This window comes from Euphorbia lathyris, chromosome 2 (genome assembly GCF_963576675.1).
Source record: "Euphorbia lathyris chromosome 2, ddEupLath1.1, whole genome shotgun sequence".
In the NCBI taxonomy this organism is placed as follows: domain Eukaryota; kingdom Viridiplantae; phylum Streptophyta; class Magnoliopsida; order Malpighiales; family Euphorbiaceae; genus Euphorbia; species Euphorbia lathyris.
This window is the reverse complement of record NC_088911.1, coordinates 19413318-19485406: the sequence shown is the minus strand read 5'-3', so window position 1 is coordinate 19485406 and position 72089 is coordinate 19413318. Positions and strand designations below refer to the sequence as shown.

The following is a 72089-nucleotide window of genomic DNA, read 5'->3' as shown; positions in this document are numbered from 1 at the left end:
AAAGAATTGATTAAGCGTAAAGAGTAAAAGATGGGGAAATACCCATAATTTATAGACGAAATGAACGGTGTGGATCTTAATCGAATCCATGTGTCAGTTTTGCCTTGGGATCATGTACCGACAACGATCCTGGCATTTATGACACATTACGGCGAATACGTCATCCTAGGCTATACGCGTGCTTTGCATTTATGCTAACGGATTAATCACTCAGTATTTAGAATGTCAAGCGTTTGATATTCTGAATGGTCAGTGCATTATTTAAGGATGATTTTAAGTTCAAGTTCTGAACTAATTTACTCAGTGTGCAAGTTTACTCAGTATTGTATATTCAGTCAGTTTCAATGAGATACTCAGCAAACAAACAAATCATTCAGCATGTAATTCACTCAGCATTCATATTCATTTAGCACAGGAATTTACTAAAGAGGATTAAACATACCAATTGCTTCTCTCAGTATGCTGAACTGCTCACGGGCCAGTTGCTTCGTGAAGATATCCGCAAGCTGTTCATCCGTTGGGACAAAGGTCAGCTTGATCTCACCCTTGAGTACATGGTCTCTAATGAAGTGATGTCTGATGCTGACATGCTTCATTCTGCTGTGTTGAATTGGGTTCTTGAAAAGATCAATTGCGCTTTTGTTGGCACATTTGACTTCAATTGTTTTCGTTTGAACACCATAGTCTTCAAGCTGTTGCTTGATCCATAGGACTTGAGCAACACAATGACCAGCAGCAATGTACTCAGCTTCAGTGGTGGACAAGGCTACTGACGCCTGCTTTTTGCTGAACCAGGATACAAGACAGCTTCCTAAGAAGTGGCATCCTCCAGAGGTGCTTTTTCGTTCCAGCTTATCTCGTCTATAGTCAGCGTCAGTGTATCCGATGAGTGTAAAATCATGAGTATTTGGATACCACAAACCTGCGTTCATTGAGCTTTGCAAATATCTAAGGATCCTTTTTACAGCAATGTAATGAGATTCCTTAGGGTTAGATTGATATCTAGCATAGTAGCATACTGAAAACTGAATGTCCGGTCTACTGGCTGTTAAGTAAAGTAGAGAGCCTATCATACCTCGATATAACTTGCTGTCTACAGACTTACCATTCTCATCAGCGCAGAGGACACTGTCAGTGCCCATAGGAGTGGATATTGGCTTGCAATTTTCCAAGTCATATTTCTTTAAGATCTCCTTGGCATATTTGGCTTGACTGATGAAGATGCCATTCTTTCCTTGTTTAATTTGAAGACCGAGGAAGAAGTTGAGTTCTCCCATCATGGACATTTCAAACTCAGTCTGCATTTGTTTGCTAAACTCCTTGCACATTGATTCGTTAGTTGCACCAAATATTATATCATCAACATAAATTTGGGCCAGCAGGGTATCTTTTCCCTTTTTCTTAATGAATAAGGTTGTATCAGCTTTACCCCTGACGTAATTTCTAGTCAGCAGGAAACTGGTCAGCCTCTCATACCAAGCACGTGGTGCTTGTTTGAGGCCGTACAGAGCCTTTTTGAGTTTGTAAACATGGTTTGGGAACTTAGGGTCCTCAAAACCTGAAGGTTGATTTACATAAACCTCCTCGTTTATAACTCCATTAAGAAATGCACTTTTGACATCCATTTGGAATAATTTAAAATTCATGTAAGATGCATATGCACATAATATTCTAATTGCCTCTAGCCTTGCCACTGGGGCAAAGGTCTCACCGTAGTCTATACCTTCTTGCTGACTGTAGCCCTGAGCTACAAGCCTTGCTTTGTTCCTGACTACGTTTCCTTGTTCGTCCATCTTGTTCCTGAAGACCCATCTTGTTCCGATGGTCTTTTGACTCTTTGGATGAGGCACTAACTCCCATACATCATTTCTTCGAAATTGATCGAGCTCCTCTTGCATTGCGTTCATCCAGAATTCATCGTACTCAGCTTCAGCAAAATTCTTCGGTTCTTATACTGAGACGAAAGCAACATTGCTGAGGTACTTCCTGAGTTGATTCCTCGTCATCAGGGTATTCCCAGCAGAATCAAGGATTGCACTTTCGGAGTGCCCTCTTGGAATCCTTATTTCTTTGGGTAGATTTATGTCTTGTGCTGTTCCTGTTTCAACAATCTCTGCAGAAGTAGATGGGTCAGTAAAAGTAATCTTAGGTTCACTCTTACTCTTGGTCAGCCTTTTCGTGAATGACTCAGTATCTGGTTCTGGGTCAGCGATGGTTACTGAGTTTGGATCATCTTCGATCAGCGGCTGGTATCTACCTGCAGGGTCAGTTTCATCGAACTCTACATGTATTGACTCTTCTAAAACTTGAGTTCGCTTATTAAAAACTCTGTATGCTTTGCTGTTTGTTGAGTAGCCCAAAAAGATAGCCTCATCAGCTTTTGAATCAAACTTTGCTAAGCTATCTTTGGTATTTAAAATAAAACATCTACAGCGAAAGGCACGAAAGTATCCAATATTGGGCTTTCGTCCTTTCCAAAGTTCATAGGGGGTTTTCTCGAGTATAGGTCTAACTAGAGCCCTATTAAGAATGTAAAATGCTGTGTTAACAGCCTCTCTCCAAAAATACTTTGGAAGCCTATGCTCATCTAGCATTGTCCTGGCTATTTCAACCAGAGTTCTGTTCTTCCTTTCTACAACCCCATTTTGCTGAGGTGTTCTAGGAGCAGAAAAATTGTGGTCAATGTCGCTGGCTTCACAGAATTCAACAAACTTTTGGTTTTTGAACTCTCCACCGTTATCACTACGGATATGAGCTAATTTTAGGTCTTTTTCATTTTCAATTTTTTTAACCAAATTTGAAAATGTCTCAAAAGTCTCATCCTTGCTGGTCAGCAAGATGACCCACGTATACCGAGAGAAGTCATCTACAATGACCAAGGAAAATCTTCTTCCACCCAGACTCAGCGGCTGGACTAGACCAAAGAGATCCAAGTGTAGTAACTCTAACGGACGTTTAGTTGAGACAATGCTTTTACTGTGAAAAGATTGTTTGGTTTGTTTTCCAGCTTGGCAAGCGTGGCATAATTGATCTTTTTGAAATTTAAGTTCAGGCAGTCCCTCAACCAAATGCTTTCTTGCTAGTTTGGCCAGGAGGTCCATGCTTACATGACCAAGTCTCCTGTGCCATAGCCAGGAATTTTCTTCCTTTGTTACTAAGCACACAGGTTTTGAAAACTTTTTCTCTAAGTCTAGCATAAAGACATTATCTATCTGAGGGGCAGTTAAAATTAACTCATTTGTTTTACCCTCGTATATTTTACATCCAGTTTCATCACCCGTCATATGCCTTGAGCATGCGCTGTCAATATACCACATCTTTGACTTCTCGGCACATCTCAGGCTTACCTGCATTGTAACTAGTTACTTTTAGGTACCCAATTCTTTTTGGGTCCTGACTTGTTAGGTGCAACAGGTATAGCATCATACTTTATTTTATGGCGGCATACATGGACAGTATGGCCATTCTTTCCACAGAAGTCACAACTGACCTTCTGTTTAGGATTTTTTACTGACTTGTCAGCACCCCAGTGCTGAGCGTGCCAGCACACCTTAGTGGTGTGTCCTAACTTCCCACAAAAGTCACACTGGACTTTTCGCTAGGGATTCCATCTCTGCCGAGTACCTTGGTACTGAGTTGGTTCTGGATGGTTGTGACGTCCTTCCTCAGTTTCTTTGAAACTGACTGGACTTCAGAGACATACTCATGCATGATCTTCATGTTATCATGCAGAGTCGAATTGTCCTGAAGAAGGTATCTGAGGTCACTTAGTTTGACCTCTTCCACTTCGTCACAGCGCCTGCTGAGTGCTCTAACTTTCTTATTACACTTCTTATCAAGTGTATAGAGATCACTCAGGGCATTAACCATATCGTTTCTGAGCTGGGGAAGAGAAATTACCTCATTTGATTGTTCCTCATCATCTGATGTGATGGATGGGTCAGCATGCTCAGAGACGCATGGCTCAGCAAGTTCGTCAGCCATGAAGCATATCTTCGCTGACTCGGTGGCCTCAGTTTCTGTGGATGAAGACTCATCGCTGTCGCTCCAAGTAGCCACCATTGCTTTCTTCCCACTTTTCTTGTCTTTCCTCAGCGTGGGGCAGTTTGACTTAATGTGGCCAGTTTGATGGCACTCAAAACATGTAATGGGCTTTGAGCTGTCCTTTCTGTATTTGCTGTCGCTTGAGTCAGCCTTATACTTATCAAACTTTTTGTAAGGATTTTTAGAGTATTTGTCGTTCTTCCTGAACAGCCTTTTCATCTTCCTTGTGAACATAGCCATCTCCTCATCATCAGTTGAACTCCCGTCAGTGGAGTCAGCTTTTATGATAAGTGACTTCTGCTTCTTGTCATCAGATTTTTCCTTCACCTCAAAGTTTTTCATGGATATTTCATGGGTCAGCAATGAACCGATGAGTTCATCATATTTGTAGGTGGTTAAATCCTGAGCTTCCTCAACTGCTGTCTTATTTGCTTGCCAGTCCTTCGGAAGACTCCTGAGTATCTTTTTGACTTGTTCTTTCTCAGTGAAGATTTTCCCAAGTCTCTTGAGCTTATTTATGATGTTGGTGAACCTTGCGTTCATGTCTGAGATGCCCTCATCATTGTTCATCTCGAACAGCTCGTACAGTCTCATCTGCTGATTCACCTTGGATTCTTTTACTTTGTTTGTTCCCTCGTAGGTGACTTCCAGCTTTTTCCAGATCTCTTGTGCTGACTCGCAACCTGAGATTTTGTTATATTCTGCAGCATCGAGCGCACAGTGAAGCATATTGATAGCCGAAGCATGGTTTTGAAGCTTCTTAAGATCATCCTCTATCCATTTGGCCTCAGCTTTTATAACTGTGTGGCCAGCCACAACCTCGACAAGTACAAACGGGCCTTGGACTATGGATAGCCAGGCACTCATGTTTGTAGCCTGAATGAAGTTTTTCATCCTATTCTTCCAGAAGGTATAGTTTAACCCGAAGAATAGGGGAGGCCTAGTAATGGACAGCCCCTCAGGCAGTATTTGAGTTGTTTGGTTTCCAGGGAGAAACCGAGTGCTGTTTTCGCCCATGGTAGGGATCAGCTCAAGGTTGTTAGACCTTTTAGAGTGAGCTTTTAAGCTCTGATACCACTTGTTGGTCCCTTGTTTAGTTGCAAGTATAGTTCCAAGGGGGGGGGGGGGGGTTAGGAACTATTTAAACTTTTTACAATTTAGGCAGACTTCTTTTTCTAAAGAAAAAGATTTGAATAGCGGCGCTGAGTAAACAATAAGATACTGGCTTAGTCAACAGGTGACTAGGTCAGTTTCTTAGCTTGAGTCAGGAAATAGCACTTAGAGTCTATTCCTGAGCTCAGACGTTCAACGCGCACAACTCAACTTGACCTCTTTACTTAGTCAGTTTTGATTATTTAATCAAGCAATATAAATAAGGAGTTAAGGTAAGAAATACTTCACTCAGCAGATTTATCCAGGTTCGGCTTCTTCTAAGCCTACGTCCTGTCCCCGGAACACGTTCCGAGATTTCAAATACTCTACTGAGCTCTTTAAAGGTAGAGCCTCAAACCTTTTACAATATCAGCAATTGAGTATGACAAGAGTACCTTCCTCTATACTTCTACTCAATCCTAATCTCTCCGCTGAGTACTTAAAACCGAGTACTCAGCCTCTCCTTTCTATCTCTAGAAATGATAAGTGTTTTGTCCTAATACAAAGATGTGCTAAGACACTTTAGACGATTTACAATCACTCTAGACTTTTACACAGATATGAGAAATGTAGTGTAAGAATTTTTGCTTTGCTTCTTGCTTGCAGAACTTGTAGAGATTTTGTCAGCGTAATGGCTTGATCAAGTTCTGTATATAATGAAGCTTGTGATGGCACTATTTATAGAGACGTCTGGGCATCGGTCATTTCGAATTTCGAAATAACCGTTGGAGGGAAACGGCTATATGTCGTTGTCATCCTGACTTGCTCAGAGCTCTCGGCCAATCACAATCGTGTATCTTCTGTCCTCGGTCAGCTCAGCAGATAGTCTCTCCTTTTATGGTAAGGTCAACTGGACAGCATACTGTGTCGTCTGAACTTTGCCAAAAGAGGAAACACTTTGTCTGGAAGTTTTCCTTCGCCAGCTGCTGTCTTGTACGTTTGTCGAGACTACTCAGCAGCTTCATCTTGAAGTTGTTCCCGAAGGTCTTCTAGATCCTTCCGTTTGCTGAGTTGCGTTTTGTTCAAAACGGCAACGTCTTAACATACGCGGGCCGAGTGTACTGAGTTGTTTGACTTGGGCCTTGGCTTCCGTATTGGGCTTGGGCCTTTTTATCCTTATGTCTTATAACAGTTTTAACTCAACATTGAACAAACATATTAGTAGAATAAATCAAAGCATTTAAACTTAGTGTGTTTAGAATATGTATTTTAAGTTATACTTAAACAATTTTGTCAAATCAAAATTATGTGGAAAGGTGTTTCAACACAATCCACATCGAAACTAGGTTCTTGTACGGTAATAAATGTGCGGTACATTTTAAGCTCATATGATGAAGTTGAAGGTTTTAGTTAACTGAATTTCTTTTTATTGAAATGTTACGTTTTTTTTCTTTATTATTTATTTAATATAATATATTAGTATGCCTACTGTTAAATTTGGGTAAGACTATTTTATATTTCTACAGGTATACGTTTATATCTATACAAATGATGATTTTATATTTTAATCAGTAAACAAGAATCTTGTCCTTTTCTTTATGGATTCGGATCCTCTCCTGTAATGCTAAAACAGGAGAGGATCTGTTGCTCTAATCTCAGCCCTTGGTTATAATTGAAGGGCTGAGATTTAAAATTAATTAGTTAACCTTTAATTTTAAGAATTAAAAACAAAATTACAGTTCTCAGTAAAAAAAATTTGGAAGAAGAAGAAGCAGCGGAGGCGAAGGCAGTGAAATGCTCGATAGGAATTGGCACCAAGAAGTAGAAGGGCGACTTAGTTGCGGTGGCTGCAATGGTGGCAGAAGCTGCTGTGATGGATATATCTGGTTTCTGTCATTAATTACGAATTAATCCATCAGATTTCTTCATTGCTCTTGAAGATTCATTCTCAATCACAAAATTTTCTGATTAACTTGTCTTCTTTTCATCATTAATAATTCGTTCATGTTAGAATTTTGATAATAAAAAATTATAACAAAAACCCCAGAGAAAGAAAAGACTAGAAATCCAGAAGAAAGATTCAGAAATCAATTGGAAAGTCAAGATGAGATCAGAGAAAGAAAAGAAGGAATCTGGGTAAGACAAGTCTCAATTGGAGAAGGAACTAATTCCATAAATTTCACTGAGGTTGCATTGGATGGCTACTAGCGCTGAAAGCTCAATAGTGTTGATATTGTAGCCGAGAACATTAGCCGGAGGTGGAAGAGTCGTATAGGTGTTATTTGCTTTACTGTGAGTTCTATAATTTTGTTTTTAACTTAAAATTAAAGGTTAACTAATTAATTTTAAATCTCAGCCCTTCAGTTATAACCAAGGGCTGAGATTAGAGCAACAGATCCTCTCCTGTTTTAGCGTTACAGGAGAGGATCCAAATCCTTTCTTTATATAAATATATAGATTATATGACTACTTTTAATCTTAAGTCTTGATTACTATATGTAATAATATATAGGTATATATGATATTTAAAATTATAACACATATATACAGGATACGGTATAGTTATGGTTTTATGCTATTTTACCTTACTTTATTAGAAATGGGAGTTACATATTAAGTCTTTTATGTGTTGATTCTTAACATATAAATGTATTTGCAGGTACCTGTGAACTAAATGAGATTAGAATGTGATTCAAGAATTATATTTGTTAGGGTAATGACACATGACGAGTAATTCAAAAAAATCAACGAGTAAAAATTAGGGATTAATATTATCCACGAGTACCCTACTCGTTGTCATCTCTAAACATGTCACATGAGAGAAATATTATCAGTATGAGATCTACTTGATGTCTTCAGTATGAGATTGACATTTATATTAATTCAGCTGAACACTACTAACTAGTTATATTATTATATATTAACTTAATAAAAAATTAACAACTTTGATCAAAAGCAATTTAAACATTTATATTAATTCAAATATTTTTATGTTGGATTTTAAAATTGAGACGCCATATGAGAAATTATATGGTGTGCCATGGCTAATAGAAATAAAACAGATGTAAAAGAAATTAATAATTGGAATTAATTATATTCACTGATATCAATAGATTTCTCATCCTTCTCCTACTTCAACAATCCGCACCTCCGACTGTTCTCTTTTACCGACCACCACCACCTCCAGTTGTTTTAGAGACCACCATCGCCTCTCGTTGGTTCTATTCTTCCTTTCCCGTCTGCTTCTTTCTTTTCTCTTGTTTAATGTCAATTAATCCACCAGAGTCTGCAACTAATTGGGTATTCTATCAAGTTTTTCATATAAAATTAATTAAGTCGGTCGAACTTGTAATTGAATTTGATTTAATCAAAATTGATTTTCTGCTAACCATAATCGATGTGGTCTTGACGAAGTACTATGGCGAGATTAACCATAACAGAGGTGATGGTGCTCGACAGAGAAGAACAATCAGAGATAGTGGTCCAAAGAGGAGGAGAAGGAAGGGGTAAATCTATTTTGATGAAGAGACGGTTGTTAATATAATTAATTATATTTTTTTACTAATTATTAATTGTTTTTCACACCTGTCTTATTTTCATTGGCAATGATACACCACATCAGATTTTTATGTGGTGTGTCTGGCACACCGTATAATTTCTCCACACTAATTTTGTGTGTGTGAAAAACTCCAAATACTAGCATTTCTTTATTTCTATATATATATAAAGAGCTAATAAAAAATTCAAAACAGTTTTGAAAACCAAAACAACCACCCCTCACGTTTATAAGAAAATGCTTATAAAAAAAGAAAAAGTTGATAATTGTGAAATTGATCCTAAAAGATATTGAAGGGGTCTTTGGTTGCTCTTTTTCATACTCCTTTTTGCATTTTCACTTCAAAATGAGAGTTTTAGGTGTTTGGTTATTGACCTCCTATTTGCCTTTTACATCTGAAAAACAATATTAGATGTTTGGTTAGTGATCTCCTGTTTGCCTTTTACATCCGAAAAGCAGTATTAGATGTTTGGTTAGTGATCTCATCTCCTGTTTGCATTTTACATCTAAAAAGCAGCCTTTTACAAAAGCAGAGAATCTCTGCTTTTTGGAAAAGCAGCTTTTTTCAACAGCAAACAGCAAACCGTAACAGCAACAGCAAACAACAACAACAAACCGTAACAGCAAACATCAAACCGTAACAGTAAACAGCAATAGTAAACAATAGGTAAAACAAACGGGCCATAAGTATACTTGCCATAGATGCCTTTTTAACTCTTACAACAAAAATATATATGTTATTTTTAGGGATAAGTACAAAAAAAAAAATGCCTGTGGTATACACTTTTTGCGAACTCGAATCTGTGGTATTTTTTTTTTGCAAACAGAGGTATGTATTACAGGCCGTTAGCAAACAGAGGCAAAATTGACTAACGGTGTTAAAATTCAAAGAGAAAAGAGTTAATTTGGTCCTTATATTTATTTATTTTATAAATTAGCCCCCCTAATTATCTAATTATCACAAATAAACCCCAAAATAAAAAATAAAAATAAAAAATACCATCTTCTCCATCCCTTTTTAATTTTTTATTTTCATTCTTCTTTCTCTTTCTTCTCTCTCTCCTCTCTTCTTCTTCTTCTTCTTCTTCTTCTTCTTCTTCTTCTTCTTCTTCTATTCTCTTCTTCTCTTCTTCTTCTTCTATTTTTTTTTAAATTCTAGATTCTGGAAACAGAAATTCTAGAAATTTCCTCTTATCTGGGATTCCAAAAATCTGGAAATTTCCAGAATTTCTGTTTACAGAAATCTTTAGGGTATAGCAAAAATTTCCATTTATATCCAGCAGCACTAAATAACATGGACCTCCACACCAAAAACGCATCAATCATCAACAAGGAAGAATTCGATTCTCCATGAGCTCGTGCACCAGAATCAGCTTCCGTTTCCGGCGATTCGACGAGAATCCAAGCAGAGAGACAACATAAGGAGAGTTGAGAGACGAAGCAAGAGAGAGTTCATTGTGAAAAGTATGGGACAATTTCATATCCAATTCCAGTGAGTTAGATTCGAATTCAAATCCTAATTCTAGGCATCCTATCAGCTCCTCAAGGTCTTTGTCAGTGACGCTCTTGCTATAGAGGCGGTCTCGGCGTTGTTTACCGGAGCGGTAATCTAACTTACGCCTGAGCCATACTTCTTCCAGTTCGAAGTCAGACGTTCTGAAATTCCAGAATAATTAAAAAAATTAGAAGAAGAGAGGAGAGGAGGAAGAAAAGAAGAGAGAGAGGAAGAAGAAGAAGAGAAGAAGAAAGAAGAAGAAGAAAAAGAAGAAGAAGAAGAAGAAGAAGAAGAGAGCAGAGAGAGAAGAAAGAGAAAGAAGAATGAAAATCAAAAATTAAAAAGGGATGAAGAAGATGGTATTTTTTATTTTTATTTTTGATTTTGGGGTTTATTTGTGATAATTAGATAATTAGGGGGGTTAATTTATAAAATAAATAAATATAAGGACCAAATTAACTCTTTTCTCGTTGAATTTTAACACCGTTAGTCAATTTTGCCTCTGTTTGCTAACGGCCTGTAACACATACCTCTGTTTGCAAAAAAAAATACCACAGGTTCGAGTTCGCAAAAAGTGTATACCACATGCATTTTTTTTTGTACTTATCCCTTATTTTTATGGTCCTTTTTAGTTCTCATAGTATTTTTAATAGAAGGTGTTTAAAAAAGTGTCGCATGATTTGACAACTTTCAAAATGTGTCCTATTACTATTAGGGCTCGTTTGTTTTACCTACTGTTTGTTGTTGCTGTTACGGTTTGCTGTTTGTTGTTGCTGTTTGCTGTTGGAAAAGGCTGCTTTTCCAAAAAGCAGAGATTCTGTGCTTTTGCAAAAGGCTGCTTTTCAGGTGTAAAAGGCAAACAGGAGGTCCCTAACCAAACACTTAATGCTGCTTTTCAATTATAAAAGGTAAACAGGAGAAGTTTAACCAAACACCTAAAACTCTGCCTTTTAAAATGAAAAGGCAAACAGGAGGTGAAAAGTAGGTAAACAAATACCCCCTTAGAGTCATAGTGAATGCCAAGTAAGGTTGCCACTTTTTCGCAACCTTCCTCTAAAATTGGATAAAATCTTTAAAATTTACTTTTTACTAATATAAAAATCTTTTAGTGAAAGTAAAAGATTTTAAAATTTGAAAACTTTAAAATGAATTAATTTTTTTTATTTCGAGGAACTTTTGTATTGAGATCTTAAGTTAAATTTTTAAGAAGTTTGGGTTAAAAACTAACTCTAAAAAGATTTTTAGGATTCTCCATTCATTCTCTATTATTAAAAACCCTCTCTCTACTCTTAATCCACTTCTTATTTTTTTATTAATAATTTATTATTGAGAACTTTCTTTCTCTCACTATTGGTAAATATAACAATACATAATAATTTTAATGATAAAATATAAATAAGAGACGAGTATAATGAGTATTGTTGAAAATAACATGTATTTTCATTTATGTTTTTAAATTATTAAAAGTCAACTACTTATATATTTTTTAGAAATTGTAGTAAGAGTTTGTTGGAAATGCTTCGAGAAAACCACATTTTTATCTTCCAAATCATTACATTTGGAATTTTTTATATTAAACAATTATTTTATCATTCCTATCTAAACAATATCTAAAATAGCTTAAAACTTCAAAAATTGAAATTACTTAAAATATTATTTACCTCGTTTCTATAATAAAGAGTTACATACTATTAGAGTGATCAAATGGTAATCTAAAACTTTTTAGGAACCATAAAAAAAAATAAATCTATAATTAGGGGATAAAGGTATAAATTACCAAAAAAAAAAAACTCACGAGAAACAACATAAGAAAATAATAAAGTTTGCTTAATGATCTTGACAAGATTAACCGTAGGTTCCTGTGGGGGGAAGCTGCGGAGGGCAGGAAGATCCATCTTGTGCCTTGGAGTGAGGTTTGCCAGCCTAAAGATTCTGGGGGTCTGGGTATTAGGAAAGCAAAGGACAATAATAAAGTTTTATTAATGAAACTCCTTTGGCGTATGTGGCAAAACCCCTCCTCTCTTTGGGTTCGCCTCCTTTGTGGTAAGTATCGGAAAGACAAAATCTTCGGGGGCCCGAAAGAGAGAGTTGCTAATTGTTCCTTCCTCTGGAAAGGACTTAGTGCTGTGTTTGATGAGTTCTGCTCGGGAGTTGGCCTGAAGGTGGGGAATGGTAAGTCCATTAGTTTCTGGTTTGATAACTGGATTGGGGATAAACCGTTAATTGAGGTGTGTTCTTCCCCCCCCCCCCCCCCCCCCCCCCGCCTAGTGATATACGCAACTGGAGGATTGCCGATGTGGTTGACTCGGAAGGGGACTGGATCTGGTCAAAGTTTGATACTTTCTTTAGCCTTGAGACTCTCCTTAGAATGCGGGGAGTGAAGGTGAGTAATCAAGAGGAAGACTTGGATAGGCACTGCTGGGCGCTGACTAACAATGGAGTTTATTCTTGCAAATCGGCCTTTGAAGCTTTCTCTCTCTTTAGATCTGATCCTCCCTCGGATGTGTGGAAGTCGATTTGGACCCTTAAAGTTCCTTTCCGTATTAGGAGTTTCCTGTGGCTGGGCATTAAGGACATGCTTCTTACTAATTCGGATAGGCACAGAAGGCACTTGGCTGATTCTGGAGCTTGCAGTAGATGCAGAGGCCATGTTGAGACTTTGTGCCATGCTCTTAGAGATTGCTCTAATAGTAAAGAGGTTTGGAGGAAAATTCTCCCACACCATATTTTCTCTTCCTTCATGGCACATTCTGAGGTCGACTGGTTCTCTAATGGTGTTAGAGGAAAGTTGCTTCCATACATGGAGCATGGTGACATTTTCTTTGCTATTATCTGTCACCAAGTTTGGAAATGGAGAAACGAGGAGATTTTTGGAGATAAAACTGTTTTTATGACAAACTTAGCTGATTTCTTCTCGAAAAAACTTTTCTCTATTATCGATAGTTTCAAAGGAGAGTCCCTTGCCAGAGCCTCTCAGTGTTGTGATGTCCATCTCGTGGGATGGAGCAGGCCAAGAGAGGGGGTTGTGAAGCTGAATACTGATGGTTCCTGCCTCAGTAACGGTAAGATTGCGGCTGGAGGTGTGCTTAGAGATGCAGGGGGCGCCTGGCTTTCTGGGTTCTCCCAGAATTTAGGGTTGGGTTCTTCCTTTTCTGCGGAGCTCTGGGCTATTCTTACTGGAATCAATCTTGCTAAAAGGCTGGGTGTTAAGAGGCTCTCTGTGGAGTCTGATAATTTGGAAGCAATCAAAATGATTTCTGAGAATCATTCTATGGGTCTTAACAGTCGCAACCTCATCAAAGCTATTAAAAGGCTTTGCTCCTCCTTTGAGTTCGTAGAGTTCAGACACATTTTTAGAGAGCAGAATCGTGTTGCTGATCGCTTGGCGGCGGCGGGCCATGAAGGGACGTTAGTCGTTACTACCCTTCCTGTTTCCCCTAGTTTCATCTCTCCTCTTCTCTTAGAAGATAGAATTGGGGTTAGCTTCCCTAGGCTAATTCCTGGGTAGTTTGTTATTGTTCGTTTTTCTTTTCCTTTTCTACAAAAAAAAAAGAAAATAATAAAGGGTAAATTCTAAAAAAAACCCCCGTGGTTTGGCCGATTTTCAAAAAAACCCTTGTGGTTTGTTAATAAAAAAAAAGGACTGTGGTTTGCGCCGTTACCCGAAAAACGGAAAATGACTTAACGGTGTTAAAAGTGCTGACGTGGCAAGGGGTAAGGTTGGAAATTCGATTTTTTTTTTCCTCTCTTCTCTTCCTCCTCCTTCTTCCTTCTACTTCTACTTCTTCTTCTTCTACTTCTTCTTACTTCTTCTCTCCTTCTCCTTCTCCTTCCTCCTTCTTCTTCTTCTTTTTTTCTTCTATTCTTTTTTTTATTTCCGATGAAGAAATCTGGAAATATTCCAGATTTTTGGAATTTTTCAGAAATCTGAAAAATTTCCATGGAAATTTTCCAGATTTCTAGAAAATTCCAGATTTCCGTCGGAAATCTGGAAAATTTCCAGATTTCTGGAACGGAATGAGAAGAAGGAAGAAGGAGAAGAAGAAGAAGGAGGAAGAAGAGGAGAGAAGAAGGAAGAATGAGAAGAGGAGAGAAGAAGGAAGAAGAGGAGAGAAGAAGGAAGAATGAGAAGAGGAGAGAAGAAGGAAGAAGATGAGAGAAGAAGGAAGGAGGAGGAAGGAGAAGAAGAGAGAGAGAGGGAAAAAAATAAAAAAAATTCGAATTTCCAATTTTACCCCTGTGCCACGTCAGCACTTTAACACTGTTAAGCCATTTTTCGTTTTTCGGGTAACGGCGCAAACCACAGTCATCTTTTTATATTAACAAACCACAAGGGTTTTTTTGGAAATCGGTCAAACCACAACGGTTTTTTTTTTTGAATTTACCCAATAATAAATTATATATCTCACAATCTTCTAATATAATAGTAATATCCTACAACCTAATTGCAAACCAAACCCCATACATAAAAAGGAAAAGGAAAAGACAAACATACGCCTCTAAAAGTCAACCTTGTTCTTGCATTTCTGAGACACAATTGCCTGGCTTGTAATATTAATAGTAACACTACAGTTCATCTTCACAGTAACATGTTTCTTTATAAAATTCAACATTTTTACCCTTCCCGGAATCTTGGAGTAACTGTCCATCGACAAAAGTCCACTCCCGACTTCACTTCTCAATTTCGGACTTCCGATCAGCTTATCAGCGATTATATCCACCGTCACATTCATCCTCAACGTCCGCCGTGCCCTCGCCTTCCCCGGCGGCCCTCTAGCTTCCCCCACCAGTACTCCATCGTAGTACAGTTGCGACGTCGTATCACCGTACTTAAACGATGCTATGTTTTTATTTTTCACTGACACGTCAGCGATAACGGACACGTTCGTCCCCGGTTTAGGAATTGTAGTAGTGTTGTTCATTGGTTCTAGCTTTGTGATTGTAACGCCGTTTAATACGATCACAGGTTCCTTCATACGGAAAACTGTGAAGAATAAAACGACGACGGTTATAGCTAAAAGGAGTATGACGGCGGAGATGCAACCGCAACATTGGATGCATCTTTTGCGGCGGATTTTCTTTTTGAGGTGGATGGCCGTTTCTTCGTCGTCGCTGCTCGTCCGGTCTGCCGCCGGCGCTAGTGGCGTTGCCTGCTCTTTCTCCACCATTGCCGCCGATTTGATGGGGGGAGTGAAATTTTAAAATTTGAGGTGGAGGAATTTTGGTTCTGTTGTGGTTGTTCTTATAATGTCTTTGTTCCATGATGTTTTGGGTACTGTCCTAACTAAAGATTCAACGTGTTGAATGTTGACTTATGGTTCATTTTTAATATTTAGATAGTTAAATTGTATTCATTTAATAATTGGGGTTTTTTTTTTCTCTTTTGTGACATCTATGCTTCCAATTTTTCTATCTACATTGATTAAACAAAGTTATGTACTTTCCTTCATTCCCTAGATATTTATTTTGAGTTAAAATCACATATTGTTATTAGTTAAAATCATGTATATTATCATTAATTTTAAAACAAACATAACTTGTCATATACTCCATTTCTTAATTCGCATAGAGTGAATAACTTCCTCGACAATAATAATATTATCAATTATTTGTCTACCAGGGATGAAGATAACCTGGGTCGGAGGAACATGAAGAATCGTTTGGAGACGATTAGCAATAATCTTGGTAATGAGCTTGTATGCCACATTACAAAAGGCTTATATGCCTAAAATGAAAAAGACTAGTCAGATTAGAGAGTTTCAGGATCAAGGCAAGCAAAGTTTGATTAATAGTTTAGTGACTCAACCCCCTCAAAAACCTTAAGAATAAAATTATATCAGGTGGCCTTCATTTTATTTCAATGCTTCTGAAAAAGAAGGTCGGTAAACCATCAATACACGAAGCTTTACTAGGTTTCATATCAAAGCGAGATGCTCAAATATTATCTATAACCACTGGTCTAAAAACAAAAATAAGCTTAGATGTGTCGATTTCTTGAAATGAAATAGTCGTTTGAACAAGTTTAAAGGACCGATTCATGTCCTTTGCAAAAAGTCTTCGATAAAATAGAAGCGCATGCTCCCAAATATCTTTTAACTCATGTAACCAAGCCCCAGTATCATCATAGTGAGCTTTAATTTTATTCTTCTTTCTCCTGATGCTGGTTGAAAGGTGACAATACTTCGTGTTACGGTCTTTTTGGGATATCCATTGGTTCCTAGATTTTTGGAACCACAAAATTTCTTCTTCTTTGAGAATCATAGTTAGCTTACTAAGAAGAGGCCTCTCCAAACGCATCAAACTCTAATCCGAACTCTGCGCCTATGGATTCCTGCAAGTTGGCTCAGGATGTTCCTTTTTCTACCAAAAATATTACCAAAAAACATGCCTATTCCAAACAACAACTTTACATTTGAAGTTGTTTGCAACAACTACAGGGTGGAAAGCTGCATGCCATCTCTAACAACATCTTTAAAATCATCATGCACCTCCCAAGCCATCAGATAATAAAAAGAGCGAAGCTCCCTCTTACCAACTAACCTAAACATTTTAAAAAGAACATGGACATGATCAGAATGTATGTAGGGAAAATTAATGACGACAACTTTCGAAAATGAAACTCTACTTTCAACAATACCATAAACTTTAGCACGTTGAACTAGAAGGAACTGTTGAAACACCTTTCCACATGATTTTGATTTGACAAAATTATCTAAGTAAAATTAAATATATTCTAAACACACTAAGTTTAAATGCTTTGATTTATTTAACTAATGTGTTTGTTCAATGTTGAGTTAAAATTGTTTATAAGACATCAAGAATAAAAAGCCCAAGGCCCATACGGAAATCAAGGCCCAAGTCAAACAGATCAAGACAACTCGGCCCGCGTGTGCAAAACGCTGTCGTTACGATCAAAACGCAACTCAGCAAGAGAAGGATCTAGAAGACCTTCGTTGAACAACTTCAGAGTGAAGCCGCTGAGTTGAATCGACAAAGAGTACAAGACAGCAGCTGAGCAAGAACAACTTCCAGACAAAGTGTTTCCACTTTGGGTAAAGTTCAGAAGACACAGAACGCTGTCTAGTTGACCTTACCGTAAATGGAGAGACATTCTACCGAGCTGACTAAAAGCTGCTCAACACTGACCGAGGACAGAAGATACTCAAATCTGATTGGCCGAGAGCTCTGAGCAAAACTGAGTGACAACGACAGGAAGCCGTTTCCCTCCAACGGTTATTTCAAAATTCGAAATGACCGATGTCTCAGATGTCTCTATAAATAGAGCCCTTCATTTGCTTCATTCAACACAGAACATCATCAAGCCATTACGCTGACCAAAATTCTACTCAAGTTCTGTGAAGAAAAGCAAAGAAAATTCTTACACCAAATTCTATATCATTTGTGTAAAAGTCTAGAGTGATTATACAATCATCTAAAGTGTCTTAGCAATTGTTGTTTAGGACAAATCTTTATCATTTCTAGAGATTAGAAAGGAGAGGCTGAGTACTCGGTTATAGTACTCAGCGAGAGATTAGGAGTGAGTAGAGGTATAGAGGAAGGTACTCTTATTATACTCAGCTTCTAAGTTGTAAAAGGTTTGATGCTCTACCGTTAAAGAGCTCAGTAGAGAATTCGAAATCTCGGAACGTGTTCCGGGGATAGGACGTAGGCTTGGAGGCCGAACCTGGATAAATCTGCTGAGTAACATCTTTCTAACCTTAAACTCCTTCATATGTATATTGCTTGCTTAAACAAAACTGACCAAGTAAAGAGGTCACGCTGAGTTGTGTGCATTGAGTATCTGAGTTCAGGAATAGACTCAAGTGCTATCTCTTGACTCAAAGAAAGAAGCTGACTTAGTCACCAGTTGACTAAGCTAGTGTCTTATTGACTCAGCGCTTTGTAATCCTTTTCAAAGAAAAAGAAGTCAGCCTTAACGTACTTAAATTTTAAATAGTTCCTATCCCCCCCCCCCTTGGAACTAACTTGTTACGTTATAAGGGACCAACAAGTGCTATCAGAGCTTAAGAGCTCACTGTTAAAGGTCTAACTACCTTGAGCTGATCCCCACTATGGCTGAAAACAGCACTCGGTTTCTCCCAGGAAACCAGACAACTCAGATCTTACCTGAGGGGCTGTCTATTACTCGGCCTCCCCTATTCTTCGGGTCTAACTACACCTTCTGGAAGAATAGGATGAAAAACTTTATTCAGGCAACAAACATGAGTGCATGGCTTTCAATAGTCCAAGGCCCGTTTGTTCCTGTTGAAGTTGTGGCTGGCCAAACAGTTGTCAAAGCCGAGGCCAAATGGACAGAGGATGATCTCAAGAAGCTACAAAATCACGCTTCGGCTATAATTATGCTTCACTGTGCGCTTGATGCTGCAGAATATAATAAGATATCAGGTTGTGAGTCAGCGCAAGAGATCTGGAAGAAGCTGGAGGTCTAATGCGCCCTCACCTAAGTTAAAGATGAGAACTCACTAAGGGATAAGTGTACCCCGTCGTTATCAAGTAATAAATTTCTGGAAAGTCCAGGTTATCGTCCACAGGATTTATTTCTGCAAGTATCGAGCTATCGGTTTCAGGTGTTATCTAGGCTTAGGGGGGTTTTGAGTTTGTTTTGCTTAAGTTAATCTACTCCTAGGTTGAATTATACTAATCCTAGCTAAGTTATCTGATTCTAACTAAGTTATTCTATGCCTAATTAAGTTACTCTACCCCTAATTAAGTTAAACTACTCCTAATTGATCTTTCACTAATGCAATTATCCGAAGGAACATGGTATGAACGATAATAATGAAGATAGATTATTAGGTCTATTGAATAAAAACCTAATCTGAGTCACTTGTAATCAAGGCGATTAACCCTACTTACCCTCCTGAAGTTCATAGCGCGTGATTCCCTAAGGCCGAAACTAGGTCTAAGGCTCAGTAAATTGGCGCTTAATCAACTAAGAGGTCGTCAATCTCCTAGGCTCTGACTAGGTCAGATTCAGCTCGCAATATGTGCCTACTAGATTTTGGGGCTTTTGAATGAGTTAAACCAATTGAATAAAGCGTAAGACAGAGATTAAACAAATAATCATAGAACAAAACAAGAGCTAAATTATTATTAAAGGCGAAGATAAATGTCACAAGATACAATAAGTCAAGTTCGGCAACTGTATCAAAGAGTACAAACAAGGAAAGATAAAAGGAGATACAAAAATCCCTTTCAGGGAACCTGTTTACTCTGCAGCCGGCGACTTAATCTTAAGCACGGACCTTGATGATTCCTCGAGAAAAAGCTTTGAAGGAGCTTCAATGGAAGTCGAAGAAGATGGAGGACATGGAGAGGAATTACAAGGGGAAAGCTAAGATAATTTACAAAATTGAAAGATATCTAAATTACATTGGAAAAACTCTATTTATAGGCATGGCTCGGCCCTCTTTTTGACCTATTTTCGTGTCCTTATTGGTGTAGGAAGACGTGGGGTCCATCGTGGCTTCGTGGGGGCGGAATTGGTCTTTTTGACCAATTCCCGCAGGTCTGCTCGGCGAGCAGGGCGAGCTGCTCGGCGAGCAGGGCTACTCGCGACGAGCAGCGCCCGGGCTGCGCGCCGATGCTCTATTCGCCGAGCGACTGCCGGGGGTCCCCGAGACTCGATTTTTGCCTGAAATTGATCATGTTTTAACCTGCACACGCACATAAACTCCAAACAACATTAGTCCAAGGGCTAAATTGACCCGCCAATCGCTTATTTGAGCAAACGCTTCGTTTGGTGCGACTTTTGACGGATCAATTAACTTCAAAAGATAACGGAATTATAATATGCATGCCATTTTGGCCGTATTTGCCTAAATTGATCATAAAACGAGCCTAAACAACGAAAAGTAAATAAAACGTTTCCAATTTCTAACTAACTCACACAAAAGCATTTAAATGCGAGAATTGCTCGCTTATTAACTAAATAACGCTAAAATCCATCCTAAAACCGTACCCAAAGATAGGGGTTTTTGACCCCTATCAAGGTCACCTACGAAGGAACCAACAAAGTGAAGGAGTCCAAGGTGAACCAGCAGATGAGACTGTATGAGCTATTCGAAATGAACGATGATGAAGGAATATCTGACATGAATGCAAGGTTTACAAACATCATCAATGAGCTCAAGAGACTTGGGAAGATCTTCACTGAGGAAGAACAAGTCAAGAAGATTCTTAGGAGTCTTCCTAAAAACTGGCAAGCAAAGAAGACTGCTGTTGAGGAAGCTCAAGACTTAACCACCTACAAATATGATGAACTCATCGGCTCATTGCTGACCCATGAGATCTCAATGAAGAATTTCGAGGTGAAGGAAAAGTTTGAAGACAAGAAGCAAAAATCTCTTGTCATGAAAGCTGACTCCACTGATGGGAGCTCAACAGACGATGAGGAGATGGCTATGTTCACCAGGAAGATGAAAAGGCTGTTAAAAAAGAATGACAAATAATCTAAGAAGCCTTACATAAAGTTTGATAAGTATAAAGCTGAGTCCAGCGACAGCAAATACAAGAAGGACAACTCAAAGCCCATTACATGCTTTGAATGTCATCAAACTGGCCATATCAAGTCAAGCTGCCCCACGCTGAGGAAGGAAAGGAAGAACGGCAAAAAGGCAATGGTGGCAACATGGAGCGACAGTGATGAGTCTTCATCATCAGAAGCTGATGCCACTGAGTCAGCAAAGATCTGTTTTATGGCTGACGAACTTGCTGAGTCGTGCGTCTCTGAGCATACTGACCCCTCCATTGCATCTGACGATGAGGAGCAATCAAATGAGGTAATATCACTTCCCCAGCTCAGAAATGAAATGGTAAATGCCATGAGTGACCTCTACACACTTGTCAAAAAGTGTAATAAGAAAGTTAGAGCACTCAGCAGGCGTTGTGACGAGGTTGAAGAGGTCAAGCTGAGTGACCTCAGATTCCTTCTTCAGGACAACTCAACTTTGCATGATAACATGGAGATCATACATAAGTCTGTCTCTGAAGTCCAATCAGATTCTAAGAAACTGAGAAAGGAAGTCACAACTATCTAGAACCAACTAAAGGTTACAAACAAAAGAAATATTCCTCTGAATACTCAGTACCGAGGTACTGGTCAGTAGAGATGGAATCCTCAGCGGAATGTCCAGTGTGACTTCTGTGGGAAGAAAGGACACACCACAAAGGTGTGCTGGCACGCTCAGCACTGGGGTGCTGACCAGTCAGTGAGAAATTCTAAACGGAAGGTCAGCTGTGACTTCTGTGGAAAGAATGGCCATACTGTCCAAGTATGCCGCCATAAAATTAAATATGATGCTTTACCTGTTGAACCTAACAAGCAAGGACCCAAAAAGAATTGGGTACCTAAGAGTAACTAGTTACGGTGTAGGTAAGCCTGAGATGTGCTGAGAAGTCAAAGATGTGGTATATTGACAGCGCATGCTCGAGGCATATGACTGGTGATGAAACTCAGTTCATCACATTTGAGCGTAAACGAGGAGGAAGCGTAAGTTTTGGAGACAATAAAAAGGGTAAAATAGTAGGCTCAGGAACCGTTGGAGGTAATCCTACTATTGAGTTAGTCTTCCTAGTCAGCGGACTCAAATATAACTTACTCAGCGTAGCTCAACTATGTGATAATGGGAGAAAAGTTATATTTGATGACACTGGATGTAAAATATACGAGGGTAGAACTAATGAGTTAATTTTAACTGCCCCTCGCATTGATAATGTCTTCATGCTGAACTTGGAGAAAAAGTTTTCAAAAACTGTATGCTTAGTTTCAAAGGAAGAAAATTCCTGGCTATGGCACAGGAGACTTGGTCATGTAAGCATGGACCTCCTGGCCAAATTAGCAAGAAAGCAATTGGTTGAGGGACTGCCAGAACTTAAATTTGAAAAAGATCAACTATGCCACGCTTGCCAAGCTGAAAAACAAACCAAACAATCTTTTCATAGTAAAAATATTGTCTCAACTAAGCGTCCGTTAGAGTTACTACACTTGGATCTCTTCGGTCCAGTCCAGCCGCTGAGTCTGGGTGGAAGAAGATTTTCCTTGGTCATTGTAGATGACTTCTCTCGGTACACTTGGGTCATCTTGCTGAGTAGCAAGGATGAGACCTTTGAGACATTTTCAAATTTGGGTAGAAAACTTGAAAATGATAAAGACCTAAAATTGGCTCACATCCGAAGTGATAATGGTGGAGAATTCAAAAACCAACAGTTTGTTGAATTCTGTGAAGCCAGCGGCATTGACCATAATTTCTCTACTCCTAGGACGCCTCAACAAAATGGGGTTGTTGAAAGGAAGAACAGAACCTTGGTTGAAATAGCCAGGACAATGCTGAGTGAGCATAGGCTTCCAAAGTACTTTTGGGGAGAAGCTGTTAACACAGCGTGCTATATTCTTAATAAGGCTCTTGTTAGACCTATACTAAAGAAAACCCCCTATGAACTTTGGAAAGGATGAAAGCCCAACATTGGATACTTTCGTGCCTTTGGCTGTAAATGTTTTATTTTAAACACCAAAGATAGCCTAGCTAAGTTTGACTCAAAAGCTGATGAAGCTATCTTTCTAGGCTACTCAACAAACAGCAAAGCATACAGAGTTTTCAATAAACGAACTCAAGTTTTAGAAGAGTCAGTACATGTTGAGTTCGACAAAACTAACCCTGCAGGAAGATATCTGCCGCTGACCGAGGATGATCCACACTCAGTACCCGCTGATCAAGATACAACCGCTGAGTTATTCCCTCAAGGGCTGACCCAAGGTAAAAGTGAACCTCAAATTGTTTTCTCTGACCAATCTATACCTGCAGAGACTGTTGAAACACATACAGCACAAGACGTCAATCTACTAAAGGAGATAAGGATACCAAGAGGACACTCAGAGAGTGCCATTCTTGATGCTGCTGAGAATACCCTGATGACAAGAAATCAACTCAGGAGATACCTCAGCAACGTAGCCTTCATCTCAGTTCAGGAACCTAAGAACTTCGATGATGCTGAGGAAGATGAATTCTGGATGAGCGCAATGCAAGAGGAACTTAACCAATTCAGAAGAAACGATGTATGAGAGTTAGTGCCACATCCAAGGAGTCAAAAGACCATTGGAACAAGATGGGTCTTCCGCAATAAGATGGATGAGCAAGGAAATATAGTCAGGAACAAGGCAAGGCTTGTAGCTCAGGGCTACAGTCAGCAAGAAGGTATTGACTACGATGAGACCTTTGCCCCAGTGGCAAGGCTAGAGGCTATTAGAATTTTATGCGATTATGCAAGTTATATGAACTTTAAACTGTTTCAAATGGATGTTAAGAGTGCATTCCTTAATGGAGTTATAAACGAGGAAGTTTATGTTAATCAACCTCCAGGGTTTGAGGATCCTAAGTTCCCAAACCACGTTTATAAACTCAAAAAGGCTCTGTACGGCCTCAAACAAGCACCACGTGCTTGGTATGAGAGGCTGACCAGTTTCCTGCTGACTAGAAACTATGTTAGAGGCAAAGCTGATACAACCTTATTCATTAAGAGAAAGGGTAAAGATACCCTGCTGGCTCAAATATATGTTGATGATATTATTTTTGGTGCTACTAATGAGTCAATGTGCAAGGAATTTAGTAAGCAAATGCAGACTGAGTTTGAAATGTCGATGATGGGAGAACTCAACTTCTTCCTTGGACTTCAAATCAAACAAGGGAAGAATGGCATCTTCATCAGTCAAGCTAAATATGCCAAGGAGATATTGAAGAAATATGATCTTGAAAATTGCAAGCCAATATCCACTCCTATGGGCACTGACACTGTCCTCTGCGCTGACGAGAATGGTAAGTCGGTAGACAGCAAATTGTATCGAGGTATGATAGGCTCTCTACTTTACTTAACAGCAAGTAGACCGGACATTCAGTTCTCAGTATGCTACTGTGCTAGATATCAATCTAACCCTAAGGAATCGCATTACATAGCTGTAAAAAGAATCCTTAGATATTTGCAAAGCTCAGTGAACGCAAGTTTATGGTATCCCAACACTCATGACTTTACACTCGTTGGATACACTGACGCTGACTATGGACGAGACAAGCTAGAACGGAAAAGCACCTCTAGAGGATGTCATTTCTTAGGAAGCTGTCTTGTATCCTGGTTCAGCAAGAAGCAGGCGTCAGTAGCCTTGTCTACCACTGAAGCTGAGTACATTGCTGTTGGACACTGTGTTGCTCAAGTCTTATGGATTAAGCAACAGCTTGAAGACTATGGTGTTCAAACAAAAACAATTGAGGTCAAATGTGACAACAAAAGTGCAATTGATCTATCCAAAAACCCAATTCAACATAGCAAGATGAAGCATGTCAGCATAAGACATCACTTCATTAGAGACCATGTACTCAAGGGTGAGATAAAGCTGACCTACGTCCCAACGGATGAGCAGCTTGCTGATATCTTCACAAAGCCACTGGCTCGTGAACAGTTCAGCATACTGAGAGAAGCCATTGGTATGTTTAATCCTCTTCAGTAAATTCCAGCTCTTAATATAAAATTATGCTGAGTGAATTAACATGCTGAATGATCCATTGTTTGCTAAATGTATACTGAGTGCTTAATGCTAAATGAATAAAAATCACATACTGAGCAAACATTGGCACCGAGTAGTTATCTCAAACTGAGAAATCATCCGTATGTATAAAACTGACCACTCAGAATATAAAACGCTTAGTATTCTAAATGCTGAGTATAAGATCCGTTGCATTTAATGCTAGAGCACGCGAATAGCCACCTAGGATGACGTATGCGCCGAATGTGTCATAAAAGCCAGGATCATTGTCGGTTGACAATCCCAAGGCAAAACTGACACATGGATTCGATAAGATCCACTTTTCACCGCTATAAATAATGGGCAAATCCCCATTGTTATCTCTTTACACTTACCGAATCTTCTGGCATAAGCATTCTCTCTCCAAAAAAACTCTCAAAACCTTCAAATCTTTCTCTGAAACTATGACTAAGGTTTCCATTAACATCTCCGGTGCTGGTCATCCTAAGACCAGTTCCGATGAACCTTCCAGGCAAACTACTTCGCCTGAAGCTACAAAGGTCACTACGCCGAGCAAAGGCAAAGCTGGCCAAGCCACCTCATTTAAGGGAAAGCCGACCAAGGTCAGAACCTACACCAAAGTTTTCGCGGACGTTAGAGAGTGGAAAATAGACTTCTCACGATGGTTCTCTGAGGCCTTCGTTACAACCGAGCAACCATTCTGTGAATGGATATCGAAGAATGGCTGGACCGAGCTGTTCTCCATTAGAGATCCCACTTACCCTGACCTAGTAAGGGAATTCTACCACAACTTACGGGTTGCTAACGATAACCAGGACTACCTAGTAACCGTGGTAAAGGAGAAAACAATCTTCATCAACCCTACCTACCTTGCCAATTTGCTGAAATTGAAGAATGAGGGAACAAAGTTGAGAAGGAAGGGTGATCATGAAGGAACTGGGTACGATGCCACCTTCTGCAAGCCCGCTGGCCATTCTGGAGAAATCTCAAGTTCATCAATGGGCCAGCACCAAAAGATGGCACACTATCTGCTGACCAATTACATCTACCCCAAGATCAACTGTACCAGCTCAGCGACAAATTTCGAGCAATGCTTCATATGGCATATGCTGACCTACAAGCCCATCAACATGCCAGTTTTCTTAATAGCCGGCTTCCAGAGGAGCATTGGAACTTTAAGGCTGGGCTCACTCATAACCAGAATCCTCAAAGATCATCAAATTGATCTCTTTGAGGAAACTGAGGCCCAAGGCTCTGAGATCACAGCGGCTTCGCTGCGTGCCTTGAAGTATGACTAGCCAATTAAGAAAGGCAAAAATGCTGATGAAGCTGATGAGGAGATAAATGTCCTAAAGAAGGGGAAAAGGACAAAGGCTCCAGCTGCCCGAAAGAGGAAAGCTGTTGGGACTCCTTCAAAGAAGGCTGAGCCTCAGGCCAAGAAGCCTAAGTCAGCTGCTCAAAAAGGTCAGGAGAGACCTAAGTCAGCTGAGAAGAGAAGCAGGCAAGATGAGCCTGATACAGAGGAAAGACTGGGTGCTGAGCAACCTCTGAAGAAGAAGAAGTCTTCAGAGCTGACCCCAATTGATGCTATCCCCACTGACATCATTGTTCCTGGTGATTCACACTTCACACAGTGTCAAGGAACTGAAACTGAGCATCAAGAAGATGATGTGGAACTGGATGATCACTTCATCACTCAGGTGGAAGAAGAATTAGATAACTCACATCAGGATAATGAGGAAGAAGAAGAAGAAAGCGGTCAGGATGACGCTGAGGAGACAGCTAGTGAAGAAGAAGCTGCTGACCCAACTAATACTGAGTTAGGTGCAGATAAAGAACAAGACCAAGCTAATCAGCTTAATGCTGATCAAGAATAGACTTCTCCTTCTCACTCAGGAGAGTCTATCCAAGCTGACACTCCTCCTCGCAGAAGAAGATTAGTAAAGGCAAGTCAGAAAATAGTCATCGATCTCCCTGTTCAAAAGTCGACTAAAGATCCTTCTTCTCTGAAGCTGAAGTTTTTCAGTAAGCAAACCCATTCTTCTCAACAAGCTTCTCTTGAAAAGCAAGCCTCTGTTTCTTCACCAAAGGAACAAGCCGACTTTAATGCTTCTGCAAACTCAACAAGTCAGATCGAGCAAGTTCTCGTTAATGCTGTTGCCCCAAGCACTGTGCTGACTCAGAACATTCCCGCTCAAGTCAGCACTGACAGCATTAGGATGACTATTTCACCGACCATCACTACTGCCGATCAATCCTCTCTTCCACCAAATCAAGTACAGCTTGAAAACACACTTCCAGTCACTAACCCAATCATAACTCTGACTCCTCCACAAACTGGTCATACTGAGGCAACTAGGCAACATGATGATGAATCCCTCAACTATCTGCATGCCACCGAGTCTGGTAGAAAACTCAACAACTCGGTGCAGTCATTAATTAAGGACATTCATCAATCTGCTGAACCTGCTGATGGGTCTAGTAACAATGCATCAACTCAGCTGTCCCAGGTCACTCAACTCTTAAATGAGGTTAAAGGACTGAAGGATCTGCTAAGTGATATGATTTCAATTCAATCACATCAGCCCAAGCATGACTCAATAACCAAGCTGGCTGAGCTCCAGCTGACAACTGTTCAACATCTTAACACTCTTCAAGGCCAATTCCAGACCCTGTCAGCTGCGAATACTCAGTATGCCACTTCTGATGAAGTTAAGATGCTTTTTGCCCAGCTTCACACTGAGCAAATCAAGACCAACAATCAGCTGGCTTCCTACTCTCAATGCTCGGTGGAGCAAATAAGCGAAGCAGTTCGTCTGCTGAACTTAAATAAACAAGAGATGGACACTGACCAGATGAAGCAGAATGAGATTCTGGTCACTACCCAAAGGACCTTCACACATGTGCGTCATAATAATATTCAGCGCCAATACTATGACTCAGCACTGCTGAAGACCTTTCATCAAGTCTTTGTTGCCCTGACAGATTCAATTACTTGGGTAGGTAATTCTCAAGCTTACATACTGAGCCTACTCAGCGCTGCTGAAATCGGCATACCAAAAGAGGTCTTGAATGAAGGCGTTATTGTCTTTGACGGCATTAATGAAAGTGCCGACAAACTTAAGGAGCTGTCCGCCGTGCTAACCGCCGCTGTCTTAACCGACTCTTTTAGAATTCCTGCTCCTCCCGATGCTGACAAAACGGGGGAGAAAGAACAAGCTAGAACTCAGCACGAGGCTCCTAGAAGCAGTCAGTCTAGGCAAAAGATGAAGAAGTAGAAATAGGCTAGCTCAGTTTTTGTTTAAATTAGTCTGTAGTCTATATGTTATTTTTATGCTCATCATTGTTTATATATGCTGACTACTTCACTTTAATACAATACTTGCATCCTTTATCCTAACTTGAGTTATTTCATATGATGCTGAGTATTATGTTATTATGTATCTTCTATTACATCAATTGTGTTTATTGTCTATAATACTTGTTGATTGTATCCCATGCTGATCAAATGTTTGACATTGTCCTGCATGCTTATAAAACACTGTCTAATACGACCCATTGAATAAAAAATTTACTCAGCGCTCTCTGAATGATAAACCTTCCGCTTAAAACTGAGTAAAATAGAATATGTTCCATGAGCTGACCTATATCTGAAAACTGACCTCAGACCTACTCGATTAAACCTTAGAATGTTTAGAGTTAAAAACTAAGTCAGTAGCTCAACCCTGACGGGGGAGTTTGCTAAGCAATAATAGGTCAACTATCATAGGGGAGCTCAACACTGAGTTCCTCGCTGAATAGTTTTGCCAACATCAAAATGGGGGAGTTTGTTGAAACACCTTTCCACATGATTTTGATTTGACAAAATTATCTAAGTAAAATTAAATATATTCTAAACACACTAAGTTTAAATGCTTTGATTTATTTAACTAATGTGTTTGTTCAATGTTGAGTTAAAATTGTTTATAAGACATCAAGAATAAAAAGCCCAAGGCCCATACGGAAATCAAGGCCCAAGTCAAACAGATCAAGACAACTCGGCCCGCGTGTGCAAAACGCTGTCGTTACGATCAAAACGCAACTCAGCAAGAGAAGGATCTAGAAGACCTTCGTTGAACAACTTCGGAGTGAAGCCGCTGAGTTGAATCGACAAAGAGTACAAGACAGCAGCTGAACAAGAACAACTTCCAGACAAAGTGTTTCCACTTTGGGTAAAGTTCAGAAGACACAGAATGCTGTCTAGTTGACCTTACCGTAAATGGAGAGACATTCTGCCGAGCTGACTAAAAGCTGCTCAACACTGACCGAGGACAGAAGATACTCAAATCTGATTGGTCGAGAGCTCCGAGCAAAACTGAGTGATAACGACAGGAAGCCATTTCCCTCCAACGGTTATTTCGAAATTCGAAATGACCGATGTCTCAGATGTCTCTATAAATAGAGCCCTTCAGTTGCTTCATTCAACACAGAACATCATCAAGCCATTACGCTGACCAAAATTCTACTCAAGTTCTGTGAAGAAAAGCAAAGCAAATTCTTACACCAAATTCTGTATCATTTGTGTAAAAGTCTAGAGTGATTATACAATCATCTAAAGTGTCTTAGCAATTGTTGTTTAGGACAAATCTTTATCATTTCTAGAGATTAGAAAGGAGAGGCTGAGTACTCGGTTATAGTACTCAGCGAGAGATTAGGAGTGAGTAGAGGTATAGAGGAAGGCACTCTTGTTATACTCAGCTTCTAAGTTGTAAAATGTTTGATGCTCTACCGTTAAAGATCTCAGTAGAGAATCCGAAATCTCGGAACGTGTTCCGGGGACAGGACGTAGGCTTGGAGGCCGAACCTGGATAAATCTGCTGAGTAACATCTTTCTAACCTTAAACTCCTTCATATGTATATTGCTTGCTTAAACAAAACTGACCAAGTAAAGAGGTCACGATGAGTTGTGTGCATTGAGTATCTGAGTTCAGGAATAAACTCAAGTGCTATCTCCTGACTCAAAGAAATAAGCTGACTTAGTCACCAGTTGACTAAGCTAGTGTCTTATTGACTCAGCGCGCTGTGTAATCCTTTTCAAAGAAAAAGAAGTCAGCCTTAACGTACTTAAATTTTAAATAGTTCCTATCCCCCCCCCCTGGAACTAACTTGTTACGTTATAAGGGACCAACAGGAACTAGCAATGCCATATAAATATATCACTTGAGAACCCGAAGTCTAAGAGGCCACAATCATCCATATGAGTTTTATGATTAATAACTCTTGCCACATAATGAGTACTTCCACCCCTTTGGTCTTCCAAAGATCCAATATCGTTGAAGTTCGCCATTAGAAGCTGAATTGTTTTTGGCATATTGGTTCAAAGCTAACAAAATTATTTGTAGAATTGATTGAAGCTGAGGATTATATGTGTCCTATTGTACGAGAGAGAGAGGTTTAGAAGTTATCACGTGAGATTTTAAAACTTCAGGAGGAGGAAAAGCTAATGTGGAAGTAGCAATCAATGGTTTCGTGGTTGAGGGAGGGGGTAGAAATACAAGGTTTTTCATCTTAAGGCTAGTGCAATAAGGACAACGAATTAAATAAAACAGCTACATGATAGTGATGGTTCTTGGCATGAGAAAGATGAAGAAATTCTGGAGATTGTTGTGTCTTATTTCTCTGATTTATTTTCAATAACTAATCATGTTCGTTGTGATGATGTGCTTGATTCTACTGATTAGCATCTTAGCTCCGAGCAGCGGTGTTCTTTGTTTGAGCCTTTTGTTGTTGGGGATGTTTTGTTAGTGTTGAAACAAATGGATGGATTCGAAGCTCATGGCCTTGATGGTATGTTTGGTATTTTTTATAAATCTTTTTGGGATGTGGTTGGTAATCAAATCATATCTCTTGTCTTAAATATTCTCAATGGTTCTCCTTTTCCACCTATTTTAAATCACATTTATATTACCCTTATTCCTAAAGTGCATACTCCAAACTCTCTTAAAGATCTTCTGCCAATTAGCCCATGTAATGTTGTATGCAAGTTAGTCTCTAAAACACTTGCTGATAGGATGAAATCTTGTTTGCATTCCATTATTCATCCATCCCGGAGTGCTTGTTTGCTTGGTCGAAGAATAAATGATAATTCTCTAATCGCTTTTGAGTTATTTCATTCTATGAAGCACATGGTTAAGGCTAAAAAAGGAGTTTTTGCTATGAAGCTTGACATGAGTAAAGCTTTTGATAGAGTTGAATGGAGTTTTGTAAACGATATGATGGTAGTTATGGGGTTTTCTAGTTGTTGGATTGCATTGATTCAAAGTTGTTTATCTACAATTTCCTATTCTTTTCTTATAAATGGGATGCCTAAAGGTTTTGTTAAATCGAGTAGGGGTCTCTGTCAGGGGGATCCAATTTCACCTTGTTTGTTTTTTTATCTGTGTGAAAGAGCTTTCATCAATAATTAGGAAAGTTGTGTGGGACAGAGCTTTGCATGGTATTCAGATTTGCAACAATAGTCCTGTAATTTCACATTTGTTCTTTGTTGATGACCGTGCCATTTTATTTAGAGCTAACTCTTCTGAATGTGTTGTTGTTTGTCGTTTACTACATGTTTATGAGCTAGCATCTAGTAAAAACATTAATGACGATAAAACATATATTTCTTTTAGTTCTGGGGTGCATGTTGAATGTCAGAATAATTGTGCTATTTTGTTTAGAGTTTGTGAGGTTGATTCTTTTGCTAAATATATTGGGTTACCAACTGTTATTGAACGATCTAATAAAGTTATGTTTAATTTTCTTCGAGAGAGGCCATCTAAGTGGATTACTGGTTGGCAAGAGAAGTGCTTTTCCCGTGGTGGAAAAGAGGTATTAATCAAATATGTGGATCAAGAGGTCCCTCGGTATATTGTGTGTTGTTTCTTGCTTCCTCAATCTTTTTATAATGAATAACAACATCTAATGGCTCCGTTCGGGTGGAATCATGATTCTAGTTGAAGACGTATTCATTCGCTTTCTTGGAAAAATATGATTACCTAGGGAGGATGGTGGTTTGGGTTTTAAAATTGGTTATGCTTTTAACATTGCTTTGCTTGTGAAATAGGTGTGGATGATGATTGAAAATCCAAATTCATTATGATCATTAGTTTTCAAACGTAAGTATTTTCCTCGACAAGTTCTGATGGATGCAAAAAGTGGATATTATGCCAGACATGTTTGGCTTAATCTCTTGCGAGATAGGCAAATTATTGAAGAAGGATGTTGTTGGAGAGTGGGTGATGGTCGTTTGATTAAAAACTATCTTGATGGGTACCAGATATTCCATGCAATCGCACTTTAATCATTCTTCAGGATCCTCCTTCTGAAAGTGTTTCATGCTTGATTGATTTTGATTCTTTTAGCTGGAAAAGGGATTTGATTAACTTTTGTTTTTCTTCAGATGTAGCTGAAGCTATTTTACAAATTCCTTTAAGCAGACAGAATGTTGTGTTGGGTTCATTCACGAATGAGGGACTACTTGGTGAAATCGGGTTATAAGGTGGCAATTCGAACTAGGTGTCTATCTTCATCATTTAATCTTCGTCTTTGTTTGGCAATCATTTTGGAAGCTCTTATGGTCGATTACCGTTACTGCAAAGTTCATCCATGCGGTTTGGTGTTCAATTAAGAATATACTCCCATGTTATTAATCTCTTGTTAAATAAAAGAGGGATTGTGATTTCTGGTATTTTAGTTTTTATGGTGAAGTACATGAATCTCTCATTCATTTGTTTAAGTTTTGCACGATCTCTAAGCATTATTATAAGTGTTTGGGGCTTTCTATCAAAGTTTACAAGGTGGACATCAATGACTACTAGGATTGGGTTGATGGGGTATTTAATTTCTTGTCGGGGGATGAAAGAGCGAGGTTCTGCGGTTTAATCTGGTACTTATGGCCGGAACGAAATCGTGTTGTGCACTGTCAGGATCGGATGGGAAATGTTCATGCGGTGGACTCAATTGTTTCAATGTTGGAGGGTTATGGTGCTGCGCAGGGACCAATATGCAAATTTACTGCTTCAACTTCTGCTACTGATTGGTTACTTCGATCTGTTGCCTGGATATTGTCAGTTGAGCATTTTTTAAAGCAAATTGCGATGCAACATATTATATTAAGACACGTAGATGTGCTTTTAGGTTGGTTGTTCGGGATTGTTATGGCTTAGTTGCGCTTTCGATTGGAGGTCATCTTGGTTTAGCAATGTCTGCTTCACATGCTGAGTTGCAAACGATCCTATTTTTTGTTTGGGTTGTTTGTGATGCTGATTTTCATTCCATTCTAGTTGCATCAGATTCTATATCTGCTATTCGTCTTCTTTGTGGTGAACAAAAGGTTACAAATTGGTTTGGAACGATTGTTAATGACATTTTAGCAGAAGCTATGGTATTTGCAAATATCCAATTCGTACAAAAACGACGTGTTGCTGATACAGTAGCACATAACAAGTGGAAATTTTAATGGAAGATTTCTCTCTATTTGTATTCAATTGTATTTAAATTGGTTGTGATATTGTTCCTTCCTAATCCATTTGGGTTGTTTGTAAAAAGAATATGAGGGATCTTGTTGAATTCCAATCCTAAACCTTCGTATAAGATGAATGACCAAAATTAAAATTTTATTATATATTAAATTATTTACAAAAATTCCACTTTTTTTTTATTCTTTATCATTTTTCTCTCCCTCGCTTTTCTTTATCATCTATCTTCTTGTTCTTCTTATTTCTCCCTTAAAATTGGGATAAATCTTATCTATATGACCAATGAAACTTACTCATTTTCACAGGATGAGTATTAAACTTTAAAAGTAACATAAAAATTAATCAACTTTATACTTTCTAACGTTATGGTCACTAAATTTTAACTTACGCCTCAAAATGATCATTAACGACCTTAAAATGGAAATGTTCAAGAATTAAAATTGTTTACAACGACATTTACTATGAAATCACATTTTTTATTTTCCAAAATTACCTTTTTTTTACAGTTTTCTCTTTCTAAAACTTTACTTTCTCTCTCCTAACCAAGCAACACCTAAATGACTTCAAAACGAAAACTTTGAAGAATTAAAGTTGCTAAAATACCATCAGTTCTTGAAATTTTTTATTTGAGGTGTTGATCGAAGTTTAGTGGCCATAATGTTAGAAAATATAAAGTTGAATGCCATTTATGTTACATTTTGAAATTGAGTGACCACACCGTGAAATTAATAAAATTCAGTGGCCATAGGTGTAATTTACCCTCAAAATCTGATGATTGATTGAGAAAAAATTAATTGCAGGTTAGGCATATCTGTTTATAAAAAAAAATATTTTTCTAATTTATAGGATTTGTTTGCATAGGAAAATAAATCAATATAAAATTTTAGTTCAATCAGTCGAAAAATTTATAGAAGTGAGAAAAATATTTTAAAACTATTTTTCTAAACTTTAAAAACTCTGTGTTCATTCTTACAAAAACAACAATCATCCATCATTCTTTTTCAAATTTTTTTTAAAGTGTGGTAGTCAAAAAAAATATTTTATTTTTATATTTGGCTACTTGTTGTTTGCTGTTCTCGTTTGCAGATTGTTGTTATGGTTTGATGTTTGCTTTTGGAAAAAGTAAAGATTATCTGTTTTTGTAAAAAACTACTTTTCAGCCGTAACTATGAGGTATCTAACCAAACACCTAAAACTCTGTTTTTTAAAATGAAAAGACGAAAATGAGGTGAAAAGTAGGTAACCAAACATCCCCTAACAATATCCGTCAGTTTTTGCCAAACTTGAGAGGATATCCGTATCCTAACTGATCTCCAAATCAAGTAGAAAAGCAATAAAAATAGTGACAATGCTTCTATAACTAACCTGCATGTTTGCCATTTGCCAAAACATTTAAAAAAAAAAATGATAGAAAGAAGAGGAAATCTCGTTATTCTTCAACTCATATCTTATAGAAAATAATAATTAAATATCATCGCGATAAAAGATTACTTACAAAAAAAATTAAAATAAACTGAAGACTTTTGTAACTAAAGAAAATAATTTATATTATAGTACTAGTATATAATATTAAAAAGAATTACGTATATTGCTTTCAAGGAAGACTAAAAGATAATCTGCCAAGCTATTTAATTGGTGGATACAATTGACATATAAAATTAGCAATTAATTAGTGGTTATTGCTTGATTAGTCCACCAACAATTAACAAACTTGCACATCTTTTAATAATAGACACTTCTTTACCCCCGGCATCTCTCTGTATTTTAGGGTTAAATATGCCACTGAATATACGTATGTTTGGTTGTTCTTTTTCATGCTTCTATTTGCATTTTCATTTCAAAATGGAGAGTTTTAGGTGTTTGGTTAGTCTGAAAAGCAATATTAGATGTTTGGTTAGTAATCACTTGTTTGCCTTTTACACTCGAAAAGCAGCATTTTACAAAAGTAGAGAATTTCTGCTTTTTGGAAAAATAGATTTTTCCAATAGTAAACCGTAATAACAACAGCAAACAGTAACAGCAAATAGCAAACCGTAACAGTAAACAACAAACAGGAACAGCAAACAGTAGGTAAAACAAACAGGTCCGTAGTTTTATCACTCAAGTTTGAGTTTTATCTTAATTAGGCCAGTCTTGTGATTTTAAGTTAAAATGCATCGGAATGATACCATATCTGACTCGTGAGCATGAGTCAACTTAGATATCTGATCGAAACGACATATAACATCCATTTTATGTGCCACCTGTCAGCCACGTGTCGGTTATTTTTATGGAAAAAAAATTTAGCTTTTTCTCCATAACAATAACCGAAATGTGGATGTCACGTGTTGATATGGTTAGACATCTGAGTTAACTTATGCTCGAGTATCAGTTACGACATCATTACGATACATGCCGGAATGATCTAACAAAATTCAAAATTGAATGATTTTATTGAAACAAATTTAAGCTATATAACTATTTTGAAGTTGTTGGTCCAGATTATTTGCTTTTAAATAATTCAATTTTTTGTAATGTAAACTAAAATAGATTTACTTTACTTGTTTATTTATAGTAATAAAAAATTAAATACACTGATTATTTTAATAGATCATAAGAATCTGCTGATTTCCTTCTAATTTCTATATACTTAACAATAATAATATATGATTCTATAAGCATAATGCAATTTCTCGTGTGCAATATTTAATTAGATCCATATTAATTAAGCTATATGTTTGACAGATCATATCATGAGGAAGGATGGAGGAATAATTTTTATAATTCATTATTGAAAAATAATATTTGTGTATATTTTTTAATTTTAGAAATGGTGTATTTTGTTTAGTATATAATCGAGGTCCATCTTTTTAATTGAAAAAAAAATCTTTTGCTTTATTTTTTCTTTAGAAATTTAATTATATGGAAAACTAGACAACATTTAAATAATCCACACGTTGAAAAGGGCAAATGAGTAATATAAAAAAGGGGGGAAACGAGTCATCCCTAATTAAGTTGTAATAAAGTGAAATAAATAGCTTATTTAGAATTTTTTATTCTTTGGGCTTTTCAATAATGGGCTGGGTTAAGGTGGAGGCCGTTCTACTTAAAAAGGACAGCGTAAAAAATAATATGGAGATGCGGGGTATCGATCCCCGTACCTCTCGCATGCTAAGCGAGCGCTCTACCATCTGAGCTACATCCCCTTGTTTGTTTCTAATGGTAATATAAAATATCTATACGTTTCATTTGTAAATAAGAAAATAAATGGTGGATAATTCTTCCGTTGATATGTTTGTTTATGCACGTATTTCAAATTCTTAAATTTTATCTCAGCTAATTTTTTAGTTCCTTCATTATCAAAAAAAAAAAAAAGTTTTTTTAGTTCCTTCATTTATTTTATATATACAAAAACCAATTTTGTTAGGCTTAATACATAATTACATCCTTAAACTTGACACATTTGTTCCCTTGGCACCCTGAACTTTCATATTTACCTATCACACACCTATACTTGCTTATTTTGAACCTCCTACACACCCAATTGCAGTACATTAATTATTCTAAACCTATGTGACTTCTACGCGCGGCTGATGTGAGAATTAACAAATAACACAGTGACACGTGGAGGAGCTATTGCCACATCAAAAAAATAATTAGGGATAAAGGGAAATTAGGTATTTATTTTCTCTGGGTTCTTCTTCTTTCCCGCACAAAGAAAATATCCTGAACACAACATATCCCAAATCAAGGCACAAAAACTCAACCATTCTGCAGTTTTTATAAACATATTCTAAACACAATAGCATATACCAAATCAAGGAAAAAGAAAATTCAAGTTCTTCATTGTTTTCTTCTCTAGTTGTATAATTGCAGCTTTCTCCTTCACACATATCATCATTAATCTATAAGTGATAACTTGCCGGATCTGATTTGATATTCCCTGCCGGAGTTACCTGCAAAATAGAACCGGAGACGGGATCTCCGGGAAAACTCTCCGACGATCAAGTCAGTTTTTGTAAGAGGGTTGGTAATTTGACAATAATATTGTAGGGCAAAAAATGTGAACGTACCTTTTTCCCTTGTTCTTAAGGCCTTTTATAGGTGTTTTTTAGGTAACCGCCGAGGGCGGTTACTCCTTAGTGGGCCACGTTCTGAGGGCGGTTCCCCTTTTTAGACCATGTCCCTTTCGTGGCTTTCATGGCAACGAACGTGGTTCTGAGTGGGAGTCTTGATGCTCCGTTTAGGAATTCGGGGCGGTTACTCGCTTCACCCGTTTCCGCTTATTCGGGTCCCATTCGGGGCGGTTACTCGCTGCGCCCGCTTCCTTTATTCGGGTCCCATCCGATCTTAGACCATGGGTCTAAGTATGGGCTGGGCCTGCGAAATGAATATGACCCGGTTTAGCCTCGCGGGTCATCACATGCCTCCCATTTAGTTTGATACAAGAGCCCTTTAGGGTCTGTTCATAGGGGACGCTTCGTTTTTGCTTGTCTATTCAAAATTCAAAAACTTGTGAATTTTTCCTCTTTCGTTATTTCTTTTCCGGCGTCATCTTTTCCGGCGTTGACCTCTTATGTTCGTCACTTCTCTGTGTTGTCTTTCCCATGTAAGTTTTCCTCTTCATAACTTGTACCTTGTTCGGCTTTTTACTTCTGTTTATTTCTTTTCCTCAACATGTCGAACCCCGACCTCGACTTCGCACCGTTCGATGAGAACTACGTCCGCGAGGTTTCTCATGAAGTTGATGAGATGGTTGATGAAGTTTCAACCAGTTCTCATGGGTCTGATTCCCACCCCGCTGACTTCCTCCATCTGGCGAATACAACCGACGAGGGTCTAGATTTTGACCCTAAGAAGTTGATTCCGCCACCTGTCCCAACCCCCCGTTTGTTACCAAAGAGGGACAGGTCGGGAAGCCTAGTTTGTCGCGAGACCATTGAGGATTTGCGGGTGCAATATCCTTGGCTCCAAGGTCTCGAGACCATCATTCCCGGGGAGGATAGAGGACCGGGCGATTACCCAAAGGGGTATTTCACCATTTTCGTCGCCCAAATTATCTGCGGCTTCACTTATCCGCTGGCGGATGAGATTGCTTCCGTCCTCGGCGGTTACGGAATCGCACCCGGGCAGTTACATCCAAATGGATGGGCCGACTTGACCCTGGATAAATTTCTGGCGGATTGTTTGGAGGTTCCTTTCTCGCTCAAAATTTTCTCCAAGCTTCATCATTTCAAGAGTTCGGCGGGATATTTCACTTTCATCCGCCAGAGCGGATACTATGGTTTTGACGAGAAGCTGAACAAGATCCGCGAGTGGGATCGCTCTTACTTTTTTATCAAGTTTAATGAGGGAAATCTGAACTTCCTTCGCCGTTGGGGCCGGCCTAATGTGAAGAGTTTGAACTTCGGTTACCCCAGCAAGGAAGAATCCGCTGTCATCGAGTTCCTGAAGAGTACCCCTCCTTTTGTATGGACATATGATCAGGCCTTCCATATGCTAAGGAGCCGAGTAGCGATTGCCTACTGCGAGGGGGATCGCGTGGTCTATATCCCTTATCGCGTTTTTGTACAAGGTACTTTTTATTTCCAAGTTGATGATTTCTTTTAACCCTTTGCAGGGGTGATCCTTTATCTCAAATCGCTGCAGATCGGGAGGCTAAAGCCCTAGCGAGAAGGAAGAAGCGGATGGCGGGAACCGCTTCCGTTGTAGGGGCGGATTCTTCTGGAGGAACGATTCCTTCCATTGAGGCGGCTTCTCCTGTAAGGGCCTCCGTTTCACAAGGTCCCGCTTCTGCCTCCGAGGATCTTCCTTTGACGAGGAAGCGGAAGATAAGTGCGGATACAGAGTCTTCTCGTCCCAAGAAGAAGAACACCTCCGTGTCCCTTACTGTTGGCGGTACACCCGTATCCGCCTCATCCAAAGGAAAGAGCAGTACCCCAATTCACGAGGTATCTTGATCTATTCCCTCTTTCTATATTGCTACTTTTTTCCTCATGAGCTATCTGCTGTTCTCTTGATATTTTTCTTTACGCTTTTGCAGCCAATTCCCGACATCAGCGGATGGTGGACTAGGACCTTTGGCATGGCCGTGAGTTTTTCTTGCAAGGACATTGTCTGTTCCATATGCAATGTCCTCGGGCGGCTTCCCTCTGCTTCCCGTGTGCGCGAACAAGTACCGCTCCCTACCGCTGTGGAGGGGATCGAGAAGCGTTCTGTAGAGGTATATTGTTGCTTGTCATTCTCTTTCAAGGATCTTGCGTCCATTGTAACCGCCTATTTCTATTCGCCCTTTTTTATTCGTGAGCCGTCTTATATGCAGATTATCAATTTCGCTGAGGGCATTCTCCGAAGGGATGCCGAGCGAGCCAAGGAGTTGGAAGGTCTTGGTACTGAATTGGCGACTCAGAAGTCGCTTTATGATGATGTCCAAGGGAAGGTGAAGGTCCTAGAAGGCGCCCTTCAGAAGGCTGTGAGCGAGAAGGAGGAGGCTCTTAAATCTCTTCAGGCTAAGTCCGATGAGCTGCGAAAGGCCCTCGATGATCTAGCTGATTCCAAGGAGACACAAAAGAAGAGGGCTGAGGAAATTCTGGCTGAAGACGGTGCCCGCATCTACTGGTATGGGGAGCGGATTCATGCCGCTTATGAGCATGGACATCAGGGTCTCGTACTTAACCGCCCCAAGGTTCCCATCCCTGAAAAGGATTTAACTGAGAAGTGGGACAAGCTGGAAGCCGAGGATGCTGATATGGATGAGGTACTCCTCTTAGATTGGAAGAGTTTTCAGGAATCTCCAATTATCGGCGAGATCCCTACCCAGAATGCGGAAGAAGGGGCACCACAGGACATCTCTCAGCCTGAGCAAGAGGTACCGCCCTCTGAAGCAGTTATTGATTCGAGGGTTGAGGATTCGCTTGAAGTAGATCCGCCCACTGGAGGAGATGAGGGAGTCGCTGGAGGCGAGGAAAGCAATAGGGGTGAAGGAGAGGAAGCTGTAGCATAGTTTAATTTATATTTGGACTTTTTGTATGTAACAAACTGCCCGTATATATTAATTTTCTTTCACTTGCCGCTTTGCCTATACGTGCGATTATTGTCACTTTATTTTCATGTATGATCCTTGCCTTTTGCCGACTTCATACTTGTAATTCTTCATAGTAATTTTTGCTTTCGCTAGGGTGGCCAAACCCTTTTTGCAATTTTTGAGTACTCGTTTATTCGCTTAATTTTATGCCTTACTCTATTATTTTTCTTTCGAAAATAATATAATCATAAGGTTAATCATAAGGTTTTGCGAGTGATGCGTAATCATGCATCCGCCTTTCTTTAATAGGCAACACATTTATGTGTTTTTTGAGTTTAACCCTAAGGGTTTTGCGAGTGATGCGTAATCATGCATCCGCCTTTCTTTAATAGGCAACACATTTATGTGTTTTTTGAGTTTAACCCTAAGGGTTTTGCGAGTGATGCGTAATCATGCATCCGCCTTTCTTTAATAGGCAACACATTTATGTGTTTTTTGAGTTTAACCCTAAGGGTTTTGCGAGTGATGCGTAATCATGCATCCGCCTTTCTTTAATAGGCAACACATTTATGTGTTTTTTGAGTTTAACCCTAAGGGTTTTGCGAGTGATGCGTAATCATGCATCCGCCTTTCTTTAATAGGCAACACATTTAAGTGTTTTTTGAGTTTAACCCTAAGGGTTTTGCGAGTGATGCGTAATCATGCATCCCCTCGAATGCTTCTTGACAATCCGGCGTCCATTCAAAGGACTTGGATTTTTTGATGGCATTGTAGAAAGGTAGACACCTCCTAGCTGAGCATGATATGAATCGCCCTAATGCCACCAACCGTCCATTTAGTCTCTGTACTTCTCTTATGCTCCTCGGCGTTTTCATCTCCATTACTGCTTTAACCTTCTCGGGATTCGCCTCAACTCCCTTGCCGCTAACAATGAGACCCAGGAACTTTCCCGCTCTTGCTCCGAATGTGCATTTCTCTGGGTTCAATTTGAGGCCATATTTGATTAGCACTTCCAGGATTTCTTTGATATCCTGCGGGTGGTCTTGCATTTTCTTGCTTTTGATGATCATGTCGTCAACGTAGATCGAGAAGTTCTCGCCGGATTTGTCTGAAAATATCTTGTTCATCATCCTCTGGTATGTTGCTCCCGCGTTTTTCAATCCAAAGGGCATCACCTTGAAGCAATAAGTCGCCTGGTGAGTTATGAATGATGTTTTGATTTCATCCGCCTTCTCCATGGGTATCTGATGGTAACTGGATTTCACGTCGGTGAATGATAAAGCTTCATATCCTGCAGTTCCATCTACCAATATATCAATGTTAGGAAGCGGATACATATCCTTCGGACATGCCTTGTTCAGATCTTTGAAGTCGACGCACATTCTGTACGTTCCATTCGGTTTTTTGACTAGCACCACATTGGCTAACCACTCCGGATAGGTGACTTCTCGAATTGCATCTGACTTTAGCAAATCCGCCACTGCTTTTTCAATCGCCTTTTGCCGCTCAGGAGCATGTCCTCTCTTTTTCTGTCGCACTGGGGTTGCACCTTTGTCTACATTCAAACGATGGGTTGCTACGTCTGGACTTATTCCTTTCAGTATTTCATTTGGGGCGGCAAATGCCGACTCACATTGGACCAGCACCTTGGCAATGGCTTTCTTCGTTTCTTCGGGGAGGCCCGTCGCTATTCGCACATTTTTGTCGCTTGAGATGGCGAATAGTTCCGTTTCTCCCAATGCTTCCGCTGGCAATTTCTCCTCTACCCTATCTTCCTCGTCTGGCTTTGGTTCAAGTGACAATGTATAGGCCTGTTGAGATACAAGTTGATCACCTTCAACTATGACTCGCCCTTGGTGTGTTGGCAAATGTAATGTTAAATGTTTCATTGAGATGAGCGACTCCGTTTCCGACAAGAATGGGCGTCCCAGAATTATGTTGTAGGCCAATGGGAGATCCACAATTGCGAATTCTAAATCACCTCGCCATTTTAGGTTTTTATCGCCCATTTCTGCCTCCAACACCACCTGTCCACTTGTTTGAGAGGATTGACCCCTAAAACCAGTTACATCCATGAATGTATGTTCCACTCGCTCGTCATTAATTCCCAACTTGTTGAATGCAGTCCGAGTAATAACATTACAAGAACTGCCAGTATCAATAAGGACCCGCTTGACGTCCCAGCCTTCCACAGCCATTGTGATCACCAAAGCATCCGCATGCGGCTCCGTGATTCGCGCAAATGAGTAGTTGAGGGCATCCCCCCTATGAGTGTTGCTTTTTCGCTGTTCACGGCGAGCTCTTTTTGTTGGAGGCTCATAGATCCCGCCGGCCATCACGTTTATCACTCCTTTTTTCTGCTTCTTTTCGGGCCTTGCCTCTACTTCATGCGGTAACGTTGCTTTCTCATTATTAGCCTCTTTTCGTACAAATTGACTCAGTTTGCCCCTTTCGATCAGCCTTTCAATCTCCTTCTTTAATTCATAGCAATCATTCGTGTCATGGCCGTTCAATCTGTGGAACCTGCAATATTTGTTAGGATGTCGCCCCAAACTGGTTCGACCTTTTACCTCGGGGAACCGCACATCCTTCTTCAGGGGGCTCTCTTCGATCCAAAGTAACACCTCCTGGCGAGTCGTGTTTAATGGTGTCTGATATCCTCCACTTTGAAAGGGGCAATCGCCTCTTCGAACAGAATTGCTTTTGGACTGGATCTGGCGCCGATTGTCCGAAGTGGATCTAGCCGCATCTCTTTCTCGCCGGGTTTGAGCCCTATGTTCCCTGTTGACATCATCCACTTCCATGAATTCCTTTGCTATCTTCATAAGTTCGGCCACTGTGCGCGGCTTGTTGCGGATGATTTCCTCCCTCATACTCCAATCTGTGGTTCCATCTGCCATGATGTTGCGGATGCTCACGATATCCGGGTTTTGCAATCGCACCAGAATATCGTTGAATACGACAACAAATTCCCTTAGGGAATTATAGTTCCTCTGTTTGATCTCCTTCAGCTGCCTATCCGTCACATCCGCTGCTTTACAGCCCACAAATTTCGCACAGAAATCCCGACTATATTGATGCCAATTGTGAATAGATTCTGCGGGTAAAGATCGAAACCAATCAGATGCAGCTCCGCCCAAAGTTGTCGAGAATAACCTGCAAATGATGCTTTCACTCGCTCCTGCAACATCCATTAGTTCTCTGTAGTTCCTGACATGAGCCTCAGAATCAGAATTTGGATCCCCATAGTATTTAGGTATTACGGGCGCTTTGATTCTGTGATCTGGAATGAATTCCCACAACGAAAGGGCAAAAGGTGAATCGCTCTGGACCTCTGCTCTCGGCCTAGGCGAGTACCCCATTCGCTCCATCATGCTTCGTAATTGATCTTCTAAGTCAATATCGGGTATTCGCCGGACTTCTTCCATCCGCTGCTGGTGAATTCTGGGTGGCATCCACCCGCCCATCGGTGTTGAGACGTGTGCCTGTTGGGGGACTAACCGCTGTCCCATTATAGGATTAAAGTTGCATGTGTGCTCTCGCCCAGGAGTCATCAACTCCGAATGTCTGTGAGGAAAAGGTTCCACTTGCTGTAGCGGAAGAGTGCCTTGCACTCCTGGCAAAGGTTGGGACGGCTGCCAGGTCGGATGTATCGTCGTAATGAGATCTGGGTGCGAGTAGTTGCTCGGGTGGCTGTGTGGGTTTGTGCGACTACTCTGGCCCACTTGATTTGGCGCCTGAGATGGCTGCGGGAGGGCCGATATGACAGGGATAGTCGGTGATTGTGTTGAGATAACCACAGGTTCTTGAGGAGCAGCCGCCACGACGGTATTGTGTTCGGCGAGGGCAGTTAGTAAATTAATCATTCGATCTCCAGCCGCCTGGCTCATGTTCGAAGCCAAAACTTGTCCTGCCATCTGCACGAAATCACTATTGGACATTTCCATCTCAGTTTGCACTTGGACTTCCAATAAGGGACTCAATTGTCCCGAAGGACCCGATGAGCTAGGCACCACAGGCTGCGTACTTGCAGGTTGCGAATTCGCAATCCGTGGTCCCCTAGAGTTCATACTGGTTGATCTAGTGGTAACGCCGGTCGTTCGTGATGGTTCTGACATGTTCTTCGCGTACCTTTAACCAAATGTTGGTAAAAAAGGTCCACGTTCACCGCACCAATGATAACTTGCCGGATCCGATTTCATATTCCCTGCCGGAGTTACCTGCAAAATAGAACCGGAGATGGGATCTCCGGGAAAACTCTCCGACGATCAAGTTAGTTTTTGTAAGAGGGTTGGTAATTTGACAATAATATTGTAGGGCAAAAAATGTGAACGTACCTTTTTCCCTTGTTCTTAAGGCCTTTTATAGGTGTTTTTTAGGTAACCGCCGAGGGCGGTTACTCCTTAGTGGGCCACGTTCTGAGGGCGGTTCCCCTTTTTAGACCATGTCCCTTTCGTAGCTTTCATGGCAACGAACGTGGTTCTGAGTGGGAGTCTTGATGCTCCGTTTAGGAATTCGGGGCGGTTACTCGCTTCACCCGTTTCCGCTTATTCGGGTCCCATTCGGGGCGGTTACTCGCTGCGCCCGCTTCCTTTATTCGGGTCCCATCCGATCTTAGACCATGGGTCTAAGTATGGGCTGGGCCTGCGAAATGAATATGACCCGGTTTAGCCTCGCGGGTCATCAATAAGAAATACCCACAAGAAGGTCTGCTTGTCTGTAAAAAAAATTAAATCGCTTCAGATTGAAAGCATGTCTAATTTCGCCAAAATTAGAAATTGATCAAAACTAAAATGGTTATGAACCCTAATTTCCCCAAATTTGCCATCATCCTTCCAAATAGAAGCTTGATAGAGCAGAAGAACCAATTTAAAAAACAAAATTGAAGAAGACAGAACTTGATTAAATTAGTGGAGGAAAATAAGACAGTGAAGGCAAGAAAGTACAAGAACAGTGAGAATGATGAAGATGAGGAAGAAGAGGGGTAATATTATCTTTCACGCGCTTGTATTTTTCTGCACATCACGCATATGCCATGTCACCTATATAGTGTGTTTATCATTAATTTTGTGTGTAAGAGGTTCAATTTAGGTAAGTATAGGTGTGTGATAGGTAAATATGAAAGTTCAGGGTGCCAAGGGAACAAACGTGCCAAGTTTGAGGGTGTAATTATGTATTAAGCCAATTTTGTTACTTTCATTTATTTTTTTTGGACTGAAAAAATATCATTAATAGGATTTGGAATTCAAAAAGAACATTCTTCAACCATTGTGGCTGAGCAGAAGAAACAAAATCGCTAGCATTGGAACAAGCATATCTTGCTATCAATTGGGTAGTCCCATTCACTAGGCGAGAAATAAACTCTACATTGAAATTAGAATTTAAAGAAAGGATGAGCCTACTGTCTTGGATAATTGTGTCAAATTCGGACAGGTCTATCCGAGGAGAAAGAATGGCATTAACTACCATTTTTGCATCTGTCTCAAAATCCACGTGACTGAAATTTTGATGAGCAAGCCATAGTGATTAATTTATATGTAGCAGATTTAGTTTTTTTAAACTATCTAAAATATTTTACTGTGTTATTAATATAGTTACAATATATATATATATATATATATATATATATATATATATGAATCTGCTTCAATTTATCGACAAACTGATTTAGAAGGGCCGATGTAGCTAAATAACAGTCAAACAAGCATGGGCGGAACCAAGGGGGTTAGGGGGGCTCGAGTCCCGACAGGTGGCGGGAGAATTGAGAAATTTTTTTTTAGTAATGGTGTCCGCTAATATTTTGGAGAGAATTATATTGACTCTATGGTGCCGTTTGGTTCACGGAATGAAATGGAATGAAATAGAATAGTTATTCCTTAGGAATAGAATAGGAAAGAATAGAATAACTATTTCTTGGGAATATCTATTCCTATGTTTGGTTAGAAGAATAAAATATGTTGGAATAACTAGTTTATAAGCCAAAAGACATTCTTACCCTCAAGTTTAATTTATTAGTTATTTTAAAATAGTAAAAACTTGATAAAAACAAAAAACTATAAAAACGTAAAAATATAAAAAATATAAAAAAACCCATGAAAACACGAAATTGCGAAAACACGTGAAAAACACAAAACACGTGAAAAAATGTGGAAAACACGAAAACATAAAAAAATACAAAAACTGAAAAAATATGGAAAACATGAAAACGGAAAAAATACAAAAAAAAATGAAAACTGCTAAAAACACGAAAACATGTAAATACCCGAAAAACACGAAAACGTTAAAAACACGAAAACGTGAAAAACACGAAAATATGAAAAATGCAAAAAATACAAAAACGTAAAAGAAAATGTTAAAAACACGAGAATGTGAAAAGGGTGAAAAAACGAAACGTGAAAAAAAGAGAAAAACACGAAACTCTAAAAAAATGCGTTTTTTACGTTTTTTCACGTTTTCGTATTTTTCGCGTTTTATCACGTTGTGTGTGTTTTGTATATTTTTTCCATTTTTTCGCTTTTTCAAGGTTTTCATCCCCCCCCCCCCCCCCCGCCGCCTTTTTTTTTGCGTTTTTTCAAGTTTTTGTAATTTTCGCATTGTGTCACTTTTTTATGTTATTCACGTTTTTTCAAATTTTTTGTGTTTTTTGCGTTTTCTCAAGATTTGGTGTTTTTTCTTTTTTGTGTTTTTCATATTTTCATGTTTTTCACGTTTTTGTATTTTTTTACGTTTTTGTATTTTTCGTGTTTTGTCACTTTCTCGTGTTATTCATGTTTTTGTGTTATTTCGTTTCTTTTTTTTTTGCGTTTTCGTGTTTTTCACGTTTGTTCATGTTTTCGTGTCTTTCACGTTTTTTTCACATTTTTTCCATGTTTTTCACGTTTATTCACATTTTCGTATTTTTTGTATTGTCACGTTTTTATGTTATTCACACTTGTATTTTTTGTGTCTTTTCTATTTTTTCGCGTTTTCGTGGTTTTTCACGTTTTTCGTTTTTTTCTGTTTTTTCGCGTTTTCGTGTTTTTTTTCACGTTTTTGTATTTTTTTTATTTCGTCACTTTTTTGTGTTATTCACATTTTGTCGTGTTTTTCATGTTTTCAGGTTTTTCGCATTTTCACGTTTATCGCTTTTTGCCACGTTTTTATTTTTTATGATTTGTCACTTTTTCGTGTTATTCATGTTTTTGTGTTTTTTCGTGTTTTTGCATCCATGTTTTTTTATTTTTCATGTTTTGTCACTTTTTCGTGTTTTTTCATATTTTTTCGTGTTCTCCATTTTCTACATCTCATTGATAGTCGGTCAACCGTCCACCACCATTTCCGCTGCCAATGTTGGTAAATTAAGGTGAAACGCGATACAGAGAGAAATATGAGGGATTTAGTAAAGGGTAAATTTGTAAATTACATAAACATGGTATGAGGAATAGCTTATTCCTAACTTAAAATGAAGAATCCCTATTCTACAAAATTAAGGAATAGCTTATTCCATGGAATTGTTATTCCATAAAAAAACCAACCAGAGGTGGGAATAGCCATTCTTTAGGAATGGCTATTCTATTCCTCCTCTATTCCGCGAACCAAACGAGCCATATGTAGTATTATTTCAATGTTTAAAGATAGATGAGATGGTTAAGGCTATTTACTTATATTTGATATTTGAGATTTGAGATGTCCTATGTTCCACTCCCTTTAATCTCATTTTCTTTTAAAAAGTTTTTATTTATTTTTATTTTATTTTTCAATAATTATAAAAATATGTTACCATTATTAATTAATTTAAATGGACTCTTTATTTTTATTTTGATAACACTTTTGAATTCATTTTTAATATGTCTTTACCATTAAAAAAAAGTAAACATGTTTAATTTTCTATTAGTTCAATGCTAGTTTCTAAAAAAAATGATAATATTTTTACAGTTTTAATGCGTTTGGAGGCTAAAAAAATTTTGCTCAGCCCTAACGGGTTAGACTTTGAAAATTTACCGTCAACCGCACAGTTAATTTCGATTTTTTTTTACCTTTTGAAATTTTTTTACTGATATGTTTGAGCCCCGGGTCATCCGGGATCCTGGTTCCGCCACTGCAAACAAGTCTTTTCAAATTTTTGGTATGCACTAAATATTTAACTGTAATGTTTCAGATGAAGTGGAGATTTAGTCCTAACATATAAATTATACAAATTTAATCCTAACAATACGGTTATAATTTTATTTTTATAATATAAAAAATTTATAAAATTTTATTATATAAATAAACTTTTAAAATTTATTTATAAAAATTTTGGGCAGTGACATGAATCCTTTGTGATGTTAACATACCCATTACGGCGTCATAGGATATTATAATAGTAAAAAATTTGACCATAGTTGGGAATAGCCCCTTCCAGGAGAATATTTCCTAATTAGATCTATTAGGATATTTTTTTTTTTAAATTGCCCCAAATAAGAGATTAACCCCCCTATCTCTATACTCTTCAAGGACCTTCCGCCCATTGTACACAGTCGGCCACCACTCAGCTTGCAACATCACCCGATTTCTATACTCCCAAATTGCCTTCAATCCGCAACAAACCCAAACCACCTCCTGTTGCCGTGCCGACGCCAACACGTGGAGTAGCTAGTCCGCGAACATCATACGATACGATGAAAGTATATATTTTCACCATTTAAAAGTTGATGAAAGTGCAAAACTATAAAAAAACCTTATCCTTCATTTTTTTTTTTTGAAATAAACCAATTCAATTAAACCTGAATATTGTCATTACAAATTACCGAATTTAAAAAACTAGGAATCGAAGTATCACTAAAAGAACTAGCATTGGAACGAGTGTGACGCGCCATACAATGAGCCACCCCATTCGCTAATCTTGGCACAAAAGCCACAGAATAATCTTGGCGTTCAGTTAACAGGTTGTGAATATCCACAACCACTCCTCCGACCTCTAACCCTTCAGTTCCTCCTGTTTGGATTCGATCAATGATGCCCTTGGAATCAGATTCAAAAATCACTTGCTGCATCTCAAGCCTCATACACCATCTAATTGCTTCTAGCAATGCAATACCTTCCGCCAATAAAACCAACGGGCTGCCGAGTTGATACGCACTGAAACATGCAACAAAAATGCCTCGCTCTCCCCTTATAACTGCCCCTATACTAAATTCTCTAGTATCACTGAACATCGCTGCATCAACATTACATTTCACCTTACCTCTCGTCGGCTGCTGCCAGCATTTCCGCAAACCATCCGACCCCTCCTGCTGCTGATGTTTTTTCCCCGCCTGCTCCTTCGCCCAGGCCGCCCGCCAATCTTCTGCTCTTCGCACAACAGTATCAGCATTCTCCACAACACCATTCCAGATTTTTGCATTCCTATACGACCAGATTGCCCACATAATCATCGCCATTTTACTTGCTTCTTCCACTGTAACTGTATTAAGTATGTTAAGCATCCAATCCTCCACCCAGTCCCATTCGCTACCCGGCGGCGTCAAATTCATTTTTAACCAGCATTCAGTTACAAAACCGCAACCTGAAAAAAGGTGCCAGCCGTGTTCCACGTCCCCATCACAGATTCCACAAACTAGCGGTGTCGGGACATGTCTATGGTTCAGCTTGATTCGGAATGGTAAACTTTTTGAACAAAGCCGCCATATAAACGTCTTGATTTTAGGGGGAACCTTTAGATCCCAAATTTGCTTCCACCCTCGATTACCAACCTCTCCGGTTCGATTAGCCTCCAGTAACCGATACCCTGATTTTACCGAGTACTCGCCATTTGTCGTATAATGCCACATTAGACAATCATCACGCACAGTAGTCGGAACAACCATGCGGCTAATTACCGCCACCTCCTCCTCTTCAAACCAGTTCTCTAGTTTTCCCCTATCCTAAATCCGCGTTCCTGGTATGAACAATTCTGCTACTACCGCCCGTATTTTTTCCTCATTACTCTCTGATCTGATATATCTATGATTCTCCGAATTCAACCATGGGTCCCTCCATACCGAAATGCTATCACCTCTTCCCACCCTCCAACGGATCCCTTTCTCAATAACTTTCACCGAACTCCATACACTTCTCCAAACGAAACTAGGATTATTGCCTAATTTGGAAGACAAGAAAGATCCTAGTGAGAAATATTTAGCTTTGAATATACGGCTTACCAAAGTGTTTGGATTCTTAATAAATTTCCACCCCTGTTTTCCCAATATAGCCAGATTAAATTCATGAAGATTTTTGAACCCCAACCAGCCATGTTCTTTTCGTACACTCATCTTGTCCCAACTACTCCAATCTATTCGTTTGCCACCGTTCTCCTTCGTACCCCACCAAAACGAGTTCATCATTTTCTAGAGTTCATCGCATAAGGATTTTGGAAGAAGAAACGTGCTCATACAGAACGTTGGGAGAGATTGAGCAACAGATTTTAATAGCACCTCTTTACCTGCACTTGATAAAAATCTATATGTCCAACTGTTAAAACGCTTTACTAGTCTTTCCTTGATGGAACCAAAAATCTCTTTCTTCGACCTTCCAATAAGTGATGGAAGCCCCAAGTACTTCTCGGTGTCGAGACTTGCTTGCACCCCTAACCGATCTTTAATTAGCGACTTCGTCTCCTCACTCACATTCGAGCTAAAAAATACTCCAGATTTGCTGAAGTTAATAGCCTGACCTGACATGGCTTCATAATATGTTAGGATATGACGAATCTGATCAAACTCTGCTTCCGTCGAACTAAAAAATAGCATGTTGTCGTCCGCAAAAAATAGATGAGCTTGGATAAATTTTGCAACCAGTTATCAAACCATCCTCCTCCGCTTGCATTATTAATCGTGAAAGTACCTCTGCACAAATTATGAACAAATACGGTGATAGAGGATCACCCTGTCGCAGCCCTCTCCCTGGTATCACCATATCAGTCACCTCTCGATTGACCTTTATCTCATACTTCACAGTACTAACACACATCATTATCCAATCAATCCATTTTCCATCAAACCCCATTTTACACATCACTGCATTCAAAAAACCCCAATCCACCCTATCATAGGCCTTGCTGATATCAATTTTCAAGGCCACCCTACCAGTCCCATCTCGCTATTTTCTTTTCATATAATGCAAAGATTCAAACGCAATCTGTACACTATCAATCAATGACCGGCCTGGGACAAAAGCAAACTGACTCTCAGAAATAATATCAGGCAACAACCCTTTCATTCTATTTGCCAAGACCTTTGCAATCAGCTTATAAAGAACATTGCATAGTGATATTGGTCTAAAGCTAGTCATTCTGTCAGGTTTCTCAATTTTTGGGATTAATGCAATAATGGTATTATTTAATTTCTCAGGAAGTTCTCTTTTCTCAAGCCAATTTACACAAGCTCTAAATATGTCCATCCCAATCTCCTTCCAGAACAGTTGAAAGAACCCCGGATTTAGTCTGTTAGGACCATGGAATTTTTCCGGCTGCATCTGAAAGAGAGCAATTGTAAATTCCTCAAACAGGAAAGGTGTCGTTAACTCATTATTTGCTTCATCCGACACTAACCGAGGAACCACCCTAATCCCACTATAATCAGATAACTCACTTGCAGTAAATAGCTTTGAGAAGTAATTAAAAGCGATAGATTGTTTACCCAATTCGTCTTGATGCGTCACTCCCTCCTCATCAACAAGGCTGTCAATGTTATTTATTTTGTTTCGAGCAGTAATGCAGGCATGGAAAATTTTTATGTTACTGTCTCCATCCTTCAGCCAAAATGCTTTCGCTCTTTGTCTCCAGTATATCTGCTCTTGCTCTAGTGTTCTATTCAATTTATCTCTGATCTGTATGAATCTCTCCACCGATGCTGCGTCAGTTTTATCCTTCAACCTTTCCATTAGCGCCTTGTATCTGCAAATTTGAGCAGTAAACCTGTTTTTGAAATCGCGTCCCCATCGCTCCATAACTTCGCTGCAGTCCGCCAACTTCTCCTGAATCTCAACACGATGGTTCGCCTTCCAGCAGCTTTTCACAATCTCGCTAAATCCCTCCTCCAACATCCAAGCTGTTTCAAACCTGAATTGGTATTTCATAGCAAATGCCGGTTGTATAACTGATTCTAGTAACAGGGCTGAATGATCAGAATAAGTAACATTCAAGTTTGTGACACGATGGTTTATGAATTTCGCCATCCAGCCACTATCAGCTAGCACCCGATCGAGCCTTTCGCTGACCCAATGGTTGGTCCCTCTCCCCTAATCCCACGTAAACTCGCTACCCCTCACTAACAACTCATGTAGATCATTCGAACTAATGGTATCAGTGAAATGTTGAATTAGATAGTTAGGGTAATCGGGACCTCCTCTCTTCTCATATGCTCGTAAAATGCAGTTAAAATCACCCAGATAATAGCTTGGCAGAATAGACGCTTGAGTAATTCTATTCAGCAGCTCCCATGACTCCTTCTGCCTATTACGACCAGCCATCCCGTAAAATCCAACAAACCTCCATTCACCTCTAGTCATGTCTCTAACAGCCCCTTCAATGTGATTATTTGAATAGCTATTAACCACAAAATCCACAGATTCCGTCCAGAGCATAGCAAGCCCCCCACTATGCCCCCTTGCTTCCACCACAAAACACCCTGAGAATTTAAATTGTCTTTTCAAACTCTCCATCCGCCCTCTATTTACAAGTGTCTCCATAAAAAACACCAAATTCGGTTTGTGAACTTTTAACAGATCACTCAGAACTCGAACTGCCCGGGGGTTACCGAGACCCCGACAGTTCCAACTAAGGCAAGTCATTCGTGCTGGCAGACCTGATTCTCAGGCCTCGCCAAATTCAGAACATCTGTAACTGTAGAATCCACATTATTCATAGAAACTTCAGTTACACCGGTTATTCCTCCCCCCAAACTTGTATCCATTTCGTCAACTCCTGCATCTTCATTATTCATCAAAGCTTCAGCTCTCCTCCGCTTCCTAACTTCTAACAGAACCATCTCCTCCTCTTCTCTACCTGCTACTTCCTTCTCTGAACTATTCACAATCTCCTTCCCCTTAACTGTATTGTTACCCGATCCACTAATATCTTCAATATTCTGCCCTGCCCTCCAAGCCTCCTCATCCTTCATATTTGGTTCTCGCAACCAGCGCGATGTCTGCCCTACTCCCCCTCGTCTGGCCTGGGCAACAAGACATACACCCCATTCACGCTTTCACCCTCTTGTATCTTCAATAAACAAGCTATCACAAAATCTCTCCGTGTGACCTAATATTCCACAAAGAAAACAAAGTTACACAGTCGCTCGTACTTGAATTGAAGGATAGAGAATTCTGATGCCGAGCGCTTGATTCGTTTGCATCTTTTTAGCGGGTTACGCATATCCATAAGGACTTTGATACTCATATATTCCATCCTCCGTGAGCTCAGATCATTATTCCCATCATAATCAACAAAACCTCCAATGAAATCGCCAATCTGCCTGCCAACAGCTTCCGAAAAGAAACCTGCCGGTATTCCGTATACCTGAACCCAAATTGGCATCATTGATAACTCCAATTGTTCAGGTTTCTGCCCTTTCCCGCATTCACCTAGCACCAGCATTTTGCCATCAAAAGACCACGGTCCACCCTCTTCAACCCTCTCCTTGTCAATCTTGTGGTAAAATTTGAATGAGAATAGGTTTTGCGTTAACAGTCGTAATCCAAACCCCTTTCTTTGGCATCCAAATATCTGTCATATGGGTTTTCATTGTTGTAAAGTTTATCACCCTTTCTGTTAAAAATCTTCCTATCAAAACTAGGCTTTTTGTCCCTCCTGAATCCTCCTCCCTGTTCGACAGAAACTCAAAAGGGGTTTCCTCATCTTCCGCCAATGAAAGATGATTCATCGCTTGCTCCATAAAAACCCTAGCCGCAAGGTTTAGCGACTTTTCTTGTGTTACACGTTACCCCTTCAATTGTAATCAAGAAATAGAACCACATGAATTTGCACCGAGAAGTCCCTGGTCCGGCAATCGAATAGGGATCTTCACCACCGCGCGCCTGCAACAAACTCAGAGATTAGAAAATCGATACCTTGACTCCCACGAGAAGGAGAAACCCTAACTCCCACAAGAGAGAGATTATTTTTTTTATAAACTTATACTTGATAGCTCCCATTTGTATAGGGTTTTTAGACCTCTTTTAGTTTATTTTCGCTTTATTTCCTTTCAGTTTTCTTATCGTTTTGTTAGCTTTTAGTTAAAATAAGTAATTTCGAGTATTTATGGCATTTTCTGTGTTTTCAGGTGTTTATAGGCCTATTTGAGTATTCCCGAACCAGACCCGAGCCTTGTGGAGTAATTCCGGACAAATCAGAGACCGTCGGAGCACTTTTGGGATTCATCAGAGACCATTAGAGTGGAATTCGGAAGCCCAAGGATCAAAACAGAGAAAAGCCGGTCTTTTTGCCCCTCAGGTTGCCTATCTCGTCGAGACACAGGCCTGTCTCGCTGAGACACTAGGCTGTCTCGACGAGACAGCCACTCGTCTTGACGAGACGAGGCGGGAGAGGCGCAAAAGCGCCTCTCTCCGGCTGGAAACTCGAAATCCAGGTCTTTTTAACACCTGTTTAACGCGGGAAAAGATGTTTGTACCCTCGGAAGACCTAGGTTTGCTGCCTACGACTATAAATAGGCAGCTTAACTCAGTTCTTCGGGGGACACACAATATTATTTTCATGTAGCCGTTTTAAACACTTTTTAGCTTTAGATTTCAATAAAAGTTTGTAGTTAGATTTAATTTCGTTGAAGAACAACTCAACGGGTGGAGGATCTACCTGCTTTGTTATACTGTAATCAGAAAACAGGTTTTAGAATTTCTTTCTCTTTCCCTTTATCTTAATTTATGTATTAATCAAAGTATGCCTTCATTTATTCCCTTTTGCATTATAATTGTGATGAGTTTGTCTATGAATTAATTCCCATCCAATCTAGGATGGGGATGAAATTGATTTAATTGCTATGAATGTTTAGGGTTTAGGATTTGAGAATTGACTTTTGATTCGATCAGTTTATGCATGCTTTATGCCTAGGTGATGTTAGGAACAAGATTAATTGCTAGAATGAGCATTGATAATGATCAACTAGCGCGTTTATGTATATAATGTGCCTAATGCCTGTAGCCCTGACATTAGCTAGATAATAGATAGATGGATTCTTGACCATGGAATCATCTATACCGAATTTGCATTAACCTGACTTCGTTAGAGACCACTAGGAATGAGGCTTTGTGGCTGGGCTACGGCTTTAGCCTTAGTTGCATGACCTAGGGTATATGCCTAATCAAGTCGTCACCCGAATGCATGTGAATAGGAAGGGCAATACTGATCACATTAGTCCTTCACTTAGGGCAATTACCTTCAATCTTTAGTCGAACTTGAACTTGAACCCCTACGAGCTCATTCATAGAGATTAACCAATGGATTCCCCTTCCTAGGTTGTGCCTACCATTAACCACAATCCATCCTACGGCTAGTTCTGTTTATTGTTTTCTTAGTTTAGTTATTTATTTTATTAGATTAAACACCAAATTGCTTTTCAACCTTGCTAAACAGATAAATTACCATTTAAATTAACTGACTAGGATAGTAGTCCTTGTGATTCGATCTCGTGCTTAAGCACTGTATTACTTGGTGTGATAGGATACACTTATCCTATTTATTGCTATATACTTTACGAGCACCAATACTTATCTTTCCATTTTTAAATTCAATCAAAATACTTTTAATAAATTGTTTATATTATATTTATTTTTGAAGAATTGTTTGTATTATATATACATACACATGGCTACATTTTTATACTGCATATCATATCATCTTTAGCCGATTGCTATGTTAACTTCAAACTCTATTTATTTTTCTCCTTATGTAATTCTTTTTTTTTATATAAAATATCAATATCTTTCAATGAAAAAAAAATATAAATATAACACGAAAATTAAGAGAATAAAACAACACATCCATATACATACTACAATTTATACAAGATGCACAAAAGGAATAAAAAAGACTACAAAGAACAATAAAACACATAAAAAGTACAACTAACACAGTAAAGATATTTCTTAAAAAAACACAGCAAAGATATAAATCATATATTTCTCGTAAATCGAATCTCGTTAAAAAACCGCTGCAATTCATTATTCATCATTTAGGCTCTTTTCTTTTGTGTGCAACCAATGCAGATATATAGATTTACATACAAGAGAAACATTTTCTGGTCTTTCTAACACTGAAAAAAGTATAAAAGAAAGAAGTATAACTAACAATGGTCGATCTAACGCAAAAATATGTTTGATAAGATATATAGATTTCAAACCAACAAGAAAATGCAAATATAAAACTAAAACCTAAATCTAAAAATATAAATGAGTCTTCTTTCTCCTCTGAGTAAATCTAATTAGAGGGTTAGAACATACGAAAATAGAGAAAAATAAGAGAAAGGAAGAAAGCGATGGTTTCTCTCAATTGCATCCTCACTACCTCCAATTTTCTTGTAATTACATCTTGATCAATACTTTTGTCAAATGCATCCAAACATTTCAATTAAATTTGATGTTAAATCTATGATTTTCGATAGATAGAAATATAGCATTTCATTAGTAACATCAATAAATCAACTGAAACTTGTACTCAACTAATGGTTCTAGGAGTTAGTGGATATGAACAGAGGAGTCAGATAATTTGGTTGTTTTGATCTAAACCAAATGTGTTGTTACTCAAACAATGTGTTTGAGGCTTAGTCCAACTAAGGTTGCTCAATCCTCTTTGCGGATGTATTTAGTGGAAATCGAATTCGAAATATTTACGAACTGAGTTACAAAATTTGACTAATGCATCAAAATATTCCATCAATTGGGTCACATTGAATTCATTGAAATAGTAAAACAAATATTTCATGAAAAGTATACATATGTAGCACATGCATATATTAAAAGTTAGAAGCAATCAGAGAGAGTAGGGAGCTTGACTTCGCCCTTAGTATTGAGAGGAATGGTGAAATTGCCAATAACAGGTAGATCAATTGTGAGTCCAACTTGTAACTCATAATCTATGTCCCAATCTCTAGCTATGTCTTTCACCAAACTCATCAATATGCTGTGTGGCACTCCTACCGGCAATGTCAATACTGTCATATCACTTGCCTTCAACGATCCTGGATCCGCCATTGTCCCTGTCGCTATCACCCTGTTCCACCGCAACTAAAGTTTTAGTTGTTTGATTAAAAAAGCAACACATTTTTCTAACAGCAAAAATCCTTGCAAACCTTAATAGCAAACAAAACTAAACCAAAACAGGTCCTTATAATCACATTTGGGAATGGTTAGATATTTTAATTAAATCACAGCCATTAATTTCGTAATTTTGAAATTATAACATGACTTGTAAAATTAAAACTCTAAACTTCCAATCTAATTCAAATTTTCAATTGAAGTCTGTAGGGATGTAAATGGGGTGAGCGGGGTGGGGAATACATTTCTCATCCCTATTCCACGACTAGTTGGGAATTCCCCATCTCCATCCCCGTGAGTTAAACACGGACAGATATGTCCCTATCTCCGTCCTTAGGGATCCTTATTCCTCATTTACAAATGTTCTAAAAATCTTTTCTCTATTCCCTCAGTCCCCACTCCCCTATGGGAAATCACATTTTATGTTTAAAAAAGTCTAAAACTTTTAAGAAGTCGTAGCTACTAATACCAAGTGATATAGTATTAAATAATGTAATGGGCTTAAGCAAATAAGCTAGACCCATTATTTGATATATCCGGTCAGCCCATCCAATAAAAAGGGCCTTTCCGAAATTAACACAGAAAAGGAGCTTCTGACTCTAGAAAACATGCTCAAATCAATACATTGCGGAAAAGTTGATTCTAAACCAATAATGATGCAAGTAATTGTCTATAAATAGACATGGAATCATGATATTAAGTACACAATTCTATACTACTTACTTTCACTAAATAGCTTTCAAAGTTATGTATTCATATACTGACTTAAGCATTGGTGAGGGTTTGCTGGTCTTCTGCCCCCTATCTGATGGTTTTTCTTCCTTCTCAGATGACTCAGGTCTAGTGATCAATAAATTATTGATATTCCGATATCACCAAGCATCAACAATTATTCTCAAATTTTTCAAAACACAAAAAAAAAAAAACTAAAAATTGAAAACAACCAATCACCTGATTAAAATATACTTAAATCATAAAAAAAAAAATCAATTATACAAAAAATAGTCTGGAATCCCCCATCATCGGGAATCCACATTTTCCATCCCCACCACAGGAGACAAAAATATCCCTATTCCTATCTCGAGATTCTTATTACTGATTCCCGTCGTCGTCGTCATCCGGATAGTTCCGGTCTCGTCCCATTTACATCCCTAGAAGTTTGTTGCCTAAAGTGCATGTGATCCCATTATACTCGAAATTTTCATTAACCTCATGCTTAATGACTGATTAATATCATTATCAATGAATGAATTCTGTAATTAGAAAAAGCAAAAACAAAAACAAAAAACCTACTTGCCATCGCTCTTCAAAGTGTAGGAGACCTCGCAAACCGGAAGTGGATGAGCGTAGGGATTATCAACGGAAACCTTGGCGCAGTACTCAACACGATCACGGTGGACGCTGCTCAGATCTACTTTGGAGACTGTTGCCTCTGGCTTCGGTACATTCGCGATTTTTTCCGCCACAAAGTTCTTCGCCTTGCCCACCAACTGCAACATCGTAATTAATCTCAAAGATTATGGACTAATTTCAGACAAAATAAAAATTTGAAGCGTTGAAAAAAATGAAAACAAAATTGGATTTTATAGGGCAAGAAAGAGCCTCCTCAGATTGCTGCTATTATGCCGTTCCGTGTGTGAAAACAGCGTGTTTGGCTCATGGGTTTCTCCGCATTGGCAGACCTTCAAATTAAAGCTTCAACATCTAATCTAATCTTTTTTAATTAATACTTTTAATTAGTACTTCGCGTGTAATTTTTATTTATTCAATTTGCAATTAAATACAACTTAATTTCATTAAACAAATTACAAGAATTTATCTAATCACTACCTTAAATCTCAGAATATTCAACGTCAAAAAAGATCAAAAGTTGATAATTTAATCATGAGACGGGCATGGAATGGGCACAAGTTCATGTTCAAGTTATTTTTTCTGAATATTTCTCTTTTATCAAGAGAGAAGGGATCCCATAACTTCTTTTAATTAAATTAATTACTAAAGGATGGGTTTTGAATTTTTTTTATCGAAATAAAAATAAAGGAAAATAATTGAAATAAAATAGAGAAAAAAATATAAGAAAACTGGAAATTATAACGTAGAGATATTAGAAGTGGAGGATAATTAACTTACATCCATAAGTTATTGTTGCAGGAAAAGTTGAGAATGATTATATGATGGAAGAAAGAGGAGAAGAAGTAAACCAGATGATGATTAGTTTAATTCCGATATCTGAATTGTAATAGATCTATATGTTAATATAGTTGTCCTATTCCTTTGCCGGATTTATTTATATTGAGTTTAATCCCACCTTGTCACGTTATTTTTGAGTTAATTAATGGATTATTATATATATATATCAATTTCTTATGGGCAAAGTCAAGTGTTAATTATTCTGTCACCTTTTTCTTTTTCTTACATATGAATATTAATATTTCTTGATGTTAAAAAACTCCATCACTTTCACTGACCAAGTCCTACAAGATTATATATTTTTTTTGTTTCAATCTCATTGAGATAGTTTTATTTGGATACAAGCCATTGATCACTCTATGGATTATATACTAGCCGTTGCATAATATATACTTCACATTTATTTCTATTTTAGTTAATAAAATTTCAAAAAATTTAATTATGTAAATTAAGCATTTTCTTTTATTTATATACACTATCATACATATTATTGTGTAGCAATTTTTTATATAATATAATTATCAACATTATAAAATTTTAATGTTTTAATTATGTGAGCAAAATTTTCATGACAATTTTTATAATCTAATTAAAAAAAAATTACAGTTAAAATCATCTACTAAAACATTTTAAATATTAATTCCATTTAATGCTAATTCTCTAGTCTATTATAAATAAATATAAATATATTTTTTACAAAATAATAGCTAAACATATTGCATCTAAAAAATTTCCACGTTATCTTAAAGAATTGCGTGTCATTGTTTCAAAAAAAAAAAAAGAATTGCGTGTCATTGTAATAAAATTTTCCATAATTTTTTTTCTATTCTAAAAACTATTTTTAAGCTAATTTAATTTATTAATTTGTAATTTATACCTTTAAATCCAACTGGTTACTAGAGAATTATATAAATTGTACATTAATGAATTAAATTAACTTTAAAATAGTTTTTAGAATAGAAAAAAAAAAGTTATGAAAAATTATATTACAACTAGTTTGTGGCCCGTGATTCATCTTAACATGTAAATATTAACAAAAATATAATCTAATAACTACGATTAAGGATATAAAGGTGCTATATAAATTAAATATTGTTTTTTTTTTATTTTCACATTTACTTTAAATAATCTTTTTATAGATAAATATATTAATATAATTAAAATTAATATATTATATATTATATTATATTTTTTATCAGTAAAAATGATGAAGTGACACCTCAGCTCCATCGTTAATGTTTTATATTATAGGGATAAGGTATCAAAATAGGCCTAAGGTTTTTAGGGAAGCACCAATTTAGGGTCAACATTCAAAATAGCACCAATATAGGCTTAACGTTTACAACATAATATCAATTTAGGCTTAACGTTTACAATATAGCATTAATTTAGGCCGCACGTACAAAATAATACCAATATAGGCTTAACGTTTACAAAATAATACGAATTTAAGCTTCACGTTTACAAAATATATACAATTTAAGCTAAACGTCATAATTAAATTAATCATATTATATTCTTTCCTATTAACTTTATATGTTATTTTTTATTTAGTTCTATATTCTTATTTATTATAATATAATTAATTAGTATTCTTGCCCATAAGATTTTATATTTATTTTTCATCAATGATTCCATGGCTACTAAATTTCATTGCTCATGTAATATATGCAAATTAAAAGTAATTGAATATCCACAATATTTCGAACACGGTGTTCGAAATATTGTGGATATTCAATTACTTTTAGTTTGCATATATTACATGAGCCATGAAATTTAGCAGTCATGAAATGGTTGATGAAAAACAAATATAAGGTTTTAATGGACAAGAATACTAATTAATTGTATTATAATAAATAAGAAAATAGAACTAAATAAAAAGATAACATATAAAGTTAATAGGAAAAGAATATAATATGGTTAATTTAATTGTGACGTTTAGCTTAAATTGGATATATTTTGTAAACATTAAGCTTAAATTCGTATTATTTTGTAAACGTTAAGCCTACATTGGTGCTATTTTGTATGTGAGGCCTAAATTGATGCTATATTGTAAACATTAAGCCTAAATTGATATTATGTTGTAAACGTTAAGCCTATATTAGTGCTATTTTGAACGTTAAGCCTAAATTGGTACTTCCCCAAAAACCTTAGGCCTATTTTGGTACCTTATCCCTATATTATATATAGATATGCAGAGAATTAGAGAGATTTTAGAGATTAATTTAAATTATGTAGAACTCTTGGATATAGTACGGATAAAATAATATTTTTATAGATAAATATAATAATATAATTAAAATTAATATATTATAGTATATTTTTCATCAGTAAAAAAAAGAAGTGGCACCTCAGCTCCATAGTTACTGTTTTATATTATATATAGATGACACAGAAAATTTTGAGATGACGTTGATAAATTTTTAGATGGATTAGTTTTCAGCTATTATACATTTATAATAAATAGATGTGAATAGGAATTCATAAGATTTTTTTTTATAATTAAGTAACCTCTGTTGGTTTTTTTTAATGAAAATGCTTATATTTTCATTAGATGAAAAAATAATAAGTACAACAAGAAATGGGTAAGGAAAAAACCTCACAAAATCTACAACGGGACGAAAATACAATGAGCAAAGGAATAAAACACACACAAAAAAACAATAAGACATATACTTCATGGAAATTCAAATTCATAAAAAAGACGTAATTAAATCTTCATCATTAAGGTTCTTCCGAACATTCGGATCTGAGTCATTTTTTTTGTTACAACCACGTAGATCTATTGATCCATGGATAAAATAAATAGTTTCTACTCTTGCTAAAGAATAAAAGCGAACAGCTACAATTCAAACGAATAAAAAGATTCAATGAGATATATAAACCTAATCCGGTGGGAGAAGGAAAAAGAAACTTCATTTTTCTTCCTTAAAATAGATCCACACAGGTTTGAAGCTTGCTACATGCTATCGAGAAAACTACAAACCTGGACAAAAGTAACATCTTTCTTTCTTTTATTGATTCATGATATTAACAGTAATACATCTATCCATCAGTTTACATATACATATAAGTTATAACCATAGTAAAAGTGAAATTACAAGTTCTTTTGCTTTAGACCTTGTCTTGAAACACATAAATAGCCATATAAATTGAACTAATTAGTTGATTAGAACCTAGAGAGGAACTGCATCTGCTTGAGAAGAGGAGTTAGGGTTTCCATGAGCTTCTCACATGGATGATTATGTACTCCCTCATAAGTTGTAACTACTATGCTTGTGTCTTTTGATAACCTTTGTACTTGCTTCTTCACATTGCACGTATGATGAGTGCACCTATAATAACTCCTTTTTTCATAAATTCAATTCCCAATTAGCACATTTCACTAATCAAATCATGCTAATCTATATATACTTTCAGAGATATATAATAAAAAAAGTCATTTTTGAATCTTAACTATCAGCGGTTTAAGTTTTTGAGAGTTCGAATCCTAATTAGGATGCAAAAATGATAGTTAAACCACTATCATTTCAAAGAATCAAAGAATATATAGATTAAATGAGCTTCTTTGAAATGATACCAGATCTTCTTAGAACAAGTGTTTGAGAGTTCGAATCCTAACAACCTCATTCATTGATTAAATTTCATCATATGATAAAATAGGCTTGAATTGTACTCGTTTCAAGCCAAGAAACATTCACATGAGGAGGTGTGTCAAGGATAATAATAAAAAGTTATTCTTAGATTAAAAATCAGCTTAATCTTTTAGTTCAATTGATTCCTTATACTATACTAAATAACAAGTAGAAGAAATGAGTTATCAATATTACTCTTCTCCTCGCTTCCTCATACTTTTTAAGGTTTTGATTTCAAGTAATCATTAACCCAAAAATTATACTAATAGATTTGTATTAGTATTTCTGATGCATCCACGTACACAAATGTATATCCTTATATTTTACGTGTGTAAAACACAATCTCATTTTACCATTTATTGAAATTCTATTAATAAATGAAGTTGATAGGATTTAAACTCTCCACTTTTCTAAAAAAACACTCTGATATACACAATCATGTGAAAAGTCAAGTAATCATTCAATCATGGTTCGATTGCTGGAGATAGGAACGTAGATGTGAATAAAATACTTGGGAAAGCTTTGCCTTTTGAGAGGAACATGTATCCGACTCGAATCTGGATTAGTCTAGACTCTCAAACTAAAATACTAGATAGTTTAGACCCAAATAAATAAATAAGACCTAAGAATAATTTTTATTATCTCTGACATTTGGCATGTACATAGATTGAAAATATCATTGAAATACCCAATAAATATTAGGGTTGATTCCAAAAGAAATCAATGTGGTTACACTATTTTGCAGATGGATGACCGTGGATGAAAATTTTCAAGAATTTAATTATATTTTAAGCGACTTCAATTCTTCAACATTTTAGTTTTGAGGGAATTTAGTTGTTGTTTGGTGAAAAGAGAGAAAGCTAATGTTAAGAGAGAGCTCCAAAAATGATGATTTTGAAAAAATAAAAAATGTGGTTCCATAGTAAATGTTGCACTAAACAACTTTAATCCTTGAAAATTTTCATTTTAATATCATTAATGGTCAAATTTGACAATGTCAATTCAAAAGTCCTCAATTTACAAATATCGACAAGCACGGTGTTTGTTTTGACATATAAAAATATCACAGTCCTCCATCTGCAAATAATGATTTTTTTTTTTTTTTAAAATTTAACCCTAAATATCATTATGCTAAAATAACCCTAAACATATTCATTGAAATACAAAGTATTTTTTTAAGCAAAATACAAAGTATTTACATTTTGAGACTAAAGTTATTAAGTACCTTATTATAAATTTGGATGAATAATTTATTTCTACAAAAGACAACTATAGTGAAACAAAGCGTTACATTGTTCATAACTCTATCACTGGATCAACTGTTAATTTTTACATTTTTGTTCTACATTCAAAAACCCTAACACGACTATATGAATAAGATAGGCTTAAAATGTTACCGAGTCCTTAACATATCCAAAATGTTGTCATTACATTTGGTTCCTAAACTATCCAAATTGGTGAAATTTCACCAATTTAGATAGAGACTTGATAAAACTATATGTGGTGATATTTTGACATCTAAACTTGACATGTGGCATGTCTTAACGTTTATTTGCGACATGGATTTTGTTATGTGAAAATAATTAATTAGATTCAAAAATAAAAAAAAAATTATAAAGTCTAAGCGTCAAAATATCCCCACGTGTCAATAGAATAACAGTTTTGTTAATTTTTCATTCAAATTGAGCGAAAATTCACCAATTGAGACAGATCAGGGGCCAAATGTGATCAAATAATAGGTCAGTGTCCATATGACAAAATTTTGGATAGATCAATCGTCAAATAAGGATTTAAGCCGGGTAATATATAATATTAATTTTAGCCCTATAATTATTAGGTTAGGGGATAGTATATTTAGCCTCTACCTAAAAAATCGTGTAATCTTAAATCTAATTTTTTTTTAGCAAAGTGCAATTTTAACTTTAATCGAGGAAAAATTAATTTTTTTCATTAACGGAAGATATGAAGTTTCCAATCTCATTGGTAATCAAAACGTTGAAAGTTAGAGGGTCAATATAATATGAATTATGTATGAAATAAAACCTATTTTTTTCTCCATCAGGCTTGGAATTGCACTAATAGGTAAAAATTGGGTTTAAGATTGCAATGTTTTTTCGTGAAAGACTAAATTTGTACCTTATCCTTGTAACTATTATATTATATTTTTGGCCTAATACACAAATAACCCCCTAAACTTGTCCAAATGTTGCAACTGCCCCCCTCAACTTTCAATTGTAACAACTTACCCCTCAAACTTGTTCGATTGTAAAGTATAACCCCTCAAATTTGTCCAATCGTAAAACATAACCCCAAATTGGGATTTTTTTTACCCCGTACTTGAAGCAACCGTAAAAACGTTTCCCCGGATTCGTATCACGCCATGAAATCTTCAATAGAGCTATTTCTCCACATAAACACATTTCACCATCATAATATCCCAAAACTTTGAATCAAGAAATCACTAAAAAAACGAATAGGAATAACAAAAAGAAGAAGAAAAAGTTGAAGAATTGAGGATTTGGTTACTTAAATACTGATTTTTTTTAGTCCAAAGATCTGATTATCACATTTCACGAGCGTTTGCAGCTTTTGTATTTCACGTGTTTTTTCAATTGCAGTCCGTGTCAACAATTTTGGGTTCTGTTTTATAATTGGACAAGTTTGAGGGGTTATGTTTTACAATTGGACAAGTTTAAAGGGTAAGTTGTTACAATTGAAAGTTAGAGGGGACAGTTGCAAAATTTGGACAAATTCAGGGAGTTATTTGTGTATTAGGCTTATATTTTTTAGTCTCAATTTCTTTGATATATATTAGCTTAAGTAAGTTTGGTTTATTTCAGAAAAAAAAAAAAGTAAGTTTGGTTAGGTGACCTAAATTAAACCCTAATTAAACAGATAAGCCATGCATGCAACGTACGTAAGAGAGAGTATTAAATAGTAAATACAGACCTGGGAAAAGTGCTGTTTTTGACGGATTTCTGGCCATATTTTCTCCACCGGAAACCGTCGTCAAGAATATCAGCAGCACTCCTTGTTTGGAAAGCAAACCTAGGCCTTGTATGTTTTCTCATTCTCCCACCTGGTTTTGTTCTCTTTCCCTTTATTTCTTCTTCACCTAAAACAACATTAGACCTCTCTTCTCCGATCATATTCGAATCGCCGGAAAGAAGCGAAACCCAGTCTGGAAGCTCCATAGGAGCTTGGATTGATGAGGAGGATGCAAGTGAATTTGTGAACAGATCGTCGTACAACGGAGAATTGTTGGTCGGAAATTGTAATAACGACGGTGGAAGCAGCGGAGGAGGAGGTGGTGTTTCTTGGCCTTCCATTTTGTGGGTCGGTGAGAGAATGGTAAGAGAGGATTGAGGAGGTTTAAATAATAAAAAAGATATAGATTTTGAAAGGAGTAAAGTGTTATTAGCCAACTACATTTCACCTACTGCCTACTTCTGTTCAACTGCCATTAGAGTAAAATGAAGACGTGCCCGATTTATGGAAAATTTCTACAATTATATTCTTATATTTTCGGAATTTTCTTCAAATAAAATTGGGAGCATACTCTCTTCTTGTTATGTTGCTTACTTACCAAATGTGTAATCTATTGAAACCGGATGACATCCATTAATCCAAGAAAAAATCATATTGCGGATTGGGCATGGAAGGGATGAGTGGCGGATCCAGGATTTAAGGGAGGGGTCAAAACTCTATGTAAAAAAAATTTAAGACTAATGTTTGTAGTCAAGAGCAAAAATAACCCTAACGTTTTGGGTGAGAAGCAATTTTACCCCTAACATCTAAAATGATGCAATTTTACCCCTAATGTTTATGTTTGTAGCCAATAGCAATTTTACCCCTAACGTTGATAAATTTGATCAATTTCAGACACTATTATAACATACAGTCATTTTTTCCTTTATTTTACACTAATTGCATATCAATTTGTTCTAAAAAAAGGATATAATGTTTTTTTGTAATTTAATAATAAAATTGGAGATTAATATTTATAAATTCGGTGAATTTTTTGAATTTTTTAGTCTAATTCGTACAAAAGACAGTATATTTTTAATTTTTTTTCACATCCCAACATATATTTGTGATTTGTTACTGGTAAAATAACGCATGTGTGAAGTGTGGATGACAAGATTCATGAACGAGAAGACAGTTTGATGAATTATTTCTCAAATTAACCCAATTTATCAACGTTAGGGGTAAAACTGCTCTTGGTTTCCAACATTAGGGATAAAATTGCACCATTTTAGACATTAGAGGTAAAATTGCTCCTGACCCAAAACGTTAGGGGTATTTTTACAATTAACCCTTCTTTTTGGACTAAAAAAAAAATTTTTTTTAGACAAAGGGGGGTGGGGGGCAAATGCCCCCTTTGGCCCCCTACATCCGCCCCTGCTTGAGAAATCAACAATGGAAATTATATTAAAGATTGATAAAAATATGTCATAGGTACAATCAACCTAAGATACATAGGGAAAATCTAAAGCAAACATGAATAAAAAAGAGAGTAGAAATCCCTTTTTAGGGAACCTGTCGACCAAGCAGTTGTCTTCCTAGAGCTGAATGATGGAACCTTGTGAATCTTTGAAGCTGGAGGTGGAGCTCTTTAATGGCGGATGGAAGGAAGGAGGATTCTCAGGGTTGGGGGAAGGTAAAATTACACAAGCAGAAGATATCACATACATTCGAGAATGGGTCTTATTTATAGATACATAACGACCATAAACCTAATTTACAAGATGTTTTCAAATCAGAATCGGGTTTGGGTGCGAAAAGTTGCTTCGAAGGGTCGAAAATCGGTCTTTTTTACTAATTTTTGATGGCCAACTCGGCGAGCTAGGGGGGACCAGCCCCTGATGGCCAGCTCGTCGAGCTGGCCACTAGATGCCAACTCGGCGGGTTGGTGAGCCCAGCTCGTCGAGGCTGCTCCTGGGGATCTCTGAATGTTAATTTTTCGTTGTTTTTGACACGTCTGACCTGCACACAAGCATTAAACTCCAAAAATCATTAGTCCAAGGGGCGAATTGATCCACTAGTTTTTGGATTTGAGTAAAAACTCTTTTTGGTGTGACTTTTGGTGAATCAATTGGCCAAAATAAATAGGGTAAAGTTCACGTGTGCTATTTTGACGTTATTCTATCCAAAAACATCTAAAAAACATAAAAAAAAACTATATAAAAAAATGCTAAAGTAAATGCGAAAACTAAATAATTGAAATAAGTAAATAAAAATGCAAGAAACCCTTGCTTATTTGCTGAAATTAAAGTAAAATTATCCTAAAAATCGTACCAAAAGTTAGGGATTTTTTACCTCTATCAATTATATGTTTAGCTTTACTCCGGCTTGAGGGGCATGTTGGAGTATGCAGTTATCTAGAAGATTAGTTGTTGGTAGGGTATTACATATACAACATGTATCGTATGAGGCAAAGTAGTATAAATACAAGTTATCATGAACACTGTACTTAAGTGATTCATAAACAAAACTCCTACTCTCTTCTGGCAATAAGAGCAAATAGAAGAACAAGACAAGTTTTTATGTGTTGGAATCCCCAAGAGAATGGTTGGGTGAAGCTGAACACTAATCGAACTTTTAAAGGCAACTCTAGTTTTGTTTTGTGCTGGTGGTCTCTTAAGAAATTTGAACGGGGTCTATTGCGGTGATTTTATTGTCAATGTTGATATTTGTAATGCGTTAGGGCTTAGACATGAGGTTTTTACTTTGTCTCTGTTTAGTCTGGAATAAGGGGTACATACAGGCTACTGTGGAGATGGATTTGAGGGTTGTGTTTAATTTCATGGAAGAGAACACTTGGTTTGTCTTATTAATGGTTGTCGTCGTTTTCGTGACGCAGATGAAAAGAGTAGACCAGTTATATTACTTTTGGGTCTTACTCCTTAGTTTGGATCATGCGAAATTTTACTCGTTCAGGTAATGCGAACCACAATTGTATAAGTTTTGAAGTGATTTTTATTATTTTTAGTTTTAGACATTTTAGTTTTAGCCTTTGGATTTTAAGTTTAGTGATTTAAGATTTTTGGGTATTTTAATTATTTATTTATTTTTGTTATTTAAACCCTTGTAATCAATTTCTATATAATCCAATCAATTACAATTTAATTTGTTTATTCATTTATTTTTGCCTTTAAGTTAGATGTCAATTAAGGCTAACCAATTACTTATAAAGTGAACTAGCTTCCTCTCCTAGGTATTAGTATTATTTAATCCTGTTGTGTAGCGTATTATACATGAAAACTGACTTATGATTCATGATATAACCTAACCTAATGACATAGAAATTAAAGACTACAAGTTATTAGTTAATGATAAATGTGACAACGCAAAAAGCATATTTAATCCTTATATTTGTTTTAACTTTTTGTTAATAAATTCTAGTACTTTTTGGCCTCAATTAGACCTTGCACATGTAATTTTCGGATAATATAGTCCCTAACTAACAAATTTGTCACATATACCTCATTTTCATTAACTGTAATGTCATAGTCCATGTAAAATGTAATTTTATTAGTTTTTGTCAAACCAATTAATGAAAAAAATATGTAATTTTATTAACTTTGTCGAATCAATAAATATATATAGATATTACGCATGACAGATAAGTTAGAAACTAAATTATCCAAAAATTACATATATATGAACTAATTAAGATCAAATCAAGGTACAGAAATTTATTGAGAAAACATAAGCATATTTTGTCAGTTTGATAATATATAACTTGGGCTTTCATATGTTGCCCAAACTCGAAACACACCTTCAATTTTGAGGAATTTACAAGTAAAATCATTTTTTATATTTATTTTTTTTACAATTGATGAAAGTGGTTTTTTATTTTTATCAAAAACACATTTCTTTTTTACTTTTGTCAAATTCAATTCAAGCCGTTAAGAAAATTTGAAAAAAAAATCTGAATGGATTGAACAGTTATTTATTTGACATTTTGAGAATTAAATTATTACTTTTGATATGTTAAGAATAAAATTTTATAATATAATTATGTTGTAATTATTATTACCATTTGTGATTTTCTGTAACTTACCCTTCAATTTTTTCTTAAATTTTAGTAGGAATGGGATTGCGAGACAGGGTCAAGAAATGACCGAAATCTTGCATTAATGTCATTTACAAGAAAAGACTATGTACAATATTATAGTACACACTATTTCGTGGCCCTAGAGTTTGGAGGGCCCAATCCATAGATTTATACTACCAATTACACAATCCATTTGGCACTTTTATTTTTTTTTTTTTTTTTTTTTTTTTTTTTTTTTTTTTTGTTACATTTATAGTATAATAAAACATACCAGTAACGTAATAGGATTTATAAAATGATTAATAAAATATATCTAATCCTATTATGACATAACCAAACCTTCAGTTCACTTTAGCTACTCATAAGAACATCAATCGTATCCATGAATATATGACTAATTAGTTCATCTGCAACCTGGCAATTATCGTGTTTCGTGTCAAAATCGTGTTATCTCATATTTATGTTCCATGTGGTTTTATATGTTATAAATGCTAGAAAAATGATTTTCGTGTCAATCGTGTCGTGTCAGTCGGGTTGGCTCTGTAATCGTGTTTTCGTGTCAAATTGCCACCTCAATCTGCAAGGACTTTCCAGACCATAATTTTGAATTATTTTACCATTATAACCACCTTAGATTTAACACCTCTCGAGTTATACGAAGATTAAGTCGAATGGTAAATCTGATGAGGATGATCCAACTCACCTGTTAAGAAGAATGGGGAGGGGTCCTGGCCAAAGTCAAAACATAAAATAATGGTAATTTTCAATTAGGATTAAATTATCAACACCTCTTATTGCATATAACAGGGGCAGCATTTAGCATATCCAACAACAATGGATCTAACCGCAACTGAAAATATCCGAACTTTGAACGGAGGTGCGTGCTAGAACCCCACCCTGTAGCATTTTCTTTTTCATCTTTGACTACATTCATAATTTAACTCCTCCTAGACTACCAAAATTCATTCTGCAGCTTGAATTGTCAGTCAGTATGAAATGCAAAAACATATTTCAGTTTCTGATAAACTGAACAATTCCAAAGCCAATCATTTGAACCTCCAAATCAGCTAAGGATCATCTTGTTAAGATATTCGGCTTGTTCAGGAAAATATTCCAGTAATTCATCCTTGGTCACCCACACGTAATCGTCACACTTTCCAATTTTAAACTTTCTTGTTCCTATCACCTGCGACTTGAAGAAGAATTGCTGAAATATGAACAAGAAAAAAAAATCAATTAGGAGAAGGAGATGATAAGTAACATATCTCGCTATTTTCAGTAATGTCATACGGAAACGACTCAACATATAGCCATGCATAAAGCCATCACTTTTGGTAACAAAACGAAATTGCAACTAGAGATAGCATACTATCATTGATTACGAAGGCAATCACAATACCAGTTAGCTAATTGCAGTAATCTATGACAAGTCTAAGTTTTTAATACTAAGATTTATTTTCGTTCCTTTTCTCAAATTGCAATCGCATATCATAGAAGTCATTCTATCATATTTTACAGGCTTAATGATCTATTTGGCTCCTGCATATCCAAAACTCTCACATTTGCCTCCTGACCCTTTACTTTGTCACATTTGAGCCCTCTATCAAAATTGATACACTTGCACCAATTTAGACAGAATCCTTCTAAATTGAACTGAAAATGGATTCCTTGGAGTTATTGAATTCCACCAGAATTGGTGC

General features: G+C 37.4%; 4 protein-coding genes and 1 non-coding gene across 7 annotated transcripts in view; all 5 read right to left on the bottom strand.

Moving 5' to 3' along the window:
* Positions 1 to 14512: 14512 nt before the first annotated feature.
* On the bottom strand, positions 14513 to 15384 carry LOC136220438 (uncharacterized). The gene has a single exon (XM_066008257.1). The coding sequence runs from the start codon at positions 15353 to 15355 to the stop codon at positions 14687 to 14689; it is 669 nt and encodes a 222-aa protein (XP_065864329.1). The 5' UTR covers positions 15356 to 15384; the 3' UTR covers positions 14513 to 14686.
* Positions 15385 to 36351: 20967 nt separating this feature from the next.
* On the bottom strand, positions 36352 to 36424 carry TRNAA-AGC (transfer RNA alanine (anticodon AGC)). Its single transcript has one exon. It is a non-coding gene; the product is annotated as a tRNA-Ala (tRNA).
* Positions 36425 to 57089: 20665 nt separating this feature from the next.
* LOC136220526 (desiccation protectant protein Lea14 homolog) lies at positions 57090 to 59744 on the bottom strand. Of its 2 annotated transcripts, XM_066008342.1 has the most exons (3): positions 59635 to 59744; positions 58798 to 58994; positions 57090 to 57460 (listed from the first exon to the last, which is right to left on the bottom strand). In XM_066008342.1, exons 1-3 carry the CDS (start codon positions 59638 to 59640, stop codon positions 57211 to 57213), a joined length of 453 nt encoding a protein of 150 aa, XP_065864414.1. In that variant the 5' UTR covers positions 59641 to 59744; the 3' UTR covers positions 57090 to 57210. The 2 variants fall into 2 exon arrangements, with proteins under 2 accessions (XP_065864414.1, XP_065864413.1); XM_066008341.1 differs by lacking the exon at positions 59635 to 59744 and having other exon boundaries at positions 58798 to 59003.
* Positions 59745 to 62863: 3119 nt separating this feature from the next.
* Positions 62864 to 66654, bottom strand: LOC136220726 (probable WRKY transcription factor 43). The gene is made up of 2 exons (XM_066008515.1): positions 66279 to 66654; positions 62864 to 63041 (listed from the first exon to the last, which is right to left on the bottom strand). The coding sequence occupies exons 1-2, from the start codon at positions 66521 to 66523 to the stop codon at positions 62864 to 62866; spliced, it is 423 nt and encodes a 140-aa protein (XP_065864587.1). The 5' UTR covers positions 66524 to 66654.
* Positions 66655 to 71127: 4473 nt separating this feature from the next.
* LOC136217107 (uncharacterized) overlaps positions 71128 to 72089 on the bottom strand; it is a 3605-nt gene continuing 2643 nt past the window's right edge. For both annotated transcript variants that reach the window (XM_066003692.1, XM_066003693.1), the window contains one exon: positions 71128 to 71596. In XM_066003692.1, coding sequence (XP_065859764.1) covers positions 71453 to 71596 — 144 coding nt within the window. In that variant the 3' untranslated portion in view covers positions 71128 to 71452. The remainder of the gene's footprint in view (positions 71597 to 72089) is intronic.

What these genes read in the sequence shown, in the direction of transcription:
- LOC136220438 (XM_066008257.1), bottom strand. Translation starts at nt 15,355, where the DNA reads ATGGTGGAGAAAGAGCAGGCAACGCCACTAGCGCCGGCGGCAGACCGG.
- LOC136220526 (XM_066008341.1), bottom strand. Translation starts at nt 59,003, where the DNA reads ATGTTGCAGTTGGTGGGCAAGGCGAAGAACTTTGTGGCGGAAAAAATC. An exon ending in ACTTTGAAGAGCGATGGCAA is followed by an intron (nt 57,461 to 58,797) that starts GTAGGTTTTTTG and finishes GCGGTGGAACAG; the next exon opens with GGTGATAGCGACAGGGACAA.
- LOC136220726 (XM_066008515.1), bottom strand. Translation starts at nt 66,523, where the DNA reads ATGGAGCTTCCAGACTGGGTTTCGCTTCTTTCCGGCGATTCGAATATG. An exon ending in AAAAACAGCACTTTTCCCAG is followed by an intron (nt 63,042 to 66,278) that starts GTCTGTATTTAC and finishes TTATGAAAAAAG; the next exon opens with GAGTTATTATAGGTGCACTC.